The sequence below is a fragment of the Prosopis cineraria genome, unplaced genomic scaffold (genome assembly GCF_029017545.1).
Source record: "Prosopis cineraria cultivar Desert tree isolate PC_DT_omini unplaced genomic scaffold, ASM2901754v1 PC2, whole genome shotgun sequence".
Taxonomy (NCBI): domain Eukaryota; kingdom Viridiplantae; phylum Streptophyta; class Magnoliopsida; order Fabales; family Fabaceae; genus Prosopis; species Prosopis cineraria.
Window position 1 is genome coordinate 34042903 of NW_026555333.1, and position 72089 is coordinate 34114991.

General features: G+C 31.7%; 2 protein-coding genes and 1 pseudogene across 3 annotated transcripts; all 3 read right to left on the reverse strand.

Moving 5' to 3' along the window:
• Nucleotides 1-2176: 2176 nt before the first annotated feature.
• Nucleotides 2177-10868, reverse strand: LOC129301753 (peroxidase 4-like). Of its 2 annotated transcripts, none has more exons than XM_054940346.1 (4): nt 10622-10868; nt 9314-9505; nt 8472-8640; nt 2177-2304 (listed from the first exon to the last, which is right to left on the reverse strand). In XM_054940346.1, the coding sequence occupies exons 1-4, from the start codon at nt 10856-10858 to the stop codon at nt 2258-2260; spliced, it is 645 nt and encodes a 214-aa protein (XP_054796321.1). In that variant the 5' UTR covers nt 10859-10868; the 3' UTR covers nt 2177-2257. The 2 variants fall into 2 exon arrangements, with proteins under 2 accessions (XP_054796321.1, XP_054796319.1); XM_054940344.1 differs by lacking the exon at nt 2177-2304 and adding an exon at nt 5714-6258.
• Nucleotides 10869-33969: 23101 nt separating this feature from the next.
• Nucleotides 33970-40127, reverse strand: LOC129302865 (peroxidase 4-like; annotated as a pseudogene).
• A 26242-nt stretch (nt 40128-66369) lies between these two features.
• LOC129302864 (peroxidase 4-like) lies at nt 66370-71050 on the reverse strand. The gene is made up of 4 exons (XM_054941740.1): nt 70781-71050; nt 70268-70459; nt 69090-69258; nt 66370-66968 (listed from the first exon to the last, which is right to left on the reverse strand). The coding sequence occupies exons 1-4, from the start codon at nt 71018-71020 to the stop codon at nt 66580-66582; spliced, it is 990 nt and encodes a 329-aa protein (XP_054797715.1). The 5' UTR covers nt 71021-71050; the 3' UTR covers nt 66370-66579.
• Nucleotides 71051-72089: the final 1039 nt, after the last annotated feature.

Consider the following 72089-nt stretch of genomic DNA (forward strand, 5'->3'; position numbering starts at 1 on the left):
TAGAACCCATCAACACATTTATTAGGTACAGAAGATCAAGTTTGAGATGCACTTATTGAGGTTGGTTCATCTAACATTCTACATGATGATATTTTTTATTTAAAAAAACTCAAATTCATATAAATTTACCTCATTTTCTCTTATGTAATAATGGATTTTGTTTGAAACTTGTCACTCTAGTCCAAGCCTAAAGTAGCAAATTGGAGACATACTCCTTTTCCTAATTATGAGAAGATGATCATCTTGTATGGAAATGATAGAGCAGTGAGGGAAGGATCTCGAACTACTAATGATATGTGAAAACATTGCCAACAAATCAATAAAGATGACTTGAATGAAACAATTGGTAACATTAAAAATATTACTACCGAGAAAGAGGTGGTAACAGATCATGTCGAAGCTCTTGATAATAGTGTTAATCAAAATAACTCACTTAGAGCTACTAGTGGTTCTAGTAAAAAGAAGCAAAGGGTGGGTTCCAAAATAGATAAAGACTCTGACTTGACTAATATTAAGGGGGTCATGATAGATGTAGACGCTATTAGAGAAGGAAATCAAGTAGTGAGAGAAAGCTTTAGAAAGCTTCCCCAATTTCTTGGAGAAGAAATTTGGAACATGGTTAAGGATTGTGGCTTTTCGCCAACCAATATTACCAAGGTTTATAGAGTTCTCATGGGTGATGTTGACCAACTAAGGACATTTATAGAATGCCCTATTAATGCACGTAAGGAATTGCTACTAGACATTATGAAAGACATTTGAATGTGCCTTTAATTTCTTTCATTTTGAGCACTTTTTATATTATTATATAGCACTGTAGAGAACATTGTTAAGCTTAGTATGTGATTTTGATATCTTGAATTTTTTTATATTTTATGATATTACTTATAAGAGAATATTGTTATGGATTTTGTTAGTCTGTAATTTTGATGTTTTGAATATTTTTTATATTTTATGGAATTGCCTATACATATGTTATCAAATTTTGCCCTACCATGTTTCATAACTACAATGCCCTAGACTATAATTTTTTTAATAAATTATGTTAACATAATTAAGTGTTTTAAAAAAATTTATTTATTTGAGAAAATACTGTATTGTGCCACGATTTTCACCATAGCTCTAGGAACGTATTTTTTAAAAATTTAAAAACTAAAAAATGTACTTAAATAACACACACATATATATAAGGGTATATTTGACAATTAATAACTACCTCCCCTCCCCTCCCCTCCAAACCAAACAAGAATTATTAAAATACCTCCCCTCCCTTCTAAGCAAACAAGAATTTTTGAGTCATATCCCCTCTTCTCCCCTCCCTTCCCCTCACCTAACCTCCCCCGCTCCTCTCCCTTTCTTTGAACCAAACATTATGTTAATATTAGGAAGGATTAATTTAATCACCACATTAAAAATATCAAAGTAATCAAATACTTTATTTGAAAAGCTTGAGTCCAAGACTCATTTTGCAAAATCATTAAAATCTTAACACATTAAAGCCAAATGCAGTGGAATATGTCATGCGTCACGACATGCAATACATGCATTGTGACATGTAGCATAGAGCTACACGCTTGACCTTCTTTATACCATGCGCTGCTAGGCATAAGTTGAATTCTGCAATTGTCATTTGATAGCTCAAACGATGAACTTCTAACGTGTGTTGTTTTAACATACGACATTCGATCAAAGTGATGTAAGTGCCCACATGTAGCTTATCTCATAAGCTAGTTAATGAGATAGGTTTGGATACAATCTAATAGTTTGATCAAAATTTAGACACTCGAGGTATAAAAAGTCACTTTTTTTAAAAATTTTGCGTACCCAAGAACTCAAATCAATCCCTTAATCTCATTAGACCATTCTAAGCCTTGAATCAAATCCAAAATGATCTACTATACTTGATTGACCATACTATATCATATATACACATATCAAAATTTGGCCACTCAATGGCCTTTCCAAAAAACACAACTTTTCATAATTTAACATAAGTTAGCTCACTTGGCCTTTTTCACCATAAAATCACACCTTCACATATTCACAACAAGTTCACTAAATCTTAGCCCATACAATTCATTTCACCACATATTTCTACATAAGGGCTAAGATTCACAAAAATTACATTTCTCAACAAATCACAACTTAAACATGCATGAAATTCCTATGGCAACTAACACACACACACACACACACACAATATTCACATTAAGCTAGTTCATTACACAAGCTCAAGAGTTTCGTGGAAATGGAACCACTATGCTTGTCCAAACTTTTTCCCCTTGCCTTGATCACTACTTTGTCCTGTAAAAATGTAATCATGGGGTGAGATAATAATATTAGTAATAGAATAATTTTCTACTATTGACTACTACATGCAACTATAAGCAAGTATATTATAATATACAAGTAAACATAGCATATACATATGCTTCATCTCAAGTCACATCAACATATATCATTTCACTTCTTTTACCATTATATTCACCACTTTTCCATATATATATAGCATGATTACTACCAACCAAATCTTTAAATCACTCGACTTAAAACTATAGGCTTAGCTTAGACTAATATACAATCTTATTGGCCTTGAGCTCACCTTCAGTGGTAACATCACCCAGCCAAACATATTCTATCTTACTTCTGGTTTATGGTTTCTCCCAATACACATAATGGGGTGTCGTTGACTCTAACTTCGTATCACATTAATACTAAAGAGTCTAAATCTCCAACATCATACCTTAATAGGCATTAATGAGATAATCTCCAACACCATACCTCGAAAGGCACTCAAGAGATACAATTCTCCAATACTACACCCCGTCAGGCACTAAGGAGAATGATGCCATATGGACTTTCACTACACTCTACACGAGTGAACCCTACCCCTATGATCATGTTTTTCGAATCAATTATAGGTTCCCAGTCACCACTATCCACACACACACACACATAACTACACAATCTCACATGTTTATTCAATCACAGTCTATTTTCATTCAATAATCATACAATGCCACAAAAAACGCTCAGTTAAAATAATTTCATGTAATAAATAGCATACTCATACACAATTACAATGCATAGTCAAACAGAGAAAGTTATTTGGTTATTTCAACCCTTCTGTCACTAGAAAGGTTACTTGTGAATTTCAATTACCACCAATGCATCACTACAAGCCCCTTTTCATAATCTACCTGTGGATTATGCCAATCTACACATAATTGGTGCAATCAGTTAATTAATTGATTCAATTGACTAAAAATACTTAACTACTAACTAGGGTTATAACCAGCCATTCATTCCTTTCCACTTATCCATTTTAAGCTAGTTACCATGCGATTATCATTTTATATCATTTCAAACAATCTTACTTCGAATAAATATGATTTCCACCCTAATTTCTCATTAAATTAGGGCCAAATTAAGCTTGCGGGTTTAAAGCTCTATCTTCAACTCTAAACCAGTCACAAAGGTCTAATTTAACTCTCGAGAACCTTTTTATTACTATTAGGTAAGAAATAAACCCCTAAAATTTTCCCAATTCAATTTCTCTATAACTTGTACTAAGAGAAATTATAGTAGAATCAGAAGTAAGGGTTCTATGAAGCTTACCTAATAAGTTACCGATTGAAAGTGCCTTCCAATGCTCTGAAAATGCTTGCCCCTAACTAATCCTTGTTTCCTCTCTTCTCCCTTTCATGTTTTTTTATTTCCTCTTCTAAAACTCACCCTACTTCACAATTTAAGAAGTTACTTTCTAATTACAGTGCATGTAGCTTGTGCCACAGCGCGTGGCACAGTGAGGAAAATCCTCACCACGTGCATACTCTTCACCTTAGAATGTGGTCCTTTCACCCATATCTATTTATTCAACATCCCAAAGACTCAAAATATTAATTAATCTTCCAAACCTCTAATCATTTACTAATTAACACTTTACCCCTAATTAATAGCTAATCACATGATTAAGAAATCTAGAAGGTGACATTAAATTTATAGCTCATGAAGTGAAATAAGTGTTAGAGACATCAAATGACTATTTAGAGACATTGCACAATGATAGCTGTTGGTGCAAAATCTTGTGAGCAACCAAGGCTGATTCATGTATGTTTTGGAGGTTTCTCAAGCAAAGGTGACATATCACTCGTGTTTTGGAAAGTCTTCACACGTGTTTTAGAGTTCCACATGAATAGGTGCAAAATCTTGCTAAAGAACTTGCTAAATCACACAAAAAATTGTATGTAGTAGTGTCCAGAAGATGAATCACCCAAGGGAGCAAGGTGTCTTCATGCGTGATTTGGACCACAGAGGTTATAGAATGAAAAACAAGGCTCTGGAGGTCATTTCACGTGTGTATACAAGGTGCTTCGCACATGATTTTGCTTACAGAGGCTATTTAGTGCAAAAATATGCTTCTAGGTACATTTTCACCATGCCCACAAAGTGGTTTCACACATGATTTGGACATTGATGCTAAATCACACGTGCGTGTTAGCTGCTCTCAAGCGTGATTTTGCAGGTTCACTGCACATAATTTCATAATGTCCTAACTCACTTAATATAACTCCAAATTTGACAAATTATATATGATTGGAAAGATCTTGAAGTTTAGTTTTCAAAGAAATAATTTCACAATGAAATTCAAGGTATTGTGTGAGATATGATTAAAATAGTGGATGAAGGTCAAGACTAAATGTTGTGCAAAATTAATATCTCAACACTCAATTTCTAAAGTTCATACCTTTCTCAATAAAACTCTATTTTAAATAAATAAACTATCATTGAAAATCTATTGGAGTATATTTTAAAATTAGATATGCTTCATATTAAAATAATCTTTGTAGTGAGAGATATGATAAGAAACATGACCAAAGGTCAAAACTATTTTTCTGTACAATTCACATTTCAAAGCTTAGACTTCAAGTGTTCATGACATTTTCAATTTAACTCCATTTTAAGTAAATAGAAAAAATTTGAAAACTTTATGGAGTTAGTAATCAAAACATTTCAACCTTTGTGAGACATATGTGATGAAAGATGAAAACCATGATTATAGAAAATTATATCTCACACTTTCTCTTAAGAGCTAAAATGCATGTTTTGATTTAAGATATTTTAAGTCAATACTTCATATCTAAATCAATGAGTTTAACAAAAAGACTCCCAGCCTAATGATATTATACCTATCAAGTCCAAGGTTTCCAAGGTGTATCCAAGCTTGTATGAATGTCTTCATTCTTCTTAAGCTCTTCTTGGATCATCCTTCTTTTATATTTATGTTTCTTTAATCATGAGTATAGCATGCAAATGATGACCTCAATTTTGTTTCTCTTCATGCTTACTCTCATCTTTACTTTGGACAACTTTAAATGATATATCATGAATAAAATAGTTAGTCCAAGTGTCAATATGCATATATCCAAGTTATGAAGGATAATATGATGAACACTCTTGGATATAGAATTAATTTAAGATAAGAAACAAATATGATAGTATAAAATAACTTTGATGCACACAAATTTTTTTTTTCAAATCTTATGTAATATGGAACATCATATGGAAAAACACTTTAAAGCACTTGTTCCATAGTCATATATAGTTAACTACTTTATATATATGAAAATAATTAGGCATAAGTATAGTTAACTCATCTATATTTATCATCATCAAAACTTAAACTAAACATAATGTTACAAGCCATTATATCCAACACATAACACATACATTTATAATGCAACAAGTCTTCCCATATTATAAATAACTTCAACACATACATGACAATAATCAAATGCTATCACATTTAATTTCCCACAATATTAATATATTTTGCCTTCAAATTTATAATCAGACTTAATTAACTCTTCTAGTTTACTCTCCTACAGTTCTTCCTGATCTCTCTATTTGGATAAACTAAGGGTTTGATGTTTCCCATCCTAATCATGCCAGCAACAAAGTCAAAATCAAAGGCCTTCTTGTTCTGGGCATAAGTCTGAACTAGTGAATCGGTGGAACCACCATTGAAGAGAGCTTGATCAGAGTGAAGAAGTCCCTTCTTGTTGAGGAGGTTCTTGAAGTAGCTATTGTCAAAATAATTAGGAGTTCTAACATCCAAGTTTTCTATAAAATTTGTTGGAGTTCCAGTCTTTGGACAAAGCTGTTGCTTTGACTTGGCAAAAGAAGGGTCAATGTTTCTATCGTTATATACACGATCTATGAAAGTAATGCATCTTGCTTGCCCTATTGTGTGGCCTCCTGAAAAATCATTCATACCTACAAGTTAATAAAGTACTTAATTAAATATTAAAAGGTTAAAGGATATTTTTGCCCCTCAATTATTCGATCAGGAGCATCTGGTAGGCCTAAATTTTCATATAGTGCAATTTCCCTATTCTGCATTTAAAAAATGATGTATTAAGCACTTGTTGTTTAAAAAATTAACTTTAATTGTCAGTTAACTTAAAAGTTGCAGAAAAGAAACCATAAATTACATATATGTACTTTATAAGAAAATTAATATCAATCAACTCCCTTAAATTACATATAAAATAACAGGATACAAATGTTATTTCTTACTCACATAAAATGACAAAATACAATTTTGACCAACTATTATTTTAGGAACTTGATCAACATTAATTTTCTTATTCTTTTTTGTAATTTTTTTGGGCCTATTAATGGTCAAAGTTAACTTTTTTAATGACAAGATATAGTGCACTATTTTTAAATGTTAATAAAAAAATTGTACTATATGTAAGTTTATGATACTAGACATTTTGAAGCAAATAATCAAGGGTAAAAAATGTCCTTTAGCTCAATATTAAATTACTAATCATCAAAAGTATCATTCATTAAAGTAATTTGTGGTATTATCATTTGATGTTTTTCACCGTTTGATCCATTGTGTGATTCTAAATCCAGTTAAAAGAAAGTGTATGAGTGAAATTTCTTAGAACATATCGAATGAAAAATGTTTAACCTTTTAAATATTTAGACATACCAATTCAAAAGTTTTAGAGCCCATAGTTTCAAGGTGGGCTAAGTATTGCTTGATGATTAAAGTGATTTGATGCCATTTATTTTTATATATATGATAAAATGGGATTTATATTAGATTCAATAAAAATTAGTTAAAATATGATATTTATTTTTTAATGCAATGTATGATATGCAGAAAAATATTTTTTAAAAAGAAAAATGTGAGATGTATCTAAACAAAATGAAATAAGTATATTTCTCAATTTTTTTTTTAAAAAAACTTTTCTTCGTTCGAAAAGTGTTGCTTAAGTATACAATTAATACTGTGTAATTTGATAATTGATATAGATAGACGTACTTTTCCACCCTCCTAATTATGGAAGTGACATGACTGTGCAGCGGTGAAATTGTCACATTGAAGTGCAACCCTGGTATTTATTTTTCAAGGACATTATTGAAGTAAATTTTGGGATGGAAATATAAACTGATGGATTTTTCAGTATTTATTTTTTATTAATTATTATTCGATCTTTTATATCTTATCTCATATATTTTATAATCTTACAATTTTTTCTTTGCATTATATGCTGACCGTACACCACCAACACATACGAAATAAAAATAATAAGTCTTTTCATATATCATAAATATTTAGATAAAAAAATTCATATACACAATTCAATATTTTAGTTTATAAACAAGTTTGATGACATTAGTCTGTCTTGATCGTGTTCCATATTGAAATTATGAATATTGAATTTTTCTTGAACTCACCCATAATTAGATCTGATCATCAAACATTGACTTGCTTAACCCAAAACAAAAACAAGCCAAGTACAGTACCAGCACATCGGATCAATCTCTAACTAAAATATGTCTGTTAGCATGTTTAGAAAATGTGATAAAAGCAATTAATCACTTTTTAATTTTGTTTGTTGTTTTGCCATAAAAGTAATTGATGTTATTAAACACAAAGCATGATCAACATGGCTGTTTAGTATTGATACTATAATGGAAAAGAAGAAGAGAGAAAAGAAAAGGGTTAAATCATAAATTTGCTCCTAAATTATAGGTAATGGAATGTTTGGAATCTTAAACTCATTTTTTTATGCACTATTGCTATTACTGCTAAAAAATGTTAACTTAAACTGTTACTTGACCAAAAACAAATTATAGAAAAGGATAAAAAAAATATTGAAAAAGACCTAAAAAATTACAAAAAAAAAATTCAAGAAGATTACAGAAAAATACCTTAATCAATTAATGTCCTTTTGCATAATTTTTGAGGTCCTTTTCTTTACTTTTTTTTGGTAGATTAACAATCAAAGTTAACTATTTGATAATAGTAGGGGTAATATTTTACCATTTTGAAATGTTGAAAGCAAATATTGCACTATAAATGAGTTTAGAATCCTAAACACACTGGCCTTATTGTTTAAGGGCAAAGTTGTCGTTTAACTCCCAAAAAGAGAAAGTTATAGTTATAATACCAGATAAGGCAACCATGTCCCGAATAGAGAGGCCTTGATCTTTAAACGTAGAGACAAGATTGCTGAGATTAGAAAATCCTGGTGGAAGCACACCACTCTCGGCAAGCCTAAAGAATGCTGTCTTTGAATCCCTTCTTCCCAATTTAACCTTCCAATATGGCCCTCCAAGCTGCAACCAAATTTATTGAAATCGATCAATGAAACCAAAACAACAAGTCATCTTATTAGTAAAGGGCCTTAATCATGTCAACTAAAAGGTTAATTCCAAGGACAGATGTAGAACCAAATCAATGGGGGCCAAAATGAAAAACTACAATATAATGGGGAGCAAAACTTAAGTTTAGCATTTTATAAAAAATAAAAACAAAGTAAACAATATCTATATACCACCTAATAGTAGGTCCTATTAGAGATAAAAAAGTCTCACATCTAAAAATTAAAAAATAGATTAGGAATATATAAAACTTGAGATGTTTGCAGTCAAATGATAATTTTGGTAAAGTAAACCACTCTCAAGCATGTGTAATATAAAAAAAAATAATTTTATAGCTAGGCCCCACTTTTGTAAAATATATTATCATGGGTCATCTATATCTTTTTAGTTAAGGAAACTTTAGGATTAATTCTTACATTTCAGGGATCCATTCAATTGGACATTAATATTCTTGGCTGAATACTTGTATTGTAGAAATAAAAATTAAGCTCAGTCAACAGCTTTTATTGCCTATTGACATGTAAACTTTTTTGTAAGTGAGAAGTCGCGGGTTTGATCTTGTAAACTTAGATCATTAGTGCCTGCCTTGCTTTTTTTTTGAAAATAAAACAAAGAAATATAAACTCACAAGAACAACAGAGTCACGAGCCGCAATGTATACGATATCAGCACAAGAGACAATGCCGGGACATGCTGCTTCCACCTTAGACTTGATTTCATCAATCACTTCATAACCTCTAACAGATCCATTGTTGGGACCTGCTGTCTTCTCTCCAGTAAACGTTGAAGTGTCATCCAGTAATATTGAGGCATCACAACCCTATAACTTCCCAGCATACATAACATTTGTACAAAAATTTATTGCATCCAAGGTACGGAGAAAAATGCTCGATATAGAGATCGACAATCTATTTATGATGAGGCCATGCTGGAATTGAAATATGGTTTGCTCATTGAAGTAAAGTGTAATAAGAAATTGTTTCAACGATTCAATTTTTCCGTGGCTTTGGTAAATATTTCGAATAAACTTGAGCTACAAAACGAAATAGGGTGAGTAAAATAAATAACACATCGATCATGTTTAGTCTATATATATATATATAATTTATCTTCCTCTTTATTATATATAATTCATAATACAATTTTTTCTATACATATATCATTTATATTACAAGAAAATTCAAGACAAGCACAGAAAAGACATAAGGGGTAACTTTCACGCGCTAAGAGACATTGCATACATCACCATAACTTCCTAAGACCTAGGTCATTTGACTAAGTTATTTGTATTTATTTTTTTTAAACTTGAAATAAACAACTAATTATGTCATCAAGGATGGAGCCAAGATTTAACTATGAAAGGGATCGATATTAAAAAAACATGTAAATTATAAAGATTTTGTAAATCTTGGGAAATGAAGTATATAACATTTGTATAATACTACAAAAATTTAATAATTTAAAAGGGGGCCGTAGCCCTTACTGGTTTCCCTCCCTTCGCCCTTGTATGTCATGAAGAAGCATCATCATCATCATGGTCAAGTTGAATAGCTATAAAAATGGTACTGTGAACAGTCCAAGGAAGGAAAATAAATGAAATCTAAGAATTTGAACTTGGTGAATATATATGACTTACATGCATAAAAAAGCATGGATTCGAATTTGGCAAGATTCATATGGTTGTTTCATTCAAACCATGTTGAGAATATTTTCATCTTTCGTTTTGATCCATCACCAACGATGAGCACACCCAAGTCATCATGACCTGTTCTTCAAACGGTGCACAGAGGATGACATGACGAACCAAAACAAAACGTGAAGATCTTTTCAACATGATTATATTGAAACTAAAACTCATCTCAAAAAACAAGAAGAGACAAAAAGTAAGAAGGGATAAGATATATGGTATATTAGTTAAGAAATAGAAGTAATTTACATGGACGAAACAGTCATGAAAGAAGAGGCGAAGCAGACCAGCTCCTAGAACAGGCTGTTTGGAAACAACTGATTGAACAACAGATCTCACAATGGGGAAAAGTTTTGGACAAGTATTACGATAGAAGCTCTTGTGGAGTTTATGAGCCGAACCGGTCGGCCCTGTAAGGACCAGGAATAAAGATAAGGCAACAATAATGGAAAAACATAATGATGAAAATGAAGAAGAAAGAGCCATTTTTGCTATGTGAATCTTCACAGTTTTTCAAAATATGGCATGATGAGGGCACAATATATAGGTGAGTTTGCATGGGGTTATAACAGTTTTGCGTCTTGGAAATTCGGATTTAACTATTGACTGAAACGTAACAAGTGGGACTGAAAATTCAAATCATGATCTATTGTCATTTATTATACAAAATACCATAATACCTAAAGCCTTAGCTGGTTCTTAAGATTATCCTGAAACGGTTTGTTTAGAAGTATGATCTTTTAAGGGTTTTTTTGACATGAATTAAGTTCTTATACACTTAGCTATATTATTCTTTCTACATATCTATGTTAGAGTTTTATATTAGTCACAAACTAAGGCTTGTCACTTATACTAAAATAGCTTAAGCTAAGGATTCACCATACACTTGTATAGTTGTAATTACAAGCACATGATGTGAGCCTATTACACATTTAATATTTTCCTCACTATTTTTTATTTCTTTTTTTATATCAATTTTTTAAGTCCCAAATTAAGATAATTATCCCGTCAAAACCTATATATAAAAAATAAAGTTAATTTCCGCCAAAAATGAAATAGGAAAATAAAACCAGATCCAAAATCATTAATTATATATCCCGTCTATGTACAAATAAAACTTATAGTTGATCTGCACAAAATATATAAAACTAAACATATTTTAATGATAAATTTCATTTGTAATGAAAGAAGTCAATTAAAAGAGCCGAGTATTAGAGGAAAAATAGTTTTCCCACAAATAATTATCCACGAATTTTGAAGAATTCAACATGTGCCTTTAATGCACGTACTATACACAATTATTATTATTAGAAAAAGAAAAGTAATATAGAAGATTGATTCAGCGTTGAATAAGCTCAACAACAAACAGCGTATGAGGACACCTACGCAAGCTTTGTTTAAGATATCTTCATTATATGTCTCTCTTTGCTTTCCCCTCAACGTTTCTGAATCAGTCGCTAGGCTTTGCATTTATTAATGAAGTCATGCTAGTTAGCCTTCAGTAACCTTAGTTAGCCTCCTTAGTAAAGAATAACTTAGGTTTCCATTGGTACTATATTAGTGTTAACTTAGTAATTTTGAAGTATAAGTGACATATGCTTCCATGAGGGAGTTTAGGAATAGCCTTAGCTTCAATTTGCCTAAGTTTTCATAATTGGCAATATCTCCATATTGGATGGTGAATCTTTTAATGTGCACCAAGGTCAATTGGGTGCCATCTTTTAAGAACAATGTAAAGTTTGGAATAGGATAGCCCCTGGGATAAGGATTTTCTTAGTACATGTATTCAGGATATGGTTTGGCATAAGTAAGCTACCTTATTGGTCTTAACCAAAGCCCGTAGATGTCTTGTATTGCATCCTTCAGCACATCTACTGTTACTAGTTAGTCTTGCGAAAGTGGAATGTTAGTTTGTTCTAAGATCACTTTTATGCCTCTTAGGCTACTGGTATTAGGTTCCTATAGGTAATACAAAGGATTATCTATAAGAATAGTGTCAGCAAAAATATGAGGGCTAAGATTGTCCCTTACATGTACACGACCCCAAAGGCTTGCATTTGGATTACTCCTTAGGAGTTGCTCCTTAGAAGGCACAAAATTTGAACCCTTGTAATGCCCTCACTGACATTACCGTACGTTCCACTACAATCAATCCTAATCAATTCAAAATCATTTATTTTGAAAGTTTGAAAACCTTGAAAACTTTAGGATCCTAAGAAAACATTTGCAGAAATCATCTCATAACTTACTCAGGTTATAAAACCATAACACACAGTGGAAGCAACAAGTAATAAGTGCATCAAAGAACAAGAAAACATGTGCATTACAAACAAATTAAGTCAAGTCTGGGACTGTGCGCCTAGTTGCTCACCCTATACCATATGCCGTAGCATGCAAATACATGTGCCACAGTGCACACACCTAAGTCTGCTATCATTTTGCAGATTTCTGATGCGAACTTTAGATGTGCGCCATTTTTGCATCTGATATCCAATTGGGGTGGTTTAAGTGCCCACATGAAGCTTGCTTTAAAATCTAACTAATGACACTAGTTTCAATTCAATCCAATATTTCTATCAAAAATTGGATACCCAAGTGCATTTTGACTGTTTTATGCCAAAATTTTGCTACTCGAATGTCTCAATTTGAAACAAACATCATTAGCCACTTTTTAGGCTTTGACCACATCCAAATGGACAATACACACCTGATTGACCATATACATGCACAATATAACACACATACACATATTTGGCTTGTATACTGCCCATATCGCACTCTTAGGCTAAATCTCATTTCTCATTCTTTATCTCATACAAGGCCAAATCATCACACATACACTTCAAGCATCCCATATTCACACACATACACATTCATCCACTAGCCCACTCTATCATTTCACCATTTACATATATACAAGGGCTAAGGAGTTTAAAACTAACAAAACACCATATTCAACATGCTATGCACATGTCTTGATTCCTAAGGCAACTTATACGCGTTCTTATCTAACAATTTATAGATTCATACACCAAATCCTTACAAAGGCTTAAATGAGAGATCTCAACTCAACCAATGTCTTTTGCCTTCGAACTACTAGTGCTAGAACCTAAAAAATGTAAATAACCATGGGTGAGATAAAAATTTCAGTAACCAATATAGTTCATTTAATGTCTATTAGCATAAATAACCATGCCAAAATAACAAAACTACATTAATACCAAATATATATTATAAAGTAAGAAGAAATTTCATCTTTTCAAAGTATTTCCACATAATACACACTAGGATGATCATCTAACCACCGAACCTCTAATGCTTCCCGACACGAAACCATAGGCTCTCCTAAATCAATCACTTGTTGACCCGAACATACTTTTGGTAGTAGAAACACCCGGCCAAAGGTAATCTAACCTACTTACAGACTATAGTTTCCCTCGTCAAACACTTGTAATAGAGGCGTCGTTGACTCTTAACAGCACCCTAATGGGCGCTAGGGAGTTGCCAGACTGCCTAAATATCCCATGGCAACAGCCTGTATAATGTTGCAGCAGATGTCCTATAGTGCCAACCCAACTATATGAATTTTTCACTAACTTTTCCATACACATATATATATCCCCACATATCCTGGGTGAACTTTCACCCCTTATGATCATGCTCTTTTCATAATTTCTACTACTTTCTTTCACATTTTCTTAACATACACTTTCATAACATATATATATCAATTTAAAACCAATTACCTTTCAAATTTCCTTTTGCAAATCAATGTCCATGCTAAAACTATTTGCAATATCAAATCATGCATAAAACTCATAAATTAACAAATTCACTTTTTCATATTTACTTTACACAGTTATAATAGTTAATAAATATAATAAACTATATGGTTACCTTAATTCTTTTGTTCGATAAAAAGGTTTACCCATGTAACATCCTTACTCGAATCTCTCTCCACTTACTTTCACGTCATACACTAGAATCTATACAAAATTGACATTCAAAGTCAATTTTACTATTAATAGAAAGTGCCAATTATCACAATTAAATATCTAATCACTATCATTTCCCTAATTTACACTCAGTTACGTGTATTACAACTAATTATCCTTCATTACTAGCTTTAACATTTTCCTAGCCAAATTTCTCTTACTACTCTTTGTCTAGATTAGGTCAAATCGTGCCTATAGCTTCAAAGCTTTATCGTCTTGACTCAAACTAGTCACAAAGTAATAGTTTAGTTTTGGAGAACCTTTCTATTACTATAGGGTAAGAAATCAACTCCTTAAAACTTCCAAATTTAATTTTTCACTAGTTAAAACTAATAGAAAATAGGGTAGAATTAAAGGTTAAGGCAGTACAAGACTTACATGATAAGTAACAGGTCAAAAACATCACTCTTGCTCCTAAAAATCAAAGCCCTAGTAGATGTTGTTCTCTTCTCCATGCCAGAACCCTTTTTTCTTGCTCTTCCCTTTTGTTTCATGAGCTGGACACGCCCTAACTTATTAGAGTTTTGCACCATACATCATGGCACATCCACTCTCCACCAAGAAACGTGACATGGTGAGGAAAATTCTCACTGCACTCACACGCTCTGCTTTAGGACTCCACTCTTTCACTCATAACTGTTCATATAATACCCTAATGGGTTAAAATAACACTTCACAATCTAGAACCCTAATCTCGTATTAAATTACTAATTCATCTCATAATTAGTCATTAACTCAAGATTAGAAACTTAGGATATTACACCCTTCCCTTTGTAATGAAACTATTTCCTCATATTTTCTTGAAGGGCCTACATTATCACTTATTGGCTCTTCTTTTCTTGATGCTCTAAAGCTTCAAGTGAAAGCACATAGAACCTCTGACTCTCTTCCAATTGCTTGTCTATACAATCATGTATCCATCGTAATAATTCTACAATAGGCTTGTCAAACATGATAAGAGGATTGATAGTCTTTTTCCTACCTTTGAGGCTAGACTCGTACTACTAGTAGCAATAGTACGAGTCTAGCCTCAAAGGTAGGAAAAAGACTATCAATCCTACTCCTACTTCATGTGTTATTAGTTCCTCTAGCCTTATGGGTATAAAGCTGTTGAACCCTAGTTTTGATGATTACAAAATAAAGAAAAATTTTATACATTTCAAGCTTTCTTAACTAAAACCAAGTTAATTGGCTTAATGTTAATCAAATATGATAAAGTAAGAGTTTATACATAACAGAAGGTATGCTCTATTAGAAATTGTGCTTTAGGGCCAATCATTATACTATACACATTGTTATTTAATGAATTTCTCTTTTGTTATCATAACAATTGCATGTTCAATATGATAACTGTATCCTTGGACAAACTATAGTGATTGTCCTAAATGTCTCTAGTCGGTTATCTTTGAGGGATCATAGATGAAACAAGACTGGTATGACTTTGATTAATTAGAGAGATACAAATTAAAGTCATAGGCACTTGAAAGAGTATAAGGTGTTGGATCGACCCGCTATGAGAAAGTTGCATGGTATAAGTCATAAGCTTATCTTATATGTAACTATATCACTAAGCCCTTTGACCTGAGATCATCATGGATTCCTACATGATGACCATTGAACTTTGACCTAGTCAAAAGTTACCTTTGACCGGGTGATCATAAAGGCTATGATTGAGTTTAGTGATATTCATTTAAAGGAATATGAGTGGTCAAGATAGAATTTGTCCTTCACATTAAGTGAGAGATATTACTGGGCCCCTCGATGAGTAAAACTGAGAAAATATATGGCCATACTACAATGGAAAGGGTTTTACCATTACTACTGTCAATCTACTCAGAGATCGAGAAAGTAATGGTCAAGTAAAGGAGAATGACAATTCCATGTCTCATACTTGACCGAAATATCACGTGACAAAAAGGATGTGATATGATTGCATGATAGGTTATATTAGATCATCGATCCCCATGTGAATTGGGTAGTTGCAATGTCTTGCTAGAGGCCACTTATAACTTGTAGGCTAATAGCATAATTAGCCCACTGCCAATTTTATATGGGCCTATAGGGTCGCACAGAAGAACGACCCAACTCAAGCTATAATGTCCAAGTTTGTTGAATCTGGAATATATCTAGACTCAATGAATGTAATACAGGGTGAATGAATTATATATATATATATATATTTAAATATTTATTTGATAAATATTTATATATATGAAATATAAAATTCAAAATATAATTTTATATATATATGTATATATATTTTTGAAATATATATATATCCATATATGTATATATATATATATATCAAATATATATATGATATATGTATATGATATATAAAATTAAATATAAATAATATAATATGTAACATCCCAAAATTTTAAGACTTGAATTTATAAAAATAAAATAAAATAAAATATCTATAATTAAATTAAAATTTAGAATAATTTGATAAAGGTCCAGAGTTTGAATTTTTCTAAGCAAAAGTTTAGTTTTATTTGATTTTTAATTATGGGAAAAATTACCAAAGTTGACCCGGGCTTTTGTGCAATAATAAAAAATGTTGGGCCATTTCTTGTAATTTTTCCTAAACTTTTATATCAGCTTTTATAAGGGAAAAGAGACGCAGAAACACAGAGAAAGGAAAGAAGAACAAAACACAGAGAGAGAGAGAGAGAGAGGAAGAAGAGAAGAGAAAGGGAGGGCTGTCATGACAGCAATTTAATGCTGTCATGATAGCATCTTTTTATTTCACTTTCGTCTAGCTTGCTTCCGTGTGCTATAGGTAGAACCTACAAATTTTTTTAAAGGCTTTAAATGATTTGTTTCCTAAGTTGGTTTTAGGATTAATTCCTTAACCACACTTAGTTTATTTGAATTGTGTGATTTTTGAATAACACTCGGGGCAAGTGTTACATTTGGTATCAGAGCTCCTTGTGGGGCCCACGCACCCACTCTCTCTATCTAAGGTGTATGTTTGCCCATAGCACACTATTTGCAATACAACCACTTTGCATTTGCTTATAAAATCACATATATATCAAAATAAAGATCTGCTTGTAATAGAAACTTGATCTACTAAGTAAATCCATCAAAACCACACACCATAACCAAGTTTCCTAGCCACAAGTCTGCAAACAGATAAAAATTCATACACAAGCACACAATCCACACATATTCACACACACATACATAATCATATCCTACTGGCACCCTAACCTTAAATACATTACTTTTTTGCTCTTTCCCTTCTACCACTAACCTGGACTAATATTGTTTTTCTTTCTCTGGTTTATTCCTTTAGGAGGGGAGAAAGGTCCGTACGCTTGTGGCCATACACATTTCATTTCTAATATGGCTCGACGGGGAAAGGGTAGATCGAGGAATGAGGAACGACCACCACCTCTACCTCCTCCGCCTCCGCCTCCACCTCCACCTCTACCACCACCACAGGGGACGGATGCAATCATGGCTAGGCTGCTTGAAGTTATGGTGGATATACAGCAAAATCTTAGAAGTCATACTATTCCAGATCAGCATGTTGACCTAAGTGCTGGGCAGGGATCTTCTAGTACTATGGGAGCTCATGCACCAGTTGCTAATAATCGAGAGGATGACATATCCGAATCTTGAAAGGAATTCTCTCATTCTAATCCGACCACATATGATGGTAGTATGCTTGATGGGAAAGCTGAGGAGTGGTTGGATCGGATGGAGCAGTTATTTACTGTTGTGAGGTGTACATCTGAGCAGAGGGTTATCTTGGCTATGATGCAGCTTGTTGGTGAAGCCAAGCATTGGTGGGATTCTGTTAAGCCCACAGATGGAAGATCTATGTCTTGGGCTGAATTTAAAGAAAGATTTTATGATTTTCACTTTCCGCTAGCTTTCAGAGATGAGAAAGAGGCAGAGTTTCATGCATTTCAGTAGGGGGACTTAGACGAGGAGGATTTTATGAGAAAATTCAATCAGCTGTCTAAGTTCTCAACATATCTGAAGGCTTCTAATGATAGCAAGTGGAAAGCAAAGAGGTTATTAGAAAAGATGAGGCCAGAATACTGCCAGCAGCTATCTTTGTTAGGCGAGGTGACATATGATGAGATGTGCAATCGTCTGAGGATTGCCACTCGCCGAGGTCGAGACACAGAGAGTAGCCGGAGTAGGGATACACGAGGTCGATTTTCTTTTGGGTTGGCTCCTACTGGTGGTGTATCCAAGAGAATGGGTTTTAGCTCTGGTTCTTCTTCTAGTGGCTCCTTTAGAACCGGGTCTTCTTCTGCTTCTAGTAATCAAAATTTAAATAGGGGTTCAAGATTTCAAGGTAATCGGGGTGGTAATATGAGATCTGGGGGTTCTCGTTTCTCTGGGAATGCTCCAGCACATTCTTCACAGACCAGTCAAGCCCCAATTCTAAGCACAGCGAGGTCACCTTGCAATAGATGTGGTAGGTTTCATTTTGATCGCTGCTTTACTTGCTACAAGTGTGGAAAGTTAGGCCATTTGATCCGTGACTACCCTGATTTACATGAGAGCTCGGATTGGAGGAACGTGATTCTTGGTAGAGTGTATACAGTATCTCAAGAGGAGGTTAGGAAGTCATCGAATCTAATCACTAGTATGGTTTCTATCTGTGGCCTCGATTTAGAAGCTTTATTTGATTGTGGTGCGACGTATTCTTTTATTTCTGCCGAGCGCTTAGATAGAATGGCTATGTCTGTTGACCAGTTGCCCCATGATATAGAAGTTTCCTCTACTTCTGGTTTGGTTGGTCGATCCAGTGTGGTCTGTAGGACTAAGATGACTTTTAATGGGTGATCGAATTGGGTGAATATGATCAAATTACCTATGCAAGGGATTGATTTAATTATTGGTATGGATTGGTTGACAGCTTATGGTGCTGTCTTAGATTGTATGGCTAAGACAGTGACTTTGGTAAAAGTACCGGAGGTGATCAAGGAATACCCTGGTCATTCTTGTTTTCTTTCTTCTTTACAAGTTGAAAGGTTGATTGAGCAGGGTTGTGAGGCTTACGTGGTAGTGCTTGCTACCCAAGGGTTTGAAACAGGTATAGTGGATGAAATTGAGGTTGTTAGGGAGTTCCCAGAGGTGTTTTCTGAGGATGTATCAGGATTACCTCCAGAACGTGAGGTTGAATTCTTGATTGACCTGGTACCGGGGACTCAGCCAATTTTAAAGGCTCCCTATAGAATGGCTCCTTCAGAGTTAGCTGAGTTGAAGAAGCAACTTGAGGAGCTATTAGATAAGGGATTTATTAGACCTAGTGTTTCTCCTTGGGGATCTCCTATCTTATTTGTGAAGAAGAAGGATGGTAGTTTAAGATTGTGTATCGATTACAGGCAGTTGAATAAGGTTATGGTGAAGAACAAGTACCTACTGCCTCGCATCGATGATCTCTTAGATCAGTTGGTTGGTGCCACGATTTTCTCTAAGATTGATTTACGTTCTGGGTACCATCAGCTGAGGGTTAGTAAGAAGGATGTGGCGAAGACTGCTTTTAGGACTCGATATGGTCATTACGAGTTTTTGGTTATGCCATTTGGGCTGACTAATACGCCTGCGGTTTTCATGGACTATATGAACCGCATTTTTTGACCTTTCTTAGATCAGTTTGTGGTAGTTTTTATTGACGATATACTGATCTACTCTAAAGATGAGGAGCAGCATGCCAGACACTTGAGGACTGTCCTAAGGTTTCTGCGAGATCATAAGCTATATGCCAAGCTCAATAAGTGTGAGTTTTGGATGAGAGAGGTTAGGTTCTTGGGACATATTGTGTCGGCAAATGGTATTGCAGTTGATCCATATAAGGTTAAAGCAGTCATGCAATGGGAGAGACCAAAATCGATAACTGAGATCCGTAGTTTTTTGGGATTAGCAAGTTACTACCGGCGTTTTATCAAAGGTTTCTCTCAGATTTCTATGCCTTTGACTAGACTCACAAGGAAGGATAGGCCATTTATCTGGGATGATAAGTGCGAGACAGCTTTTCTTGAGTTAAAAGAAAGGTTAATAACAGCTCCAGTGTTGGTGATTTCGGATCCTCAAAAGCCCTATGATGTGTATACTGATGCCTCTCATAAGGGTCTTGGTTGTGTTCTAATGCAAGATGAGAGAGCAGTGGCATATGCATCTAGACAACTTAGACCGCATGAGGAGAATTATCCAACACATGATCTCGAGTTGGCTGCGGTGGTCTTTGCGTTAAAGATCTGGTGTCATTATCTTTATGGAACAGAGTTCAGGGTCATGAGTGACCATAAAAGTCTCAAGTACCTGGTGGATCAAAAAGAGCTGAATATGAGACAGAGACATTGGATGGAGTTTCTTAAAGATTATAATTTTGAATTTAAGTATCATCTGGGGAAAGAAAATGTGGTAGCAGATGCTCTTAGTCGCAAGACCTTACATGTAGCCTATTTAATGGTTCGGGAGCATAGATTGATGGAATCTTTAGTTGAAACTTCTTTGGGTATGACTGAGTTCTATTTGAATGGTCTTAATACTATGGTTATTTCTAATGAATTTTGGAAAGAGATACGAGATGCTCAGCTTCAAGATCTGATTTTGTTAAAAATAAGTCAAGACATCGAGAATGGTGAGATAATGGACTATTGGTTTAGTGATGATGGGTATGTGGTTTTCAAGGATAGGGTGTGTATTCCTAACAATGAGTCTATTCGGAAGAAATTGTTGGATGAGGCACATCGAAGTAGCTACACCCTTCATCCCGGTGCTACTAAGATGTATCATGACATGCAGCGTCATTGGTGGTGGCCAGGCATGAAAAAGGATGTCACAAAGTATGTTAGTAAGTGTTTGACCTGTCAGAAGGTTAAAATAGAGCACCAAAAGCCATCAGGGTTATTACAGCCTTTGGAGATTCCTAAATGGAAATGGGAGAGTATTTCAATGGATTTTGTATTTGGTTTGCCAAGGACCCAGGCTAGTTTTGACTCTATCTGGGTAATTGTAGATCGTTTGACTAAGTCAGCACATTTCTTACTGGTTAAGACCACCTATACGGTTGATAGGTATGCTGAGATCTACATTAAGGAGATTGTGCGACTACATGGGGTACCAAAGGATATTGTTTCAGACCATGATCTTCGATTTACATCAAATTTATGGCAAGCTATGCAAAAGGCTATGGCCACGGATCTAAAGTTTAGTATGTCTTATCATCCACAAACGGATGGACAAACTGAGCGGACGATCCAGACATTAGAGGATATGTTGAGGTCGTGTGCCCTAGAGCTTCAGGAAAGCTGGGATAAGCATTTACCTCTGGCAGAGTTTGCTTATAATAACAGTTATCATGCCAGTATTCAAATGGCTCCTTATGAAGCATTATATGGAAGACGATGCAGATTGCCTCTTTATTGGTATGAGTTGAGTGAGAGGACAATGATGGGACCGGATGTGGTAGATGAGACTACAGAGAAAATCAAATTGATCCAACAAAAGCTTCTTACAGCACAGAGTAGACAGAAAAGTTATGTAGATAATCGTTGTAAGGAATTGTCTTTTGAGGTTGGGGATCATATCTTTTTCAAAGTTTCCCCATTGACGGGCGTTGGACGCTCAATTCGGGCTAAAAAGTTGTCTCCTCAATATATGGGTCCTTTTGAGGTTTTGAAGAAAGTTGGGCCGGTGGCTTATCAGTTGGCATTACCGCCTCAGTTAGCGGGTCTACACAATGTGTTTCATGTGTCACAATTAAAGAAGTACCAGCCAGACCCGTCACATGTGATAGAACCTGAGGAGGTTGAAATTCAAGAGAATTTAACCTACCGGACTAAACCAGATCGTATTGTGGATGCTAAGGATAAGCAACTCAGAAATAAGACAATCCAGTTGGTAAAAGTGATTTGGAAAGGGACAGCTCCGGGAGATGCAACCTGGGAGACTGAGGATCAAATGAGGAAGGAATATCCACTGTTGTTTCCCTAGGTATGTTTATCTCTTTGGTTCATGTATTAGCTTGGATTTTGGGGACAAAATCCTTTTTAAAGGAGGGGAGAATGTAACATCTCGAAATTTTAAGACTCGGATTTATAAAAATAAAATAAAATAAAATATCTATAATTAAATTAAAATTTAGAATAATTTGATAGAGGTCCAGAGTTTGAATTTTTCTAAGCAAAAGTTTAGTTTTATTTGATTTTTAATTATGGAAAAAATTACCAAAGTTGACCCGGGCTTTTGTGCAATAATAAAAAATGTTGGGCCATTTCTTGTAATTTACCCCAAACTTTTAGATCAGCTTTTATAAGGGAAAAGAGACGCAGAAACGTAGAGAAAGGAAAGAAGAACAAAACGCAGAGAGAGAGAGAGAGAGAGGAAGAAGAGAAGAGAAAGCGAGGGCTGTCATGACAGCAATTTAATGCTGTCATGATTGCATCTTTTTATTTCACTTTCGTCTAGCTTGCTTTCACATGCTATAGGTAGAACCTATAAATTTTTTAAAGGCTTTAAATGGTTTGTTTCCTAAGTTGATTTTAGGATTAATTCCTTAACCACACTTAGTTTATTTGAATTGTGTGATTTTTGGATAACACTCGGGGCAAGTGTTACATAATATATATATATATTTGAAATATATATGTATATATATATTCGTGTATATATATAATATGTATATGTGATATATATTATACTATATTATATTATATTATATTATATTAGTTTTAAATTTAATTTTATATGATGGATTAAATTTAATAACTAACATGATAAAAGAGAATATCATGTCAGTTTAATAATTTAAATTTATAAGATAAATTCGAATTAGATATGATATTGTGGATTAAATTTATGAGATAAATTTAATTAAATTTTCATGAGCTTTTAATTGAAAGACAAAAATCCTTATCTATATACTATATATAGATAGGGATGTCCTTATAAAAGTAGAGAGAGTGTTAGAAAAGTTCTGACAGCAAAAACACTCTGAGAGCCACAAAACACCCTATAGAAAGGAAAATTATCATTCAAAGAAGAATGGACGTTGAAAGCACTAGCACGCTGTTTGAGTTAGAGAGCTGTTTGTATGGATACCAGTAGAGGGAGCAGATCTACATTGTCAGCTCCTGAGATTCAAATGTGCACCAATTTCAAAGAATTAAAAAGATAACTCTTCTATCCACCTTGACTTAAACGAGTTCGTTTGATCCATATCAGGATAGGGACTTTAAAATTTTAATCTTCTGCTACACCTCCCTATCCAACATGCTATCTTGTTAGTTAAGTATTTGACTTAACTATAATCTTTGTGCTTGAAGTTATCTTGTTCTAAAGTGTTTCTAAGTGTTGATAGCACCAGTACTAGAAGCCTTAACATTGTTACTACCTCAATTATCTTCAATGTTCTATTATTTTGTGTTTCCTATAACACCGATCCTACCTATTATAATATCGGTGTTATCCCTTTAAACTTATGCAGTTGATTCTCTCTTATTCAAATCTTTTTTCTTGCATTGTTACTATCTATTCAACATTAGTCTTATTCTTCATTTATCTTTGGTTGAATTAAGACAACACCTCTATTATGTGGTTAGCACTGTGTTAAGTTTTGTTCAAGTTTGTGCAATATCTATGCTAACACTTTAACACCAATACTGTCCTTTCTTCTGTCTTGTGAAGAGATTTGATTGATATGTTACTTAGGTGTTATTTTCTTTAACACCAATATTGATTAATCTTTTTAGATATATTCTTATTCATTTGAAATTATCAAAAATCTTCATCTTTTATGTATTGAATTATATCGGTACTATCAAAACAACACCTACGCTATGACCTTTTAGAGCCTTCTCATCACTGTAACATCGGTGCTAAAACACAATAACACCGATATTAATATGAATCTTTTTGCTCTGTTGTTCCTATCTTTTTTGAAGGTCATCTGAACTCATCTTTTAATCCTTCTTTTCATCCAAAATCAATTGTGTTCATTCTATATCTTTACCAAATAATATTTAAACACAATTATTTCCTTAAAGTTATTCTGTTTGCTTATATTTAATTTGGTCACTGAGCTTGCTTTTTATTCTACCAAAACATATAAGCTTTAACCACTTTTGTTAGAAGCATTTAATGTTTTTACCCATTACTATACAAAAGAGGAAGTCTCTGCCGTAAAGCACTGTTTCATTGCCTAATCCACTGAAGAACCTCAGAGAAGCTCAAATATCTAAGGAAACACAAAGCAAGAAGGAAACAGATTACAAGCAACCTCCAACAAAAAAATTTATGAGTCTAATGAATCATTTATGATTCTCAACTATAAATAGACTCATTTATGAAACTTGAAAGAGAGAGAGGAGCATTGTGAAACAACAAGAACATTATTCTGCATTTATTTGAGAATTAAAGTTTACCTACCTTCTATATATCATTTATTTATAGAGAGCTTCATTAATTATATTTCTACTCTAAAAGAGAGTTTAAAAGTAGTAGTTCTTCATTCTTGAATTCACTCTATTTATCCCTATTTTACATATTCAAAATAAAGAAACTTAAGCTCGAGGAGCTTGAGAGTATTTATCATTACCTTTATAAGGGGGAGAGTTTTAGACTTATTGAGAAGTTTGTTGATGTACTGAGGCAACCAAGAGCTTAGATTAATCTTGGTAATATAGTTAAAAATCTCAAGAGATTCTTAGGACTAGATGTAGACTCAAGTGGTGGAAGTTGAATTAGGACAAATCGCTTGTGTCAAGTTATGCTCATCTAACTCTTGTGATTGGTGATTTTGTTCCTTCATCTCACTTATTATTACTACAATTCATTTAAATTTTTAATTAGCCTAATTCACCCCCTCTTAAGGCATTTACAAGAGCCACCTTCTGGTTTGTAAGAACTAGTACTATTACTTTCATTAACCTTCTTTTCCTTTCATGTTTTGGGCATCTTTATCATTTGAGTCCCACTGAGCATGCCACAAAATGTTTATTGTGTTTGAACAATATGATTATCAAGCATGCTAGAGACATGAAGTCTCATATGTAATTAAAGGATCCCCTGGCTCCCTTATCTCAGTTCACTTGGATGTGAAGATGCAAGGATAATGAAAAAAATGTGATATGATTATTGAACTAAGTTGTTTATGTAATATTTATGCATTTCTAAATGATTTTGTTATGCATAAATATTTATATTTTGAGGCTTTAACATGTTTTTAAATGATTTTTGGGATCCTAACTATTTTTAAAGAATTATTTTCTATATTTTTAATATTTATGAATTGTGGTAATTTAGGAGTTTAAGGATTCCTAATTAGTTTTGTGTGCTTATTGTGGCAGTTTGGTAATGTCAAGACAACATTACAAATTAGGCTTTATAAAAATTTGACTAATAATTGCAAACATAAAATATAAGATAGAATGATATCATTGAATATTGAAGAGAGTAGGGAAGAGAAGCTCGCTTAATTCATTTATCCTAGTTTGATTCCAACCACTCAGGTCTATGTCCAATCACTAAGTATCGCTTAAGATTTTTTACTACTTACTTTGTTTATCCATGTTTTCAACACTTGAAATAGAGGATTTTAAGCTTGAGGAGCTTAAGTGAGATTAATCATTACTTTTGTAAGGGGAAGTGACTCAAACTTGAGTTTAATTCCAGGGCTATACTGAAACAAACAAGAGCTTGGATTAATCTTTGTGCAAAATGAACTACTATTGTCACATGCTCTCTCTAAGAGTTCACTTATAATCAATAAAGCTCACTTGTAATGAATGTTATAATGGAAAATTGGTGAACAAATAAATGAATATGCTACCATATTAACTCTAAATTTAGTTTTTATATGATAACTTAAATTTAATTGACTAACATAATATAAGAAGATATATCAATTCTATAATTTAAATTTACGAGATAAATTCAAATTAGATATGATATCATAGATTTAATTTATGAGATAAATTTAATTTAATTACGTTGGCTACAAAAACCCTAATCTAGATAATATAGATAAGGGACGAGTTTCCAATTCTTGACGACAAAACTTTTAGAGCTACAAAAATACCCTAGAAAGTAAAAGGACTATCTGATTGACGGACAGACGAATGTTGGAAGCGCTAGTACATTGTTCTTGTTGGATACTTTTCGTGTAGATATTAGTAAAGGGAGCCAATATATGTTGTCAGTTCCTGAGGTTCAAACATGTGAAGAAAACTTAAGAAATTTGACGCTAGAAAATGTATTTCTTCTATTAACTTTGACTTAAATGAATTTGATTGATTCACGATCATGATTGGGATTTAAATTTTAATTTTCTGCTACGTTTCCCAATCCAACACCAATTATATCCTCTAACTTAATCTCCTAAATTTGATATTCTTAACTCTTAAATGAGACTAAAAAGGATCCACAACATCATCCATAAAGTAAAATTTGCAACTTAAGAAGGCTGTAACATCAATTTTGGCAAAAAAAGAAAATCATTAGGACTATAGAAACAAGGCACATCAAAATTTGACACTCAAACATTTTAGGGCCAGTGCTAGTTCACAAAATTTACTTGAAAACCATGATTTTTTGCTCTAATGAATTCAGAACATTTGGTTGCACCATAGAGACAATGAACCTTTACACCACCAAACCATTTAAAATTATAATCATATGCCAATTCAGCTCCAACAGGTATATCTTGTTTTGCAAATATTCTAACTCTTATCTCACCCAAGACATTCCATTTCCTTATCACAAAATTTGGCTGACTACAAACTTGACAGGTTTAAGTCGATCTCAAATGTTGAGTAAAAAAATATGGACTACAACAAAATGCCAACACATATGCATAGTAAAGGTTTGTTTTTGTATTACCTTTTTATTTGAAGGATTTACCATAAAGGATTTATAAATCTACCAACCTTTCTAGTTGCATCAATAGATTCAAAGGCATTAATACAAATAATAAATGCATCTTTAAGACCTATAAACTAAAGAGAATTTATAGAAAATAGAGAAATCAGCTACCGAATGGAAACAATTAACAAATTAATATTTGACCTTGAATTTCATAATCTTGGGCTCTTCGCTTGGCTTCTTTCCATAAAATTACTTCTCCACAATATTCTAAGATAAACTAGCCAACCTATAGAGATTAAATCTTGGAAATATGAGAATACATAATAAGTTGTAGACAAATTAGAAAATGCCGTAATAACTATGGATTCAACCAATATAGCTCGATTTTCTTATTGCAAGATCTTGTTGAAACTCATTACATGATTACCTTGATGTTCTCATTAGCCAAAAGACCTTATCCCTGGCCTTCAGTTTTAAACTCCAACAAATAAATTATGCTAACTTAAAAAAATAATATCATGGAAGTTTAAAAAAACTTGGACAGGCAAGCTGTGTAGGGGGTTAGGGGGCACATGAGGAAAGACAATAACAGCTTGAGGTGGTGGAGAGCAAGGGCATAGATAGCTGAAGGTAGCAGTGAGTTATGGGCTAAGGCAACTACAGGGGGCTGCGAGCTAAGGGCGACGAAGCTAGGGGCATTGCAAGCTAAGGGTGTTAGAAGCGAGCTGCAAGAAATGTAGCTATAGGAATGAGGGAGCTCAGGGACACCGTGAGCTAAGGGAGACAAAGTGTTCATCGTCAAGCGTTACCACAAGCGTACGGGTCATCACAAGTGTAGAATATTCCAAAGTTATCGTTCCCACGAGGATTTTAGGCAAATGAGGTTTGAAGTTCACTATTGAGCTTTGAGATAGGTTGAGCCAACTTGAAAGTATTTCTTTTTATGTGAAAGTAATAAAAATCTGATTAAAATAATTTTAAAAACAATTAAAACTTGTTAAAACTTTGACTTTTGGAGATGAGGAACTAGGATTATCCCTCCCCTTTGTATTTCATAGCACTTAAATTAATTCCTCTTTAATATATTTTTAATGAAAATAAGTGTTAGTCTTAAGATTCTAATTCAGAAGAAGCTTTCTCAAGTCAAAATCAAGTATAATTAAAAACACTAAAATTTTACAATCCCTTAAAAATAATCAGTGCGAACAAATTTTAAATACCAATCTTAATGAGACTATAAAGGGTTAATAAAATATCTCTATTTTACCAACATAACCATCCATTTATCTGTGTAAAATTTTAAGTTCAAAACTATTTTATCCGAGTTCTACACCTAAATTAGCTCTCTCAAGCATAACTCAAGTGAACAAAGCAATATAAATGGTGATCAAGCACTTAAAAGCATTAAGCATAGGATAAAATAAGCACATATATATCATTAACTACCAAAAGAGAGGAATATTTAAGTATTAATCCATATAAAGGGTTGAAATAATCCTAGAACAAGGGAACTACCTACTCATGTTCAGAAAAGAGCCATAAATATTACAATATATAGCATCCATATCAAAAAGAAAGGGAGAAAAGGGAAGAGAAGAAGAAAAACCGAAAGAAATCTCCTTGAATCTCTTCAAATATTCAATCCTTGGCCAAATCTCCTTTAAGAACCCCAAACCCTAGTAGAGCAAACCTCCAAGAATCTCTCCCAGTCGTGCTCTCTTTCTGCAGGCGCGTTTATGCTTTTTCTACCCTAATTTTTTCATTCTGAAGCTCAAAACGCATAACAGAATTAAGGCCATGCACCACGGCGTATTGACAGTGTGCCGCGGTGTATGTGGCAAAATGTGGATTTATGCCGCGGCGTGTTAACAGTGCGCCGCGGTGCACATGCATATTCAAGACTTCAGTCTCTGTGCCACATGCCGCGGCGCACTGTGCATGCGTCGCGGCACATGACACAGAGTCTCTAATCTGTTGTTTTGACTTTCATTTTTCTGCTATTCTGCTTCCATATGCATCTTCAATCATTGTTTGGCTCTATTTCTTTAAAAATATCTAACAAAAATCACCTAAAAGAATAAATAAGATTATGAGATCTTTTAAAGTTTAAAATCAAAGCCAGCATCTTTGTAAAATTCTTAATAAACTCTATTTTCTATGTCAATTTGAAATGATGCTCATTTTTCTATATTTAACCCAAAATATTCATAATTGATCTAATTTATCACATAAAGTGTAGGAAAATGCACTAAATTGGCATTAATTTCAATAGGTTATCACAAAGCTAAGCTGTGGGCAACACAACTATTAGAGTGAAGCTTGGGATAAAGGAGACAAGTTATGGGGAAGACAAAGGCTATGAGCTTTAGGAAGGAGGGATTTAAGGGCAACGGAGGGAGCTAAGGGCACAATCAATCTATGTAGACAGGGGAGTGGAAATGAGATGAGGGTTTAAGGGGTTATTTATGGCAATGGGTATTTAATAACCTATAGCTATAAATACCATTTACGATGACAAACACAAGGCTGTCTATCACTATAAATGAAACTTATGGTGATAGGCACCCTCTCACATATTGCCATAAGTGTGTCTGCATCACTTATGGCGACAGGCGAGAGGTTGCCTGTCACCATAAATCTATCATTCAGACTTATTTACTCAAAATTAATTAAGACATTATTAAAATTACATTAATTAATTTTTAAATAATATTTTTTAGAAAAATTAAAATTAAAATATAAAATATTTTAATATTTCATTAGATTCATTTAATGTGTCTGAATTCAGACACAATTAATCAAAATTAATACTTAAATCTTAATAATTTTATTTAATTTTTGAGCTAAGGGAAAATGACATCAGTGAGTTGAGGGTGAAGGAGTATTCATGGTGACAAGCATGGTATTGAAAATCGGACCAGACCGGCCGGGTCAACCCGAAAATCGGTGACCCGGTCTCTTATCCAATATGGGTTTATCTTAACTTAGTGAGGGAGTGAACCGGTGTAACCCGGTCAACCTGAGTTCAACCCGATATAACCCGGTGGGTTGACTGGGTTAACCGAGTTATTATTTTTTTAGACTTTTCCCCCCAAAACGACGTCATTTTTTATTTTTTTATTTTAAATTTTTTAGAGCTCTGAGTTCAAAAATAAGATAATAAAAAAAAGTAAAATTAAAGTCAAAAAATAAAAAATTAGAGGCAGAGCATGCTAAGTCTAAAAATATAGTATTTTATTATTGTTAGATTTTTGAGTAGTTGGATTTGGTTGAATATTTTTATAATTAATTTCTTTTTATTTAAATTATATTATTTTAATCATGACCAGTTTGTCACCGGTTCAACCCCTGGTTTAACTCCGATTGAACCACTAACCCGTGACCCAGTGCCATAACCGGTTTAATGACCGGTCCAGTTTTACATACCTTGGCGACAAGTTGTTAATCGCTTGTTGCCATAAGTCATCATAAATACTGTTTACGATGACAGGCACGAGGCTATCTGTCACTTTAAATTTACATTTAATAATTAATATTTGAATTAATTTAATTTACTAATGAAATTTCATTAAATATGTATGAAATTAAATCAATCGTAATTGCAAATATAATTAACAATTTATTTTAATTAGTTAGTTTAATTAATTTTTTGAATTTCATTTATTATATCTTATTAATTAATTAATTTAATAATTTTATTAAACTTCATTGTGTGACAATTAAACGTGTTTAATTTTAATTTAAATTTAATTAAATGTTCCTTAATCAAACATAATTAAGAATTTAATTAATAATTTATTTTAAATAATTAAATTATTTAATTTGATTTAATTACATTTATGGTGATAGTTGGATTTAGGTCTGTCACAAAAAATGATAAATTTTTCAACTTATTTACATATTTGCCAGTGAGTCTTGTATTACCCTAGGTTTTTAACAAACTGTGGCAAAAAATATGTAGTTAAAATTAAGTTTTGTACTAGTGCAAATACAAGACAATCGATTGAAAAATGAATCACTATACTAGTATAAAGTGGTTATACTAGAATAAGTAAAACTCTTTTAGGAAGACAGAGTTATATGATAATAATGAGAAGAAAAGAGAATAAGCTATACCAAAATAATGGGGCTATACTAATATAAGGATCGAGCAATTAGAAGACTAATAGAAGCTTCTAGAAATAGATTTTTGAGCTAAGTTCATCTAAAATCCTTCTTAAATAATGATATTGGTCCATAGAAGAAATAAAGTTAAGTCAAATACTCAACTTTAAAGGAAGCTCAATTAATTTTAACTATGAATCACATTTGAGTTTCTATGCTATATTAGTATAAGGGCTTTATATAGGAATAGTGACTTTGAATTAGAATTAAGGCAAATTAACCAATTTCCCCCTACAAGCCATTAAACCTTATTTAATATTCATTATATTGCAACACACAAACTTTTCTCATTTTGTGATTATAAAAACTAGGTGACACAGATGTATCAATCAACCCTTAAAATTAACTAAAACTAACCCTAATGCAATATAGGGCCAACCTTAGGTCTTTTCTCAAGGAGGAGGTTCTAACTCTAAGTCAAGTAACTAGGTGAATATATTAATTACTGATTGAAATTGTTTACTAATTACCTAATAAAATTAAGTACAAACTAAATTTAAAAGTGTGGTGGTTGGCTTTCCTATTAAGGTAGCAACCCTAGGTTATTGTTAATGGAAGAATCCTAGTCTTTAATTGATTATAGTAGCTCACTCAACCTTTCTTTCTTGGCTGGAAAAAGTGTTTACTTAAGACAATTATCTCAAGCAACTTAGCTTCACTAATTCAATTCTCTAAGTGCTCATAACAAGCCCTTAAGTTGTCTCATTAGCTTAGTTTTAAAATTAACCAAGTGTCTAATTAAATTTCACTCCCCAACAGCCATGGTTCATTGGTAAGCACAAAACTATGCAATTCAAGCATTTAATCAAACATTTACCAAACATAACAAATGTAAGGTTAACGCAAGACTAAGAATCACTTGAAAAATCAGATTGTCGTGAAATTCATCCAAGTGGTTGAAATTCCAGAATGCTAAGGAAATGAAAAATAAATCAACAATCATGTTCTAATACAACCAATTACCACAAACTATAAAACTAAAGTCAAATTGAACTACAATCAACCCTAGACATAGTATTTAAATGAAATTGAAACAAGATGAAGAAATAATTAAGCTTAGCCAAGTGAAGACCTCAAAACTCCTCTTCCATCAACTCTTTCCAAGGATTTCATGGAGAATCTAGCTAGAAAACATCAAGAACTCCTTGCACCACTAAGAACACTAAGAGGTCGAGACACTTTGCTCCATGAACTTGATGGTTTGAGCTTCAATTCTCCTTCTAGATGTTAGGGACAGGTTTGGCCATGAGAGGAGAAGAGAATGGTGGCAGATTTGAGTAGATTTGATGATAAAAAGTGGAAGAGAATGGTGCTGTACGAAAATTCTAGTGTAAAGAGAAGGAAGAGAAAATGAAGAATAAGATGAACAAGAGAGAAAAATGTAAGAGATGAAATGGATGGGTTGTGAATCTGAAATGGAGCTGAAAATGGTGTGTAATTTGAGTTTGCAATCAGCTGAAGCTCAATTAAAAAATAGGAAAAGAAATTAAATGAAAAATGAGAGCCTTATCACACTTGTAAGGTAACACCCTCCTATTGACTTGTAGATAATTCCAAAGTGTGTATAATTAATCCCATGCATCATCCACATTATAAGCTAATCTAATCCCCTAAATGCAGCCCATACACACCTCTTGCTTTAACTTTTGACCTTAAGGAGTGTTGACTTCAATTGCTAATTGATGCACAAGTTATATGCCACCTATGCCACATAAATTACATAATTTAACTAAATAACATGTGACATAACAAAATATAATTAATATCCAAAATTAAATTCATAATTAGAAGGGAGAATGTATTAAATTAACCAAGTTTTAGGCTACACAAAATTATATGAGAATTTTCACATAAAAGTAAACTGAAAACTAGGTCAAACTAAGATACTTAAGAAAGTATTGACTTTTCATTTAATTACTCTCAAACTAAAATGAATTTTAAAAATCTAATTTGACCTCTTATCTTCTGAACATAAAGTGCATTATGTCCATTTTTCTTGTACATTTTCTCAAAATTTTATTTTTTTGAACCAAAATGTCCCTAATATACTAAACCTAGACACTTAGGCGATTTTTCAATTTTAATGTAATGTGTGCACCTAAGTGATAAAAAATTAATAAAATGGTCTTAGTTGACAAATAAAAATATATAACAAATGTATTTTATCACCAGGGTACAACAGAAAGTTGTTATAATAACAAAAGTAAAGTTATTAATATAAGAGACATATTTATTATTAATTACATGACTAAATTAAAGTTATGACCAAACTATATTGTGAATACTTAAACTGGAGTTATTAAGCATTAAGCTAAAGTTATCAATGTAGGAAACATTCTTGTTATTGCATAACTAAATTAACTACTACTCTTTCTATATTAATAACTTTACTTTTGATATTAACATCTTTAATTTAATTAGGTATTAACAACTATGCTTTTTATTGTTTTTCTTAGGGTCAGAAACATTATTTATTATACTTGAAGGTCACTTTGCAGCACACAAGCAAGAATAGAAGTACAGAGAAGCATATATGTTTTCATAATATATGAAGAGAACATACATACATATATATTGTAACAAGTCTTGCCATTCATCTTTTTAGAGTCTGAAGTATAGACTTCAAAGTGATATTCTTGCTTAAGTAAGAAGAATCATTATAAATAATATCACATTATTAATATATTTTGCCTTGAAATTTTAAACAGTTTTAATTGATTAGCTCTTCTAGTTCACTCTCCTACAGTTCTTCCTGATCTCTCCATTTGGATAAACTAAGGGTTTGATGTCTCCCATCCTAATCATGCCAGCAACAAAATCACAATCAAAGGCCTTCTTGTTTTGGGCATAAGTCCGAATCAGCGAGTCAATGGAGCCGCCATTGAAGAGAGCTTGATTAGAGTGAAGAAGTCCCTTCTTGTTGAGGAGGTTCTTGAAGTAGCTATTGTCAAAATAATTAGGATTTGTAACATCTAAGTTTGCCATAAAATTGGTTAGAGTTCCAGTCCTTGGACAAAGCTACTGCTTTGACTTGGCAAAAGAAGGGCCAATGTTTGTCTTATTATATGCTCGATTTATGAAAGTAACACATCTTGCTTGCCCTATTGTGTAGCCTCCTGAAAAATCATTCATATCCACAAGTTAATAAAGTACTCAACTAAAATATTAAGAGCATTTGATAAGCCAAAACTTTTATGTGGTACAATTTCCCTATTCTATATTTAAAAATGGTGCATTAAGCACTTACTATTAACAAAATTAACTATGACCATTAGTTGATTTAAGAATTACAACAAAGTCTTAAAAATTGTACAAAAGGAACCATAAAATTGCATATAAGTATTTCATAAAAAAATTAATATCAATTAAGTCTCTTAAAATACATATAATTAAAAAGATACATATGTTATTTCTTATCCACGTAAAAGGCCAAAATATGATTTTGACTAATTATTATTTTAGGAGTTTGATTGGTACTAATTTTCTTACAGGGTATTTGTTTGTTATTTTATGGTTCCTTTTCTGCAATTTTTATTTTTATTTTAATTTTTTGTTAACTAACTGTCGAAATTAACTTTTTTAATAATAGGATGCTAGTGCACTATTTACAAATGTTGATGAAAAAAATTACACTATATGTAAGTTTATGACACTAGACGTTCCTAAGAAATTGGCTGGGAGATACAAAATGTCTTTTAACGCAATATTAAATTTCTGATCAACAAAAGTATCATTCATTAAAGTAATTCGGTATTATTGTTTGATGCTTTTCACTATTTGATCCGTTGTGTGATTCTAACTCCATTCATAAAAATTAGGGACAATAGCAACGAAAGACCACTAAAATAATTTAATATCAAATAAGGACTTAAACAGGTCAAATACTTATCAAAACTTGAACTTTCATTTATCAATTGTTAATGTTTATTAGTCACAAATTCTTGTATGATAAATCATTTTAGATATCTTTTATTGATTCCCTAAAATTTATTGTAAATGAGAAATTTCTCATAATATGTCAAATGATGAAAAATATTTAACCTTTTAAATATTTAAATATCGCAAGTCAAAATTTTTAGAGCCCCTAGTTTCAAGGTGGGTGAAGCAATATTGCATGATGATTGAAATGATGATGCCATTTTATTTTGACATGTGTGTGTTAAAAATGGGATTTATATTACATTAGTTCTTGAAAAATTGGTTAAAATATGAGATATATTTTTTAATGTAATGTTGGTGTGAAAAAAATATTTTTTTAAAGAAAAATGTGAGATGTACCTAAAAAATATGAAACAAGTGTATTTTTTATTTTATTTGTAGAAAATAATTTTCTACATGCCAAATGTTGCTAAGTATCCAGTGCCACGTAATTTGATAATTCATATAGACATACTTTTCCCACCCCACCCCACCCCAAAAACAAAACAAACAAAAAAAAAAAATCTATGGAAGTGACATGACTATACGTGGCCATTCAAATGTCACATTCAAGTGCATGTGTTGTATTTATTTTTCAAGGACCTCATTGAGGTAAATTTAGGGATGGAAATATAAACTGATGGATTTTCATTATTTATTTTTTTTAATGATTATTATTCGATCTTTCATTTCTTATCTCATATATTTTATAATCTTACAATTTTTTCTCTTTTTATACCTCACCACTACCAACACATGAAATAAAACTAATAAATCTTTTCATATATAATAAATATTTAGATACAAAAATTCATAAACAATTCAATATTTTAGTTTATAACAAAATTTGTTAAGATTAGTCTTTCTTGATTTTTTTTTATATTTAAATTATGAATATTGAGTTTTTCCTGAACTCACCCCAAATTAATTAGATCTGATCATCATCAAACACTGACCTTGCTTACCCAAACAAAACAAGACAAATCAGTACCAGCACATCGGGTCTATCTCTAACTAATCAATTAATCTTAACAAATTAGTCTATAGCATGTTTAGAAACTGAGATAAAAGCAATTAATCACTTTTGTATTTGTTTGTTGACTTTCCATAAAGTAATTGTTGTCATTAATCACAAAGCATGGTCAAAATAACTGTTTAGCATTAATACTATAATATGGAAAAGAAGAGAGAAAAGTTATTTGCTCTTAAATTGTAAGTCTAGGAATATTTAGGATAATAACTAAACTAATTTTTAATGCAATATTACCCTTACAATAAAAAAAAAGTCAATTTAAATCATTAGTTGACCACAAAAATATAGAAGATGACCTAAAAAATTATAAAAAATGATCAAAAAAATTTCAAAAAAGGACCTTAATTGATTAAGAATATATATATATATATATATTTTAGTTTTGAGATTATTTTCTATAATGTTTTGATCAACTAATGGTCATAGACCATTTGTTAACAACAAAGGTAATGTTGCACCGTTTTGAAATGTTTAAAATAACATTGCACTATAAATGAGTTTATGAATATAAACACTCTTAAACATATAGTTTAAGGGCAAATTTGTCATTTAACCTGAAAAGAGAAAGATATAGTTATAATACCAGATAAGGTAACCATGTCTCGAGTAGAGAGGCCTTGAGCTTTAAACGTAGAGATAAGATTATCGAGATTAGAAGATCCGGGTGGAAGCACACCACTCTGGGCAAGACTAAAGAATGCTGTCTTTGAATCCCGTCTTCCCAATTTGGCCCTCCAAGCTTTAATTAAACCAAAACAACAAATAATTAATCTAATTAATTAAGGCCCTTAATCATGTCAACTAAAAGGTTAATTAATTCACATGCATTTATATCTGGCATAGAAACCTATGGAAAAAAATTTCCTAAAATAGTAATTTTTTAAATTATTTTTGGAAGTTTTCTCTCCTAATTTTCTCATCTTTCTGTTTTTCTTTTCATTCAAACCAAGGAAAAAACTCACCAGAACAACAGAGTCGCGAGCCGCAATGTATACGATATCGGCGCAAGAGACGACGCGGGGCATGCTGCTTCCACCTTGGACTGATTTCATCAATCACTTCAAAGACTCTAACTGATCCATTGTTGGGACGTGCTGTCTTCTCTCCAGTGAATGTTGAAGTGTCATCCAGTAATATTGAGGCATCACAACCCTATAATTTCACAGCATACATAACATTTGTACGAAAATTTGCATCAAATTGAATTAAAGGCACCAAAGAAAAGTGCTTGATATAGAGAACAATCTATCTATGATGAGGCCAAGCAAGAATTGAATTGTGGTTTGCTTTAGTTCATATTGAAGTAAAGTAGTAAAGAGAACTTTGTTTCAACGATTCAATTTTTCAATGGTTTTGGTAAATATTTGGAATGAACTTGAGCTACAACGAAATAAGGTGAGCAAAATAAATAACACATCAAACATATTTACTGTATATAATTAATCTTCCTTTTAATTATATATCATTGATAATATTCTATTTTTTTATTTTTTAAAAAATGCATTTAGCATATTTATTTAACATTATTACATATTTCAGGACTCAAACTCAATGCCTGTAATAAGTTTATTCAACTCTAGTTAAACCAATCCCCTTGTTTGATAATATACTTTTTTTTATGCAAGATAATACACTTTTTACTATACATATCAATGATAAAACATGAAAATTCATAACAAACGCAGAAAAGTCATAGTGGGTAACTTTCACCGGCTAAGAGACATTTCACATTATCACCATAATCTCCTAAGACCTAGGTCAATTGACTAAGTTGTTCATATTTATTGTTTTCCAAACACTTTTTTGGCCAAATATTGATTTTAAAACTTGAAAGAAACAACTAACTACGTTTCGAAGAAGTTAAGCATCATCATCTTGTCCAAGTTGAATAGCTATGACCGCTATTGTGTACCGTCCGACGAAGGAAAATAAAAGGAACAATGATATATCTTTGCAGTTTTAATGAAATCTAAGAATTATTTGAACTTGGACAATATGACCTACATACATAAAAGCCATACATGCATGGATTCGAATTTGGCAAGACTCATGAGGTTTCATTCAAACCGTGTTGAGAATATTTTCATCTTTTGTCTTGATCCATAACATGAGAACTAATGGAATCTTCTCTCGAAAAAAATATATATATATTTGAGAGACGTTTTTCTCAGAATTTCTCTTAGAAAATCTCTTCTAAAAAATTAATCACAGATTTTTTCATAAAAACTAATAGAGAGAAATTCTTAGAGAAGGATGAGAGAAAAAATTCGCTTAACGGCGGGAAAATTTTCTCTCAATAAAATCGATAAGGAGTTTTTAACAAAAACAAGACATTAGTAACGAAAAAAGTAAAATAAGAATTCATTAAAACGGCATCGTCATTCCACTCAGTGCATAGCATATGACACCACGAATCAAAACCAAACATGAATATCTTTTAAAATGATTAGACTGAAAGGGGAAAAAAAAAAAGGAATAAAGAAAGATAGCCTCATCTCAGAAAACAAGAAGAGACAATTAAAAGGTATAAGAAAGGTGAGATATATGACATGTACAAAGGAATGGGAAAATTTACATTGACGAAACAGTAATGAAAGAAGAGGCGAAGCAGACCAGCTCCCAGACAGGCCGTTGGGACACAACTGATTTAACAACAGATCTCACAATGGGGAAAAGATTTGGACAAGTTTTATAATAGAAGTTCTCACGGAGCATCTCAGCCGAACAGGTCGACCCTGTAAGGACCAGGAATAAAGATAAGGCAACAATAATGGCAAAACATGGTGATGAAGATGAAGAAGAAAGAGCCATTTTTGCTTTGTGAAGCTTCACAGTTTCAAAATATAGCATGATGAGGGCAAAATATATAAGTGAGTTTGCATGGGGTTGTAACAGTTTTACGTCTTGGAAATTCGGATTTAACTCTTGACTGATCGCTAACTAGAGTTTTAATTTTTATCGTCAGCATGAACAAGTGGGACACAAAATTCAAATCATGACCTACTGCTATTCATTACACAACACTATAATACTTAAAGCCTTAGCTGGACATTAAGTGTCACACTTCTAAAACAGAGGGTGACCGACATAGGATATAAATTGTATCATACATCCCTTAAGCCTCAAATTAAGTGAAAGTTCTTTTTTTTTTTCAAAAACATAATCATATTTGTATTGAAATTATGATATCTTTAACAATAATTGTTTTAGTAAAAGCTTTAATATTCTTATAAAAATTTCGGCAGAACCTTCTTTATAAATAAGATTTCCCGAAATCTCTATAATAAAAATTATTATAGTATGCATTCAACAAATTGAAACTATATTTCCCAGACACAAACAGTCAATATAATAGAACAAAAATTAGGATCCTAGTTATAGTTAACGTGGAGCTCCTAAAGCATAAAACTTTTAAAAATAAAACATCTACTTGAATATTTATATTAAAAGAGAAGGGATTTACAAGAATAAATATTTATTCAACACAGTTATAAGCCCTTAAAGGTCGGCAGGAGGTCCAGCGTTAATTAATGAATCTGAGACCAAAATAATTTCCATTGAACAGCATCCCCAAAAGTAGAGTTTAACAAAGCAACATAATAACTTACTATTATATGAAATAATTGAAAGGAAATTAATTTAAAATAATAACTCACAAGATCTAAAATTATCAATTATAATAATAATACATGAATGAGTTAAAATTTCTTGGATCTGATATGCTAAAAGAGGATAATTTATTCATAATTGGGTAAAAGTAGCAAGCTTACTAACTGCAAACATGGAAAATTCAAATATACTAGCTAAAAAACAATCAATATAATATAATCATGAATTTGAAGGATAAGAAGTTCCACATAACTTCAAAGTACTAAACTACCAAATTTATAATGATAAAATGGTTCAACTCTTTGTGTTTGAAAAGAAAATTAGATAAATAAATAGATAAGTGTACCTTTTATTAAATAAAACCAATAAAGTGTTGATTCACAGATCAATTAAAAACTAATATTTTTAAGGGCTTTTGCAGAACAAGTATCAAACGTGGACACACAGTCCACGAGGGTAAAACAACCAAACGCGGCTTATACCACGAAAACAAACGTGGACACACAATCCATGAGGGTAAGTAACCAAACGCGACTCAAGGCCATGAAACAAACGTGAGAGCGAGGCTCGCGAATAACAAACGTGAGAACAGAGCTCACGAAAACCAAACTAGCTAGTCATTAACCAAGGCGCGCCAAGGGCTAACGGAACTGCCGTTAGCAATAGTGTTCTACTTAAGGTCCTCATGAAATCACTTTTCAAACATGCGAGAATAATCATTTTTGAAATACAATTTGCATTCTCAATATCAAACTCGCATGAATCATTTCAAAGCTCAGAGTTTGCTAAAACAGTGTTTCATAACAAATGTATAAGCTTGTACTAGTTGAGTAACCAAGAATTTTTAGAGTAAAATAAATAAAGATGCCTCCGTCGATCTTGAAAATATATTTCGTAAAGTAAATACATGCATATACCATAATGTAATTAATTTTCACCATCATTATAAAATTTTCAGAACCAAAATGATTTAATTAACAAAGTACATAGTAATCATCGTTGTTGTTAAAATGATTTATATGAAAATGTAATATTTAAAAAAAGACTACTTTTATTGAAAAATTTGGGGTGCTATTTACTTACCTGCTAAATTCCAAATCCAATGATTTCCTCACTCAATTCTTATTAAGAGACTCATCTTCCACATACCCTATATGAATAAATGAAACCTCAATTTGCTTCCTATAGATATATAAACTTTATTCCACTACCAACATAATCTCAACTAACTAAAGTATTCAAAATTCTAAAAATCAAAATTCATATTTTAATGGTTTATCAAATATTATCACTTACCACCAATTTACCTCATATTATTCTAGTCATAACTACTATTTATATAACATATGATTTTCTCATATCTTGTATGCAAAATTTCCAAACACCCATAATTAAATTCATCATGCTTCTTTTACCCATTTCTCAAACACCTTAAATGTATTTTCAAGATCTAATGATAAAACAATACTATAATTATAAATTTATAAATTACACAATATAAAACTTTTAAAAAATTCAACTAACCACATAGTAACTTAAAAAGTCAAATTCTTTATGATGTTTGAGTGAAAATTCAACTAAATAAATTTGAGTCAGTCATGTCTTTCATCACAATCACTATATAAAAAAAATCCAAAATTAAACTAAAAAAAATCTTCCAACAAATATTTTATCAAATATCTTAGGGACATTAATCTTTAGATTAATACTAACCCCCCTATTTAACTTCACCTCCAATCTCCTTATAATATATCATATAATTTTATTACTCTTTGCCTCTCACATCCCAGCAACTTCTTGACACAACATAATCAATCTAACCATTCAAAGCTTCCCATCTACTCAAGATTTCTTAATTACTCCCTTCTAATACGCATGGCAGCACTGAAATAGAGGCACATAAACTAGCCAACAACACACACACAAACAGCTAGGAGAAAGGGAGAAGTTTCTCACCTCAGGTCGTTAATATTGGAGACAATATGAAGAAGAAACGAAGAAAGACCCACAGCGTTGAACAGAGCTGAACTCCCACTCCATACACAAACATGCTCGGTCATAGACAACAATGATCAAAAGGAAGAAACTGAAACTTCAATCATCCGTTGAGACACTCTCTTGCACCAAATTATCAAGGAGAGTTCAAGAATCCTAACCTTAAACATCAACAATAACAGGGGAGGGAAAGGACAAGAAGAAACTGTCAGAACAAGGAGAGGAGCTCTTCATGCTTCAAGTTTTCAGCCATGGCAGACCACTCCTCTTGCTCTCATCAGCTTGCACAGGCAAACTAGAGGGAGTCAAAAACCAGATGCACTCAACAACGGCAAGAAGAGAAGAAGAAAAGAAAACAGAGAACACGAGCTGCACAGGGAAGAAATCAGCTCTGGCGACCTGATTCTCGCACACCAGCAACGTGAATGTGAACTAAAAAAAATAAAGCGACAACGAAGAGGACAACCAAAGATAGGGAAGCACGAAGGAAACCTGGCATCCATAGCAGCGAGGAACGAACAAGCTTCATCCCCCATCAATGGTAGATGGATGAAAATAGCGAGGAGCTTCACGCCCGAGGCGACAAGAAAACTGCTGTCACCGATGAGAGTATAGGACCATGGAGAGGAAAACGAAAAGTAATGATTTCAGATCTGAGGTTCGAAGCTACTAGAATAAAAAATTTTCCAACTCTCTCCTCTGGTCTCTTTCCGGAAAAATCGAAGAAGCAGAGGAGAATATATCAGATTTTAACATAGGGGTAGTTTGGTAATTTCACAGAAAATAAAAGGCCAACATCATCCTCCTTGTGACTTCAGCAGATTCGAACTTAAGATCTGTTGAGGGAATTCTTGCACGGCCACCAACATACCAGCTCTCCTCCTTGACATATTTGTTCCAATAACTAATATATTTATAATCAATACTCATTATTACATATTTAATTTATTATTATTATTTTTATTTTTTTTTTATTTTTGGGTTATTACATTAAGATTACCCTGAAACGGTTTCTTTAGAATTATGATCTTTTAAGGGTTTTTCTTTAAAAAAAATCAAAAGGAAAAATAAGGAGAAGAATTAAGTTTTAAACATTTAGCTATATTATTCTTTCTACATATCTATGTTAGACTTTTACGTTAGTCACAACTAAGGCTTGTCAATTATACTAAAATAGGTTAAGCTAAGAATTCACCATACACTTATATAGCTGTAATTATAATCATTTGATGTGAGCCTATCACACATTTAATATTGTCCTTACTATTTTATTCCTTTTTTTCTATATCAATTTTTTTAAGTCCCAAATCGCCTAGCTCTAATACCATGTTAGAGTTTTGCGTTAATCATAGCTAAAAAAACTCAAGCTACTTTAGGAGGACTTAGCACACACCTGTATAGTTTTGATTAATTCTCTACTATCACACATTTAATACTCTAAAATATTAAAATTATATATATAATTTATAATACATTAGTGAGTGCAAACATTAAATGCGTATTGATTATATGAATTAAATTCAATACGCATATATTATATGAATTATCTTTCGTCAGCTATGACTAGAAGAATATTGAAAGAATATGCTAACCATGGTTTTACCCTTGACAAGTACATATATACGCACCCACAAAATAATACATACATAAATACATATACAAAATTCAGGCAAAAAAAATACATATTCAAAATTTATCTAGGTAATTAATAGAAATAACCTTAATAATTCTATAAATTATTAAAGCACATACTGTAACACTTTCTGCTAGAGCTTAATTTGTATGATATGATGCTATCACTATTTAAGTGCTTAAATTATGAAAATTAAGCGCACAGTTTTTTGTTCATTAAGGATGTCTTTTTTTTTAATCAAATTAAGGATATCATTTATTATAAGCGAATTAGTCTAACTACAATTGCTAGTTACTAATAAATCGCTAATTAATTAGAAAATTAAAGAATTACTGTTTTATGAAAGAAAAATGTTCATGAGTGAGATATGAACAAAGGACAATGAGCTATATGAAAATCTATCTGCAACGCGGATAAAAGTAAAACCAAAGATAATTATCCAGTCAAAACATATATTAAAAAAATGAAGTTAATTTCCTCCAAAAATGAAATAGGAAAATAAAACCAAATTCAAAATTATTAATTATATATACCGTCTACGTTCAAATAAAATTTATAGTTCTCTGCCCAAAATATATAAAACTAAACTTATTTTAATGACAAATTTAATTTGTGATTAAAGAAGTCAATTAAAAGAGCCGAGTATTATAGGAAAAATAGTTTTCCCACAAATAGTTATCCAAGAATTTTGAAGAATTAAACATGCACCTTTAACGCACGTCCTATAATTATTATTAGAAAGAGAAAAGTAAAACACCAGACTGATTGAGTATTGAATGAGCACAAGAACAAACCGCGTCACCGACGCAAGCTTTGTTTGAGATATCTACAGAAACATCTAAATCCTTTGCAGTTATCAGTTTATATCTTCATTATTATATGTTTCCGTTGCTTCATCAGTCACTTGGCTTTGCTTTAATGAAGTGATGTTAGTTAGTTTGTCTTTTGCATCACCACGTCGATGCTTTTTAATTCTACTGCAATTTTCCATGGTCCTAGTCTCTAGATAGGATTGTTCATTGACCGAGTTGTGCCGGTAGAGTTAGATTTGAAATCTAGTCCCAAAGACCAAAATTGGGTGTGATCAGGTATTTTTTAATGAGATTCGTTAGTATTCTCTCTCTCTCTGTTTTTTTTTTTGGTTATTGTAGATGGAGAGAATGTAATTAAAGTCATTGTATATGGATATTGTAAGGATTTTATAGATGCACTTGCGTGCTTAATGTTATAAAATAATGATGTTTAAGAAGTTTAAGGTTGAGAAAATAGTTTGTAGAGGACTACATTAGTCTGATTCCAATATTAGAAAGACATAGTGTAAGGTTTATAAATTTTATAAAGTCAATCAAGTTCGACCTTGGTAATATTTTAAATTTAACCAGATGTCATTATTTTTTAACAAAATTGTATCGTTCAAAATTAGTCAATGTTCTCCTATGAGAGATTGTCTCTTTCATTCATAGATAAAATACTTTAATGTATAAACATGGGTTAAGGTGTAATTTTGTTCCTCAAGTACCATGCAAGGTGCAACTATAGTATCCTTAACTTTTGAAAATTGCAATGTCCCCCTTGACCTTTAAAAAATAGTGCAATGTCAACCAAAACTAACAAATTTAGTTTGTTAACCATTAACGAGGAACATTTAACTAGAATATGCTGGAGATGGCAACACCCAAAAGGGGGTGAATTGGGTATTAATCAAATTTTTGGTTCTTTTGAAATTTTTATGGGCAAAAGAGTATATTCAAGCAAATTTAAGTTCTAAATTTTGTTTATTAAAAGAATGCTAATGTGATTTTGACAACCTTAATGCAAGTAAGAATGATTAAAATTAATTTATAAGTGAAAGATTGAGTAAGAACTTGTAAATATTTCAAATTGAATGTTAAAAAAAATAAAGCAAAAATAATATCTCCTGGAAATGTAAAGAGATAAGGGATAGAGAAAGTACAAATTGAAATTTATCCTGATTTAGTGCCATCTTTGATTCTACATTCAATCCCCAAGTCATTTGAAATTTCTTCATTATAATTCACAAGTTTGATCTAGGCACTTACAAGCTGCTAAAAACCCTCACTATCATAGTGAGCTTTAATTTTCACTTCAAGAGAACAATCTCTCTTTAATTACAAGGGAAATATCTCCCTAACTTTGAAACACTTACAAGTTCTTGCTCAATCTTAAGAATATTGGGTTGAATTTGATTTATGCTTCAAAGGGTATGAATGCAATCTTTTCGCTTCTGTTGTGCATTAAATGTTAAGTAATCAATGTGGGAGTGATTATTGTTGGATGATTTTATGATAATTTTTTTTCTATCTCAAACTTTAAAAGAAGTATTTTCTTTAACTTCAATGGCATAATGTGGTGATTATGTTAACTCCTTCTAATATTAGAGTGGATATTAAGATAAAATAAGTTAACCTGAAACTTTGACTTTCCAAAATAATCAACTTGTAAAATTAATTATTCTCAATTTAAGATGAATTTGAGAAATCTAATTGGACCATTGTTCTTCTGGGCTAAAAATTCATCTTGATAATTTTCTCAAAAGTCCATGTTTATAACCAAAATGCCCTTAATATAAAAATCCTACATTTAGACGATTTTTCACAATCAATACAATAAGTGTACAATTTGGATAAATATAACATGATTTTTGGTCAATAATAATAAAGAAAGTGTGTAATAAATGTAACTTATAATAAAGCAAGAGTAATATGGATATAAATTTCATAACTCAATAATTTTTGAGCTTAATCTCTTATTAAAATAAGTTTGGAGTGTTATATTTATAGCTCATGCAATGAAATGGATATTGGAGACATAATATAGCCATTTATGACTGTTGGGTGAAGTATGAAAGGAGTTTTATGTAAAAGCACCTTTTTCTAAAAAAAAAAAAGTCGATCAATTAATGTGTCTCAAACCTCTGAAATTATGTGGAAGAGTCTAAAACTCATGTGTTTTAGATGGGCAAAAGGAAAATTCTCTTTATGACTCTAAAACTCACATGGAAGCATCCAAGCTTAAATAGATGTCCTCATTCTTCTTAAGTTCTTCTTGGATCATCCCCCTCTTTGTGTTGTTCCATCTTGAGTGTTGCATGCTAATGATAACTTTGGTTTCATCCTCTTTATACTCACTCTCATTTTTACTTTGGACAACCTTCAATTATATGTAATTAATAAAATGGTTAGTCCAAGTATCAATAATGCCTGAGAATAAATATTAAGGTTATCATGTCATGCATACGAAAGTACTTTAATTTGCAAATTTTCAATTTATGAAAATAATACTTTGAACACCCTTAGATATATAATCATTTTAGGATAAGAAAAATATAATAGTATAAAATAACTTTTTATTCACATAAATCATTTTTCCAAATATATTATAATAGAATGATATAGGTAAAAATACTTTGAAGCACTTGTTTTGATATATAGCTTATAGCAACCGTCCAACATATGAAACCATATTGGACAACAAATATCCAATATAAGCTATATATTGAACAATTGTTGCTTCAATCATCCAATATACCATCTTCATTTAAGTAATGTGAATGCTAGCATCCCCAAACAACGAATTTGAATTGTTGTTCAAGGATTTTATTGTATAGAAACTTTTTTGGTACCATGTGTCACGCTCTCATTGGACCCAATGAGTGGCTTATTAGGACTTGAGCTAGCTTACCTTTGGCTTGGTGAGTTAGTATCAAGTATGGGCTTCAATTTGGAGAAAGAAGGATATAAGATAGTAGTCATGTATTCTTATTCAAATTTGTTTGGATTGTTTGGAACATGTTGTTTGGAAATTTTTTTGTATGCCCCACTTAGGAATCACATTATTAGTTGCATGACATGCATGATTGCATCTTAGTTTTGCTTATTGGTGCAATGACTTGTTCGTTAACCTTATTTAATTGATAACCCCTAAAGATAAGGATTAATTGTGGCTAAAATGGAATAATAGCAATAAAGATTAACCTTAAAATTGGGATTTGGACTTATAATAATTAATTAATAAAGATAAATCTTTTTGATGATTTGAGTGTAATATTATGCGAAAACATGGAAAATCAAACACAACATTGAGAAATATCGGTATAAGGGTAAAACAAACATTTCATGCAAGATTATGCACATCTGCTATAGTTGGAAGTCCATCTGCCGCTGCTTATGGCATAAAGGACAATCCGCTACAGCTGGCATAACCCTCTATTGTGACCAACACACACATGCAATTCACTGTAGGTAAGTAACCTTCATGGCCAAAACTTAAAATGTGACTATCCATTGTGGCTACACACTTATCTGCCATGGCTACACACTCATATGATACCATAGTGACAACATACAAAAATTAAACTTTAAATGCACATAATTAATTGCTCAAACCTCCATTTAAGGTTGTCCAAATGTCTATATGTAGATAATTAAATAATTTAACTATTAGCACTAGCTACAACTCAATCCAATACTAAATAAGGATCCTAGAATGTTGAGTGCCATATGAGCATTTAAGCTTCATGCATATAAGTGTCTCCCTTCAAACATAAACTTAAATTCTAGATCCAGCCATGCATAGATTCTCAAATCCTAACATTAATCTATAAGATAGAAACAAGTTATCATCACACCACATATTTGCATGTTTGGCCTTTTTACCAAAAACATAAGGCCACCTAAAAATGCTTAAGTTAATAGACAGACCTTGCATGTGAATGATCTATAGTTAAACTTATTCAAACATGTTCCTAATATTGGCAAAAGATAATATACTTTATTACACATAATAAGCAACTAGAGATTACCATACTATCCTCTAGCACTTGGCCTCAGAGGCTTCCCCTTTACCTTTTGCCTTGTCATCTTCAAGAAAATATTAAGTAATGAGAGTGAGATTAAACAATCTTAGTAATCGAGAATACTTAGTTAATGCGAAGTGTGGCAATCATAATCATATAGGCATTTCAAAAAATATAACTTGATTTGTCACACAATCACATATATTCAAATATCAATTCTTTATTATGAATGCAATCACCTTATATCTCTCCTTATATCATCTAACCAAACCCATGGGCTATTAACTCATATAGGTATAGTTTGTGTAACTGGAATAGCCCCATTCTCCAATTGTGAGGGGTTACCTAGCCAAAATCTCTCACACTCACTCTCAAACCATAGATTTTCCTTACTCAAATTTCAGGATGTCATAAGGTACCCAACCCATACCAACTAGTCCAAGATCGATGATACTAAGGATCGTGCTCGACTTATGCCACACCTATAAGTTGTTGGTAATACTAAGCACATTAATAATGTAATATGCCAACCATTTTGCACAAATTCAAAGGAGGCCACACCATATAGATTTTATTAATACAACCTTCTACTACTCTAGGGTGAACTCCCACCTATCATGCTTATGCAAGTTAACTCAACATATACAATTTATCTCATACATATCTAGTAAATTAACCTTCTCATTTTAACATCATGGATTACAAATCTAAAAACTAATTACTAATTAAGGATAAATTAGTAAATTAGTGAGTTAATTAGATAACCAAGATTTTTAGATAATAAATTGGCATTATGACTTGATGTGTTATTAAATGGATAGGATCAGATGAAAGAATGGTGATCTAAAGTAAAGCAATTATACCCTAATTTCTCTTGGTACAAGTGATAGAGAAATTGAATTAGAAAGTTTTAAAGGGTTTGTTTCTTAGCTTTAGTGACAAAAAGATTCTCAGGAATTGAATTAAGGTTTTGCCACTAATTTGAAGTTAAATGATAAAGCTTTGAGATCGCAAGCTTAAATAGATTCTAAAACTGTAAGAAAATAGAATGGAAATTAGAGTAAGGTGTGATGGGATTGGTAGAAGTAATAGAAAAGGTGATTGGATTGCAATAAATCTAAATTGACCAAGTGAAAGGATATAAATAGTTGAATGTGGTTTTAAATGATAATTAGTACTTGTGGTCAATTTGGTTAATTGACTAATAGTGCTAATTGTGTGTAAATTGTTGTGTTGCGAGTGTGCTTTGAGGAAAGGAAACGTGTGGGAGCATTAGTTTTTGAGAAATCCATGGTAATCCTTTTTTGTTGTAGAAGGTTTGAGGTAATCGAATAACTTTCTTTATTTGATTATCTATTGTACTATTGGTAAGTATTATAGCTATTACATCTGAATACAAATGTTTTAGGTTGTACATGTTTTGAGAAAACAAATGTTTGTTGCATGTAAAGGTTTTCAAAGAAAGGAGTTTGTAGAAATATATGATTATATAACTATTTGTGTATGTGAATCTAAATACAAATTGATTGTTGCTATGTGAGCATGATTATAGAGGGGAGTTCACCCATAAAGAGAAGTAGTGAAAAGTCCATGCGACATTATTCTCCTTAGTAGTCGATAGGATGTGGTTTAGAGAATTTCATCTCCTTAGCATCTGTTAAGGTGTAGTGTTAGAAATTATCTCCTTAATACCCATATGAGGTGTGATGTTAAAGATCAGAGCTCCTTAGCATATGTGAGATGCAGTGTTGGAGCAATGATGCCCTGATTATTGTGTGTGATGGGAGAAATCATAGTTTGGAGGTAGGGTAGAATACCTTGGCTGAGTGATTCTACCACTGAAGGTATGCTCAAGTCAATGAGTGTGTATTAGCCTAATAGAACTTATGGTTTAGGTTGGGGTAACATGAAGGCTTGGATGGTAGTTGATCATACTAATAGTGACTGTTTTATGTGAAAAATGGTTTTATGAAAGGAAATTATGTTATATGGTTTTACCTATTTATGTATATGCAATATGTTAGGTAAGGCGACATACCCAAGAGGGGGTGAATTGGCTGTTTAAGGAATTTTTTATTATTTTAAAACTTTTTAGCACAATTATGTTCAAATGAAAGTTTAGGAAAATTTAAGTTCTAAACTTTGTGTGTAAGAATACTAAAGTTATTTTTGCAAGCTCAATATGTGTAAGAATGTTTAGAAATAATCTCTAAATGCAAGCTTGAATAAATGCTTGTAAATATACCAAATTCAATTTTGCATACTAAAATATAGTATAAACTAAAGTTGCTGAAAATATAAAGAAATAAGAGAAGAGAGATTGCAAACAGTGATTTATCCTGATTTAACTCTACTACTTGAGCCTACATCCAATCCCCAAGCAATTACTTGAGATTTCTTCACTATAATATAAGCTTCAGTGGGTGCTCACTACCACAGTATAATCACAAGTTTTATTTGGGCACTTGTGAGTCTTTTTAGTAACTCACTTCATTAGTGAGCCTCTTTTCCAAGAGAACAACCTCTCTTGATTACAAGAGAAATCTCTCTTTCACTTTTACAATGACTTTGGATATGTAATTCACTCAATTGAAACTCTCTCTAAGAGTAATGATGAGTACAATGAAGTTTTAATACTCAAATGATGAAGATACAAATGATATTGGCTTAAGAATAATGATTTTCATATAACAAGATTAATATGAACATGAATTTCATATCTTGATGATTTTTGGGCTTAATCTCTTATTAATATAAGTTTGGAGTGTTTTATTTATAGCTCATGGAGTAAAATAAGTGTTAGAAACATCATATGACTGTTTAGAGACATTGCACAGTAATTATAGCCATTGGTGATAAATCTCAGGGGAACCAAGGCTTTTTCACACGTGTTTTAGAGTTTTCTCAAGTAAAGGTGACTTATCTAGCTTGGAACCTATCAAGTCCAAGGCTTCTAAGGTGCATCCAAGCTTGTATAAATGGCTTCAATCTTCTTAAGCTCTTCTTAGATAATTCTTCTTTTTATCTTTGTGTTCTTTAATCATGAGTGTAGCATGCAGATGATGACTTCAACATTGTTTCTCTTCATGCTCACTCTTATCTTCACTTTGAACAACCTTAAATGATATATTATGAACAAAATAATTAATCCAAGTGTTAATATGCATATATCCAAATTATGAAAGATGATACGATGAAAACTCTTGGATATATAATTTAAGATAAGGAAAAATATAATAGTATAAAATAACTTTGATGCCTATAAATTATTTTTCCAAATCTCATGTAATATGGAACAATAAAAGTAAAAACAATTTAAAACACCTGTTCCATAGTCATAGTTAACTACTCTATATACAATTAGGCATAAATATAGGTAACTCATATATTTGTCATCATCAAAACTTATACTAAATATAATGTCACAAGCCGTTATGTCCAATGTAACATCTTGATTTTTTAATCCTACAATTAGCTATTAATTAGGGGTAAAATAGTAGTTAGTAAGGGATTAGAGATTTAGATGATTAGTTAATAATTTGTGTCTTTAAGGTGTTAAATAAGCAGATACGGGTGGAAGAACCGTGTTTTGAGGCAAAGTGTGTGCAAGTGGTGAGGATTCTCCTCACTGCGCCATGCGCTATAGCTAATGCTGCCCGCACTACAGTGCATGTACTAGAAAATGACCTTAAAAGTTGTGAATTAGCTAATAAGGGTAGAGAGGAAAGGAGAGAAATACATGAAGGGAGAAGAGAAGAAGAAAATGTTGGCTAAGGCAAGAGATTTCAGGGCATTGGAAGGCATTTTTGATCAGTAACTTATCGAGTAAGCTTCATACAATCCTTACCTCTAACTCTACTATAATTTATTTTGGTATGAGTTATAGAAAAATTGAATTGATGAAACTTAAGGGGTTTGTTTCTTACCCAATAGTAATAAAAATGTTTTCGAAAATTAAATTAGAGCTTTGTGACTAGTTTAGAGTTGAATGATAGAGCTTTAAACTCGTAAGCTCAATTTTGGCCCTAATTCAATGGAAGTAAGGGTGGAAATAGTATTTAAACAAAATGGGATCATTTAATGTGATGTGAAGTGATAGTTGAGCGGTAATGAACTTAGATTGGTTAGATGGAAAGTATTGAATAGCTAACTATAGCTATTAGAAGCAATTAACTATTTTTAGTCAATTAAACCAATTGATTAATTGTGTCAATTATTTGTAGATTGGCATATCTTGTGAGAAAATTGAGAAAGAACTTAATAGAGACAAGTAGCGATTGAGAAAGTACCACTGATAACTTTTCTTGTGACAAAAGTATAGAAGTAACCGAATAACTTCCTTTGTTTGAATATTTATTGTAACTGTGTGGAAGTATGCTATCTATTGGATGAAATGATTTAAAATTGAGCATATTTTATGGCATTGCATGGTTATTGAATGGAAATGAATTTTGACTAAACAAAACATGATATTGTGCGATTATAAAGGTATATATGTATGTATGTATGTTTATAGTGATGAATGAGAACCTATGATTGGTTTGAAAAGTATGATCATAGAGGTGGGAGTTCACCCATATGGAGTATAGTGAGAGACCATATGGCATCATTCTCCTTAATGCTCGATGGGGTACGATATTAGAGAATTGTATCTTTTTAGTCTCTTTTAAGGTATGGTATTAGAGATTATCTTCTTAGTACCTATTGAGGTATAGTGTTGGAGACATAGACTCCTTAGTATTGATGTGAGGTGGTATTGAAGTCAATGACACCCCATTGTGTGTATTGGGGGAAACCATAGTCTGAAAATATGATAAAACACCTTTGGCCTGGTAATTCTACCAATAAAGGTGAGCTTAGGGCTAATGAGAGTGTATATTAGTTTAAGGTGAGCCTATGGTTTCAAGTTGGGATAATTTAGAGGTTCAGTTAGTAGTGATCATGCTATGTATGAAAAAGTAGTGAAAAGTGGTGAATTTAGTGGTAAAAGAAGCAAAATGATTTGTATAGATGAAATTTGTAGTGAACATGTGATATATATTATGTTTAACTATATTATGCTATACTTTCTTATTGTTGCATGTAATAGTCAATAGTAGAGAGTTATTCTATTAATGAGATTTTTATCTCACCTCATGGTTACATTTTTATAGGATAGAGCAATAAGCCAGATAAGGGAAGAGTCTGGACTGGCATAGTGGTGTCATGGCTATAGGAATCTTTGAGTTTTGTGTAATGAACTAATTTAATGTGAATTTGTGTATATAAGTTGCTATAGGGATTGCATGCATGTTTTGAGTAGTAAATTAGTAAAATTGTAGAGAATTCTGGTGATTTTATAAATCTTGGCCTATATATGTAGATATATGGTGAAATGTTTAATAGGGACTAAGATTTAGCTATGTGTGTATGTGTGTTGTGAATGTGTCAAGTGGTGCTATTGTAATGAAAATGGCTAAAGGAAGGTTTTTGAGCCAATTTGTGAGAAATTTGGTAAATGTGAAAACTGGCTGTTGAATAGCTAAATTTTGATATATGTGTATATATGTGATGAAAGTGGTCAATCAGGTGTAATAGGTCTTTTTGGACTTAGTTCAAGGCCTAAAATGGTCTAATGAGATTAAGAGATTGATTTGAGTGCTTAAGTGCATGAAATTTCTAGAACAAGTGACTTTTTATACTTGGCTGTCTAAATTTTGATCAAATTGTTAGATTGTGTCCAAACCTATCTCATTAGTTAGCTTATGAGTTAAGCTTTGTGTGGGCAATTGAATCACTCTGATTGGAAGTTGTATGTGAAAATAGCACACACTAAAAGTTCATCATTTAAGCTGTCAAATGACAACTACAGAATTAGGCCTGTGTATCGTGGTGCATGGCATATCATGTCACAGCATATGGTACAAAGAAGATCAGAGCATGTGGCTTTATGCCACATGTTGTGACGTATGGCCTAGAAACTGATCTATTTTCTTCGTTTAAAATGCATGCAATGATTATTATGAATGCATGTGACTTGTTTTTGATATGTAATACTCTAATATCTTATGATTTTGATGATTTTGCAAAATGAGTCTTGAGCCCAAGCTTTTCATAGAAAATATTTGTTTATGGTTTGGCTTGATATGTGGTGATTAGATTAATCCTCTTCTTATATCAAGGGGATATAGGGGATGGTTACATCTAACAATTGTCATATGTGAGTTTTGTCATATAAAATGGTTTGCACATTCATATTTGGTATCAATGTGTCATGTCGCATGACACTATATTTGCTAATTGATTTCTTCTTGTTATTTACTAGTGTTCAATTCATACATAAAGAAGAATCAACATTCATCAGCAAGGAAATCCTTCAACTCCCTTTGCGAAAGAAAAATTAATCCCTTAAGGATAATTAAGTTAGGGCACAAAATACTTCATCAACTTATCACAAAATGGTGTCACTAAGAGGGAGGAATCATCTTCAAGGAGCAATTCTCAAATCAAGAACATCAAAGAAGCCTCATGCACATATTTCTCCAATAAGGGGAGAAAATTCTGAAATAAGGCCACCTTGATATTGTCATATAAGGGAAAATTCAAATTTCTCCATATGACAAATAGGAGAATATGTCATATTCAAGGGGAAAATCTAAACCTTTGTTAATGCTATGTTTTAGTTTATGAAATTGAATTTAATATTTCTATATGCTCTTACATAAACTTCATCTTATAAATTGATTCTACTCAATTGAGCTTGTGAAGATTACTTTAGCATTCTTACAATACTTGAATTGCTTACCTTTTCCCTTACACATGCTTTTTTTGAAAAGGTTTTGAATGAATCAAAAAAATTTTAAGCACTCAATTCACCCCCTTCATGGGTGTGTTGCCATATCTAACACAATACTTGTTTACAATTACTTGTGATGATTAGTAATAGTGAGTTATTCTATTATTGAGATTATTATCTCACCCTATGATTACATTTTATAAATTCAAATAGTGAGTCAAGTAAAGAAAAGGAAGGACATTGGATCGGTATAGTGGTTATTGCTATGTGGCCTCAGAGTTTGTGTAATGAATTTAACCCTTGTATAATTATAAATGATTTAAGTTGTCATAAGATTCATATATGCATGTGATTAATTGTGACGAATGTTGATTTTAAGAATCTTAGCCTTGTGTTTATGAATGTGTGTTATATGTGGTGAGATATATGATATCAGGCTAAGATTTGATTGTGAATCTGTTGTGAATATGTAAATGGTGATTATGTAGTAAATTTGTGGCGAATTAGTGAATCCTAATCCAATCATGGTAAAAAGTGACTTGGGGTTAAGATTGGGTAATATAAGAATGTTAATATGTTTGTAGTGATAATTTTCTAATGATTATGCTAAAGATTGGCCAAATGTATATATGTTTATGAAAGTTTAATAATAGGCCCTGTATTGTGAAAAAGGGCGATTATGGCCAAATCTCTGTGTGTGTGTGTGTGTGTGTGTGTGTGTGTGTTGTGATTATTGGTCAATTAGGTGTGAATGATCCTTTTGAACTTAGTTTTAGCCCTAAAATGGTCTAATAAGACAAAATGTGTGATTTGAACATTTTGGTGTTCAAAAGTTTTTAGAAAAGTAACTTTTTGCAACCAAGTATCCACATTTAGATCAGATCATTAGATCGTGTCTAAACTTTTCTCATTAGTTAACCTATCAAATAAGCTTTGTATAGGCATTTGAATCACTCCAATTAGACATCGTATAAGGAAACGATGCATGTCGAAAGTTTACTTTTGTGAATCATCATATGACAGTAGAATATGTCATGTGTGCACACAGACAGGGAGCTTGTGGCTTTGTGCCACATGCCACGACACATGTGGTACATGCTGCGATATGTAGTCCTTTTTCTAGGATGGTTTACTTAATTTTGAATCATCCAATGTGTGATGAATGCAAGAAAATATCTTCCACTGTGCATTATCTGATATGTGATTAATTTCAAATGATTTTAAAGAAGTCTTGAGTTCCTATGCCCTTTTTAAGCAAATGTTTTTCTTGATTTATGTTTCAAGTGATATGGTGATTTTGTTAACCCCTCCTTATACTAATACATAGTGAGATAATAGGTTAGTATAGGGAGAGATTATAGCATGTTTGTGGAAACATATGTGATACTATATGTGTCATGTGGCATAATCATATTATGGGGTTCACCCTGAGCATGTGGAGATATGTGAAAACAAAATCCATATGGTCGAGCTGGCACCATGGCACTATAAGAGAATGGTAAAACTACTTCAATTTACTTGTTTAGAATTATTCCTGTTAATAGATAGTGATGAATTATCCTGGTTATTAAGATGTTTGTGTCACCCATTGTTACCATTTGATAGGATCTGACATTGAGAGTAGTAAAGGGAAAGAGCCAGGTTGAGAGAAGTAGAACTACTGATAACCTTTCTTGATTGGTGTAATGAATTTAAATAATTCTAGATAGTACTATGTATATAAGTTGCCATAAGATTGCATATGCATGTAATATATGATGCACTTGTGTGACTATGACAAAGCACTGAAGTGTGTAAATATGGGCTAAGATACCATTTTGAGTACATTTTGGTATATTTGATGTGAAGAATATGGATTGTTTGGCCAAGTGTGTATAAATGTATGTAAATATGAAAATAGCCCTGTGTGTGCATTTAAGGGCAATTTGGTGGCCAAACTTGTTTGTGTATGTGATTTTGTTGATATATCTATCTAATTAGGTGTAAAATGTCCCATTGGATGTGGTCAAAGCCCTAAAAGTGACTAATGATAGGTGGTTTGAAATTGGGATGCTCAGGTGAAAGGAAATGACTTAAAATGATTATTTTGCATCCGAGGGTCCAATTTTCAAGTAAAATATTAAATTTTAGTGAAACCAGTGTCATTAATTAGGTTTTGAAATAAGTTTCGTATGTGCACTTGAATAACTCCATTTCGACACTGTATGTGAAAATGGCGCACATGAGAAGCTTGTATTAGTTGAGCTATTATGATAGCAAAATTTGATATGTGCGCCACGACGCATGGTATACATGCCGTGGTGTATGGCATAGAATGTAAGCCTATGGCTCTATATTACATGCTGCGGTGCATGTGTCACATGTCTTGGCATATGGCCCATTTTGCTGAAAAAATGCTATTTTGCCTTGTTTGCTTATTATTTGTTATTTATGCAATCTGTTAACTTTCACTGAGCGTAGATGAATACTTTTAAAAGAATTTAGATGGTTTTTTTAAATATTTCTTTTGCGATCTAAACCTTTAGAAAATATTGAATTTTGAATAGATGTGTGCACGCATGCATGCGTATTGGAGTTCAAGTGTATAGTACCATTATGTCAAGAAGGGCATTAAAAAGTTTGGTATCAGTTTCTTAAGTTTTGAGATCTACTAGTTGTCCTTGTTTGATGCATTCATTCTTAGTTCTCGATAGCTTATACACTTTCTTTATACCACTCTTTCCCTATTGCTTAAATGGATGTCAGATGGCGAATCGACGTGCTCTGAAAATTGGTTTTAGAGTGTTGTCATGACAGTAGAGATGTGCTATGGTACATTACACAACAAGGAGACTTCCCCCTCTATGCCATCCATCACAATAGATGATCTACGCGTCATGGCAGATAGTGCATTTTCAGCAATGTCCAATTTGTGCTCTTTGATGGTTGTATGCGATGATTTCTATTCCCATACTTTCGTTACTTCTTTATGTATGTTTTAAACTACTGTTTGAGCTTAAACATCTTTTCAAAATGAGTTTCTTGGGATCTCAATTTTTGAACTTTTAATTTGTAAACCCTTGACTATTTTGGTAATCTAATATAAGGATTTGCTTAATTTTGATTACCTTAATAGTGGCTATGTGGTGTGTTTTGGTAATATCAAGGCGGCATACATTACATGGTGGCCTTATGGAGTTATTGCTAAATTAAGAATTCTTGTATTATTCATAAGGTTAAACTTTTACAATTATGCTACCTATATTAAATTAGAATAGGATGAAAAGTATAAACTTTCTACTGATTTTTTTAAGCAAGTGGGTGCTACATGTTAAATGGGTAGCCTAAACCCGCCCATACCTACCCATACTCATTTCCACTAGTTTTAAATGGGTGTAAACAAGTATATGTGGGTATGAGTAGGTGACCATTTGTTTAACCAAAATAGGCAGGTCATGGGTAAGGCCATGGTACCCTGTACTTGCTTGTGAACTGCCCTAAGGATAACAAGAGCATAAAGTTAGAGTAGCAAAGATGAAAATATTGAGATAGATGTACAAGTGCACATGTAAAGATAAAATCTGAATGAGCATATATAAGGAAAAAAAAGGACGTAGCATCTATAGAGAGAAAAATGGTAGAAAATTATTTAAGACTATTTGGACTTGCACAAAGAAAACCATAGGAGGCACTAGTGAGAAGAGTATAGAAAAATAATTTTGAGCCCTTTTAAGAAGGGTAGAGGAATGCCACTGAGAACACTTATGAAAGTTGTTGATCAAGGCCTCTTAGTTAACAATGCTCCTCAAAACTTGGTAAATAGTAGAGCACAATGGTATCGTGCAAATTATATAATCGACCCCGCCTAGTAGGACAAATCTTCCTCTTGTTGTTGTATCATTTGTGATGTATCTCAATATTTTTGCATTATAAACTCCTATTTGATGCATGATCCTGTTCTTGGTACACTTTTATTAATGTTCTTATTTTGGTACATTTTTATTATTTAGTAAACTTCTAAAATATTATGATAGCTTTTGGTTGATAAGTTTAGTTTTTTTCTACTATGGTAGTCTTTTCAAATGATAGACAGTTTCCTATCATGGTAAGTGGTTTTAAAAGGATAAGTTTTGTTTTAGTTACCATCATAGACATTTAATTACCATCATAGGATTAAATTATTATGTTTGAGAAAGTAGAGTGTTACATTGTCAATAGTTGATAATTAACTTATCATTGCTCTTTGCCATTTGTCAATAACAGTTGTCAAGTTGTCAACAAGTTATTTTTATAACTTGTGCAATTTGAAAGGAAAGTTTTTCCACCTAATAAATTTACAGTTGTCAATAATATGGCAAAGGATAATTATATCACTACTACAGAATATATCTTTAGGAGCGGGTATTTAGGAGCATTTCTTTAAAAAATGCTCTAAAATGTAAATGCAAAATTTACCGAAGCGCTTTTCTAAATAAGCGCTCCTGTATGTCAGAGCTTTTCAATAAGATAACGCTCCTAATTAATATAGATAAAATATTATAAAAAATTTAAAAAGACCTTCGGGAGCACTCATAGTTAAGCGCTCCGAAAAAACTATCTTCCGAAGCGCTCGTCAAAGAGAGCTCTAAAAGAGTTGATCTTCCGGAGCGCTCCGGAAGACCACCTCTTCCGGAGCACTCATTAATGAGTGCTCTGGAAGAGGTGGTCTTTTATTTATTTGCCTCCTATCAGTTTTCTTTTCCTTATTCATGAGTTTCTTTCAAACCTCTCTCGCATTTGCTGATGCCGTGCGTTCCCAATGAGTTCTAGATCATCACTATATCAGTCTATCTTTCACCGCAAAGACCTCCACTGCTGCCATGAAGACTGCCATTTTTCATCGTGAAGACTACATTGTGAAGGTATTTTTTAATAATTAATTTATAATGTAATATATTGATATATTTATATATATTTGAGAATAAATTTCATATATATTTTTTTAATAATCAATATTATAGATAATATATGAATTGGAGTTATTTATATTAGAATTATGGAGTATTTGTAGTTAATAATTTAGATTAAAGTTGAGGAAACTACTTGAATATTTTTATTTTATTTATGAAATATACTTTTAAGGGAGATTATTGTTATTAATTAAATTACAATTGATTGATAGAATTTAGATGCATTATGCTACTAAATTTTTATTTGGATGAATTAATTTTTTTAGTTTAAACGTATTGTGTTGTGGAATTTGATTATTTGATCATTTGGGAGGTTCTTCTTTTAAGGAAGATGCTATTGGATTTTTTTTATAGAAATCTAAATCTTTTGTTTATTGAATTTTGATAATCATATTAGTGATATGGATCGTAAGTAGATGTCGGCTAATAGACTATTTAGAGAATATTGGGATGGTGTGGATGAATTCATTGAATTTGCATTTTGTCATGATCAAGACCCCTGTAGAGTCATATGTCCTTGTTTGAAATGTTGCTATGAAAAAAGAATAAAGCCAATAGAATTGAAACATCATTTAATATGTAATGGGATTGATCCAACTTATACTTGTTGGACCATGCATAGGGAGACAAGGAATAATGCAAATTATTGGAGGGATAGTGCGAGCTACTCAATATTTGATCGTGATAGTGGGACATATGATGTTGACCGTCTTGATAAAATGATTCCTATATACAACTTCATTGCTGAAGTATTTTAAATTAAGTTAGAATTTATTTTTACCATATTTTGATAATGATATCTTTTATTGTTTTATAGGTGCTTACACGATTACAAGGTTGAGAGTGTGGATACTATGTTATGAAGCTTATGAGAGAAGTAATCACACAACAATAGTTGATCATTCCTAAAAATGTAAGTCAAAAGCTTTGAAATTAAGTTGATATAATGTTAATTACTTATATATATTGCTTTCAAATCTTATGTGGTATTTTGTTGGAGCAAGATATTCGCATTTTACTATGGAGAAAATAGAAGATTTAGTTAAAGAGTTTTCAGAATATATTATTGATTGTTTGTGATAGAAAGTTAGATTTCAATGTTAGAAAAATAATAATAGTTTCATTTGTTAGGCTTGTTAGAAATTAAACTAGGTTAGTTAAGAAATTAAAATTGTTGTATCAGTTTCAAATTCTTTTCTTGTATATAAATTTTTATGTTGATATTATTTTTAAATTAGTTTTTGATATTATGATTTGTCATTGTTAAAGAGACGTAAAACAAGAAATTTCAAAAAATCTAATTTTAAAAAAATTAAAATAATATACAGGAGCGCTCATTTGAAGAGCGCGCCTGTAAAGTAACATACAGGAGTGCTCTTCCAGAGAGCACTCCTATATGGTTCATACGAGAGCGCTCTTTAACAGAGTGCTCCGGTATGATCGAGCATACGGGAGCACTCTTTATAAGAGTGCTCCGATATGGTTGCATACGGGAGCGCTCTTGTAGAGAGCGCTCCTGTGTGTGATGTGTGGGAGCTCCCTTACGGGAGCGCTTTTCAAAAAGCGCTCTCATATAGCGTACATACAAGAGCGTTTTTTTTAAGCACTTCTATAAATTTTGGAGCGCTGGATACGGGAGCACTTCAAAAGCACTCCTTAGGGTAAAAAAAAATGCTCCTATAAACTTATTTTGTAGTAATATGTATGTTAATCATTGGGTATTTACAAGTACAAATTTATTTATTTTAGACTTAAGACATCTTATAGTGCATAAGTCTGTCTAAAAGAGGGTTCTCCCCAGCCGTTCGTCCAAGTGATTGACTGAAGCTAGTGCCACATAAATAGGAATCCAATCCAAGACTAGTAGAAAACCATACCCTGTGGCCAGCATGAAGTATCGAGCAATATTTAATATATACTGCGATTTGATGTTAATGACATCCTTCATCTCAGTTTCTCTTCTCGTAGAATTAATCCATCAACATTTTTTAAGTTGTAAACTCACTCAATTGCACAAATTTGATTTGCATAGAGAGAGGAAAGGAGCCAACTTTTGGATTCGTCATCCATCAGAATAATATATGAGTGTTCCTCATCCGAAGGAGGAGGAGGAGGATTCGAAGACAGAGAAAAGGAGAGAAAAGGAAGAGTGCTTTTTCTTTTTCTCTTTTAATTATGGGAATTTTGGTTAATTTACGAAAACTATTATTTACAATCAAATCCCCAGGGACCTCAGCCATTTGTAGATTTGGTGGAATTTACCAGCAGTTTAGTATACTTATAAAGGACTTTAGAGATTTTTTTTCTCTTTTGGGCTACACTTTCCAAATTCATTGTATCACTGGTCTATATATATATATATATATATATTAATAATCGGTTATATAATTGATTTAGAAAGTTATGGACTTTCTAACATGTCCTTACCTAAGCTAGTTTTTGAAGTGGTTTAGAAAGTAAATTTCACCAAGTTTAAAAAAACTTCTTATTATTATTATTATTATTATTATTATTTTGTACTGGTGTTTTTAACTTCCACTTTTGTCTCTCGTCTATCAAATGGCCCGACATAAGGTAGTGAAATTATGCACACGTTTTAGTGGTACAGATTGAGAAGTAGACGATGAAATTTTTTGTCCTGTGTGCTTGTGACACTATTTAAGTATCGATAAATGAACAAATTCTTCCCTAAACTTTAAGTCTAATAGCATCATATATATACCCTGAACTTGTTTATGCAAATTGTTCGCTTAAATTTTAAAAATAATGCAATCTAGCTCCTCTTTTTAATAAAAGTTAACTTTAACCATTAGTTGACAATAAAATGATAGAAAATGACCTCAAAATTTATTAAAAAAAGGACCATAAAATAACAATAAATGATCCAAAAAATTACGGAAAAGGACAAAAACTTTTTGGTCCTTTTGTATAATTGTTGAGGTTATTATTTGTCATTTAATCAACTAACGGTCAAAGTTAACTTTTATTAATGGTAGAGCCCAAATTTTGCTGTTTTCAAAAGTTCAGAGAGCATTTTACAGAATAAATAAATTTAGAGCCTATGGTACTATTGTACATAAAGTTCAAGGGTAATTCACTCATTTACCGTTTAAATATTTGTACAAATTTTGAGTTCATAGATTCAATTTTTGTCAAAATTATATTATTTAAGATCATAAGAGGTAAATGATGAGTAGTTAAGTTGATATAGTATAAAGGATTAAATGATATTTTTGCCCTTCAATTATTCATGCAAGAGTGTTTGATAGCCTGCATTTTTTTTATAGTGCAATATTCCCCTTCAAAAAATAAAAATGATTCAATGTTGTCATTAATATTAACAAATATTAACTATCATCAATATTTGACTTAAAAATTATTTAAAAAAAAAGGATGCAAGAACTACAAAGTAATACCGTATAAGAAACTTACTTAGTAAATCCCACTATGTAAAAGACCAAAATAACATTTTGTCCAACCACTTTGATAGGCGCCATCAAATGATTATCGGCTCATCATGGTTGGCAACAACACTATGAATTAATTAAAAAATATATATGTTATAATGGTGTCTTATATTAAAGTTACACAAGATATGTATGAGAAGGTAAAAATTAGTATGAGAACGTCTAGTGGTCAAACAAAAGATTTTTCTATAAATATTGGACTATATTAGGGATCATCTTTGAGTCTTTATCTATTTAACTTGGTTCTAAATGCTTTGACGAAACATATTCAAGAGGAAGTTTCCAAATGCATACTCTTTGCGGATGTTATAGTTTTTATAGTAGAGATAAAAGAAGAAATTAATTGTAAACTTGAGTTATGGAGGAGGACATTAGAGTCGAAAGGTTTCTATCTGAGTAGGAGTAAGACATAATATTTATATTATAAATTTGGTAAGACACTAGTCGATAGTAATTTGGAAGTGAATTTGGGAGATAAAATTATACTTCAAGTGAAAAAGTTTAGATATTTAGGAGCCAGTATTCAAAATGATGGCAAAATCAGTGGGGATATTTTACATAGAATTTAAGTTGGGTGGTTTAATTAGAGAAAAGCTAAAAGAGCTATTTGCGATCATAAGATACCTAATAAACTTAAAGACAAGTTTTATTGTATTGCTATCAGACCGACTATGTTATATGGTAGTAAATGCTCGGCTCTAACGGGACAGCAAAAGATGAGAATGTTATGATGGATGTGCAGACATATACATAAAGATAAAATTCGAAATGAGCACATACGTGAAAAAGTGGGGGTAGCATTTATTAAGGAAAAAAATGGTAGAAAATCATTTGAGATGATTTGGGCATGTACAAACAAGACCATGGGAGGCACCAGTGAGAAGTGTGGAACATATAACTTTAAGCTTTATTAAGAGGGGTAGAGGAAGGCCTAAGAGAACATTATTGGAAGTTGTTGAACGCAATCTCTTAATTAATAATATTTCTAAAAGCTTAGTAAATGATAAAGTACAATGGCGTCTTGCAATCCATATAGCTGACCTCACCTAATGGGATAAAGGCTTGTTGTTGTTGTTGTTGTTGTAGTATAATGGTGTCTTATAAAAACATTACACTTTAATATTTAATAATTTTTATTAATGTTATTGCCAACATTGATAATCAATAATTACCGTGCAGTTGGTCAAAGTAGCCAATCAAAATTTCATTTTGTCTTTCATATGGTAAGAAATAATTAGTCTCTTAGAATATTTAAGGGAATTAATGAATATTAGTTTTCATATAAGATCTTTTAATATAATTTCTTAGGTCCTTTTCTTTAATTTTGTAAGTCAACAAATGGTAAAGCTTAACCTTTTTAACATTAAAGGAAAAATTGCAATGTTTTCAAATGATAAAAGGGAACATTGTATCACAAACAAATAAACAAAAATTAGGATACCAGACACTGCGTCACATATAATTGAGAGGAAAAAATGTCATTTAACTCTTATATAAAATATTGCATTAATTTATATTTTGATATTATTTACAAATTTCAAACTAAAAATTAATTTCATATTGTACCAATTAATTTCAAAACACATCCACTAGGCCTACAAATTTAAAATCATACCCACTTTAGGTAACCAATACATTTATGAGCTTACATATAATCAACTAGCTAGTCAACCAGTAATAAAAAACATGGATCTATATATCACTATCATGGACTGAGTCTAAAGACACGAGCTAATCTCTTGTAGCATGGTTGACTAGTCTAATGATGAAAGTGATTAACCACTTTAACGCGCTTTTGTAGTTGTCACTGTGAGACCACGCATATACTTTCTTATTGGATTGCGTGGCTTTTATGAGTGTATCAAAAGAGGAAAAAAAGAGAAAATGTATATGTAGACTATCCAAATTCCATGTTGACCTAATCCAAAGCTTATCCATTGGAAATTTTCTTCTTCTTTTGTTTTCATCATCAGTTCAGCATATAGATAATATGCCTTCTGGCAGGGCATAAAATGTTGATTAGTCTTGACCTTTGACTTAATTAATGTAATGATAGTTGCACACAACTTAAATGGATGAATACGCATGTGTGACGAGCTGTGTGTGTAGATAATTATGATTTGAGTTGTTAAAGAAAAAAAAGAAATATGATTTAAATGTTGGTCAGAAAAATTATTTGAGCAATACTTTTCTCTTTTACCAGTGGAAGTAATCATGATCAAAACCATGTTTTAGCGCCAAAACGGACGAATAGCATGCCGCTATACCAAAAGATAATTGGCACAAGTAATAAGAGGGAATGACAATAATGTCTCAACTAGAGAATTTATAATAGTTAAGCCTCAATAATTTTTTTTTAAAAAGTAGCAAATATTGATTTAAACAGTTGCAAAGAAGAATAAAAAACATATTTAAATTCAAATTATGACCAAATGTATTGTTAATACTTAAATTAAAGTTATTAATCACTAAGCTAAAGTTGTCAATATAGAGAACGTACTCGTTATTATATGAATAAACTAACAACTACACTTCTATATTAACAACTTTACCTTAGATATTAACAAGTTCAGGTTAGGTATTGACAACTATATTTTTTTATTATTTTGCTTAAGGTCAGAAACATGGTTTTGCATAAAATTTATGTCAAAAAAGTTCCTAAAGATTTGAAAGTACTATCACATTTAGTGGTACGCATTTGTTACTTATCTATTCCGATGGGATTTATTTATCATTTTACTATATTATACTTGAATATCACTTTGCAGCAAGAATAGAAGTACAGAGAAGTATATATGCTTTCATAATATATGAAGAGAACATATACATACTTACTACATATATACAAGTCTTGCCATTCATATTTTTTGAGTCTGAAGTACAGAATTCAAAGTGATATTATTGCTTAAGTAAGAAGAATCATTATAAATAACACAAGCACAAGACAAAAATCAAATGCTGTCACACTTAATTCCCCACATTATTAATATATTTGTCTTGGAATTTATAAGGAGGCTTAATATAATTAGCTCTTCTAGTTCACTCTCCTACAATTCTTCCGGATCTCTCCATTTGGATAAACTAAGGGTTTGATGTCTCCCATTCTGATCATGCCAGCAACAAAGTCATAATCAAAGGCCTTCTTGTTCTGGGCATAAGTCCGAACCAGCGAGTCGGTGGAGCCGCCATTGAAGAGAACTTGATCAGAGTGAAGGAGTCCCTTCTTGTAAAGGAGGTTCTTGAAGTAGCTATTGTCAAAATAATTAGGAGTTGTAACGTCCAAGTTTGCTATAAAATTTGTTGGAGTTCCAGTCCTTGGACAAAGTTGCTGCTTTGACTTGGCAAAAGAAGGGTCAATGTTTATCTCATTATATACTCGATCTATGAAAGTAACACATCTTGCTTGCCCTATTGTGTGGCCTCCTGAAAAATCATTCATATCCACAAGTTAATAAAGTACTTAATTAAATGTTAAAGGGTTAAATGACATTTTGCCCCTTAACTATTTGATCAAGAATATTTGGTACACCTAAACTTTCTTGTGGTGCAATTTTCTTATTTTACATTTAAAAATGGTGCATTGAACACCTACCATTAAAAAATTAATTTAGATTGTTAATTGACTTAAAAATTACAGAAAAGCTTTAAAAATTAGAGAAATGGAACCATAAAACTACATATAAGTATTCTATAAGAAAATTAATATCAATTAAATCCTTTAAATTACATATAGATAAAAGGATATAGATGTTATTTCTTACCCATGTAAAAGGCCAAAATATAATTTTGACCAACTATTATTTTAAAGATTTCATTGATATTAATTTTCTTATAGAGTATTCATTTGTAATTTTATGGTTTCTTTTATGTAATTTTTGTGTTCTTTTTTTTGTAATTTTTTGGTCATTGTTAAAATTAACTTTTTCATGGAATGGTGCTGGTGCACTATTTTCAAATGTTGGTGGGAAAAATTACACCATATATAAATTTATTATACTATAAGTTTTTGAGTAAATATTTAAGGGGCAAAAATATCTTTTAATTGAATATTAAATTACGTATCAACAAAAGTATCATTCATTAAGGTAATTTAGCATTATCGTTTGATGTTTTTCATTGTTTGATCCACTTTGTGATTCTAAATCCATTCATAAAAATTAAGGAGAATATCAATGAAAGACCTCTAAAATACTTTAATATCAAATAAAAACTTGGACAGATCAAATACTTGTCAAAACGTGAACTTTCAGTAGTCAATTATTAATATCTACTTGTCTGATATTAAATCATTTTAGATATCTTTCATTGATATTATTCCTAAAAATTATTGTAAAAGTGAAACTTCTCATAATATATCGAATGATGAAAAATGTTTAATCTTTTAAACATTTAGATATAGCAAGTCAAAATTTCCAGACCCATAGTTTCAAGATGGGTTAAGTATTGGATGATGATTGAAGTGATTTGATGTCATTTATTTTGATATATATGATAAAAATGGGAATTATACTACATCCTTGAAAAATTGGTTAAAATATGAGATTTACTTTTTAATGTAATGTCTGGTATGAAAAAAAAATTAAAAGAAAAATGTGAGACGTACCTAAAAAATGAAATAAATGTACTTCTTATTTTCTTTATAAAAAAATATTTTTTTTACATACCAAATACTGCCTAATATCCACGTAATTTGATAATTGATATAGATAGACAAATTTTTCCACCCTCCTAATTTACGAAAGTGACAGGGTTATGCACGTTCCCCAGGATGCAAATTTATGTGCTGGCTTCTTGGCTAGAATAGCTCATGGTTATCGCAATGACTTTACTAGCTGATAATCCACATGGTTGTAATGGCCTAGTTTTGCTTGACAAAAGTGGGGATGTTTCCCACATGAACTAGACTTATTTGTCTGTGTTTTGTGATTTCCTCTAACTAAATGCTAGCCTCATCCATGAGGGGAAAAAAATTTATGGAAGTGGCATGACTCTATGTAGTGGTTCAAATGTCACATTCAAGTGCATGTCTTGTATTTATTTTTCAAGGACATTATTGAGGTAAATTTAGGGATGAAAATATATAAACCGATGGCTTTTCAGTATTTATTTTTGCTTTAATAATTATTATTCGATCTTTCATATCTTATCTCATATATATATATATACATATATTTTATAATCTTACATTTTTTTTCGCTGTTTTATATCCTGACCGCTACCAACACATATGAAATAAAAATAATAAGGTTTTTCATATGTAATAAATATTTGGATGCAGAAATTCATAAAAAAAATTCATTTTTTAGTATTAAAAAATTTCATGAGATTAACGTCTTGATTTTTCATCACTTTCTGTAATATTTTGGTCAACTAAATAGCCATTTGTTAACGGTATGATAAGAGTAATATTGTACTATTTTGAAATGTTGAAGGAGAATATTGTACTATAAACAAGTTTAGGATTAATTTTGAACATTTTTAGACTTATAGTTTAAGAATAAATTTATCATTTGACTTGAAACGAGAAAGATTTTGTTATAATACCAGATAAAGCAACCATGTCTCGAGTAGAGAGGCCTTGAGCTTTAAATGTAGAGATAAGATTATCAAGATTAGAAGATCCTGGTGGAAGCACACCACTCTGGGCAAGACTAAAGAATGCTGTTTTTGAATCCCTTCTTCCCAATTTAACCTCCCAATTTGGCCCTCCAAGCTGCGTCCATATTTATTGGAATCAATCAATCTTTAATCAAGCCAAAACAAAAACTAATTAATCTAATTAATTAAGATCCTTAATCATGTCAAGCAAAAGGTTAATTAATTCACATGCATATCTGGCATGTCTCTCTGCTCCAATATGCCACTGGGAGAGAAAAAGGGATAAGGATTCTCTCCTATTCCTTTTCCATCCTCTTCCCTTCTTTTCCTTTTTAACCATTAGATCATGATTTAAATGGTTCATGTTTGATTTTTTACAAAATTATTATTAAAATATTAATTTTAAAAATATATGAATAATAAAATTTAGACAGTTAAAATTTAATATAAACAATTAAAATATATAGCAAAAACAAAATATAACATTTTATAAGACATCAAATCTAAACTATTCAAATTTTGATTTAATAATTAAAAATTAGGAAGAGGAGGAAAAAGGAAGGGAAGAGAAAAGGAGAGGATCTTTGCCCGAGAAAAAGACACACACATAAATAGCCAATGGGACCTAACATATTGATAATAGTAGTAATAGAAAGGATAGAAAACTGTAGGTTGGGCTTTGGCCCCCTTTTTTGATTTAAACAAAAAAAAGAAAGGATAGAAAACTATGAATTTTTATTGTTCTTAAAATAGGAGTGTTTGAAATTATTTTTATTTTATTATTTTGAGAACTAGTATTTTATAGAATATGTTCTGAAAATAAAAAATAATAAAAATAGATATTTTTTTTATTCTTCTTTATTCTCCAAAACCTTAATTTCAAAATATCTAAAAGTTATTTTTATTTTTCTGTTCTCTAAAATAATAATTTTTTTTATTCTCCAAAACACTTTTTCTAAACACGTTACCAAACAGATTTCTTTTGTTCTCTTATTCTGAAAAATAAAAAATTATTTCTAAAACAGGTTTCCAAATAGGCCTGTAATTTCTTTTTTTTAAGTTTTTTCTCCTAATGTTCTCATCTTTCTGTTTTTCTTTTTATTCAAACCAAGGAAAAAACTCACCAGAACAACAGAGTCGCGAGCCGCAATGTATACGATATCGGCGCAAGAGACGATGCCGGGGCATGCTGCTTCCACCTTGGACTTGATTTCATCAATCACTTGAAAGCCTCTAACTGATCCATTGTTGGGACGTGCTGTCTTCTCTCCAGTGAATGTTGAAGTGTCATCCAGTAATATTGAGGCATCACAACCCTATAATTTCACAGCATACATAACATTTGTCCGAAAATATGCATCAAATTGAATTAAAGGTACAAAAGACAAGCGCTTGATATAGAGAACAATCTATTTATGACAAGACCAAGCCAGAACTGAAATGTTGTTTGCTTCAAGTTCATAGTGAAGTAAAGTAAAGGCACAACTTGAGGATGATTTAAACATGATTAAATTGAAAGGGAAAAAAAAAGGAACAAATATATATATAGCCTCATCTCAAAAAACAAGAAGAGACAATTTAGAAGTTTGAGAAAGATAAGATAAATGGTATGTAAAAAGGAATAGGAGAAAATTTACATTGACGAAACAGTCATGAAAGAAGAGGCGAAGCAGACCAGCTCCCAGAACAGGCCGTTGGTACACAACTGATTTAACAACAGATCTCACAATGGGGAAAAGATTTGGACAAGTTTTATAATAGAAGTTCTGACGGAGTTGCTGAGCCGAACAGGTCGACCCTGTAATGACCAGGAATAAAGATAAGGCAACAATAATGGCAAAACGTGATGAAGAAGAAGAAGAAGAAGAAAGAGCCATTATATTTTTGCTCTATGAAGCTTCACAGTTTCAAAATATGGCGTGATGAGGGGGAAATATATAAGTGAGTTTGCATGGGGTTTTGACAGTATTACGTCTTGGAAATTCGGATTTTACTATTGACTGATTGCTAACTAGAGTTTTAATTTTTATCAGCACAAACAAGTGGGACTGAAAATTCAAATCATGATCTATTGCTATTTATTAAACATTATACTATAATACCTAAAGCCTCAGCTGGATATTAAGATTATCCTGTAACGGTTTGTTTAGAATTATGATATTTTAACCAACTAAAATTGTCATGAGTTTAGAAACTTTCATCATTTAAATAAGTAGTTGAGAGTTCAAATCTTATCCCTTATATATGTATCAATTTAATTTAGGGATATTTACTCATCTCTTTCAATACTTGGAGAGATATTATCTATTATTAGTGGAGCCTACTATTTATACTCATAAAAAAAAGGAATTATGATCTTCTACCTTTTTTTTAAAGACAACAGGGAAAATAAAGAGAGAAGTTAAGTTCTTATACACTTTGCTGTATTTCTTTCTACGTCTCTAAAATGTTGAGATTATATATACTATAAATAATACATTAGTCAGTACAAACATTAAATTTGTATTGATAATGTTTAAATGCATTAAATTTAATACACCTCTATTGTATGAATTATATTTTGTAGGACCTGGCTAGAAGAATATTGAAAAAAATATGCTAACCATGGTTTTACCTTGACGAGTACACACGCACACACAAAATACATATATTCAAAATTTATCTATTGTTAATAACGATAACATTGATACATCTATAAATTATCAAAGCATTAATGGTCGCAAATCGTAAACTGTACCACTTTCTGCTAGAGCTCTGTTTAATTTTTTAAATGAATTAAAGTGTAAAAATATTCATAAATTTTTTTTAAGAGCATTTAAAATTAATAATAATATATGAATACTCATTAACTTTATAAAAAAAGTAAATATTTTTTAATCTGTTAAAATTATTTGATGTTGATATTAAAAGTTCTAAAGATAGCAAAAATCTGACGTTGACTAAAAG

Excerpts from the sequence above, each read along its gene's own strand:
- LOC129301753 (XM_054940344.1), bottom strand. The coding sequence starts at position 10,858 with ATGGCTCTTTCTTCTTCATTTTCATCATTATGTTTTTCCATTATTGTT. Across the intron at positions 9,506-10,621 it reads TTCATGACTGTTTCGTCCAT|GGTTGTGATGCCTCAATATT; the intron begins GTAAATTACTTC and ends GGGAAGTTATAG. Across the intron at positions 6,259-8,471 it reads GGACATGGTTGCCTTATCTG|GAGGCCACACAATAGGGCAA; the intron begins GTATTATAACTA and ends ATGATTTTTCAG.
- LOC129302864 (XM_054941740.1), bottom strand. The coding sequence starts at position 71,020 with ATGGCTCTTTCTTCTTCTTCTTCTTCTTCATCACGTTTTGCCATTATT. Across the intron at positions 70,460-70,780 it reads TTCATGACTGTTTCGTCAAT|GGTTGTGATGCCTCAATATT; the intron begins GTAAATTTTCTC and ends GTGAAATTATAG. Across the intron at positions 69,259-70,267 it reads CTCGCGACTCTGTTGTTCTG|CTTGGAGGGCCAAATTGGGA; the intron begins GTGAGTTTTTTC and ends ATATGGACGCAG.